General features: G+C 40.7%; 1 protein-coding gene across 4 annotated transcripts; it reads right to left on the bottom strand.

The window, feature by feature from the left end:
- Nucleotides 1-677: 677 nt before the first annotated feature.
- LOC110154515 (polycomb group RING finger protein 5-A) lies at nt 678-39,919 on the bottom strand. 4 transcript variants are annotated; one of them, XM_020918508.2, is made up of 9 exons: nt 39,714-39,919; nt 29,557-30,065; nt 22,921-23,017; nt 16,215-16,270; nt 9,820-9,879; nt 7,379-7,584; nt 6,808-6,906; nt 5,569-5,658; nt 678-996 (listed from the first exon to the last, which is right to left on the bottom strand). In XM_020918508.2, exons 2-9 carry the CDS (start codon nt 29,669-29,671, stop codon nt 949-951), a joined length of 771 nt encoding a protein of 256 aa, XP_020774167.1. In that variant the 5' UTR covers nt 29,672-30,065; nt 39,714-39,919; the 3' UTR covers nt 678-948. The 4 variants fall into 4 exon arrangements, with proteins under 4 accessions (XP_020774167.1, XP_055019075.1, XP_055019077.1 ...); XM_055163100.1 differs by having other exon boundaries at nt 7,379-7,587; XM_055163102.1 differs by lacking the exon at nt 39,714-39,919 and adding an exon at nt 39,442-39,460 and having other exon boundaries at nt 7,379-7,587.
- Between the last annotated feature and the right edge of the window lie 32,170 nt (nt 39,920-72,089).

Here is a 72,089-nt window from a genome sequence, read left to right on the forward strand (position 1 = left end):
AGTAGTTACTAAGTGTGAATCATTATTAATTAAGTCTTTGTTCATGCTTTATTAAGGCTAAATAAGGTGTAGTTATTATAAAGTGTTACCGGGAAGTGAAAGAAGCCATTTTTGTTAAGAAAGAGAATCCTTCTCTAAACAGAAATGAAGGACTCAGACACCATCTGTCTCCTATTTACACGTCCATCCTCAAACCTAAAACTAAACAAACAAGAGAACAACAGGTGTGTCCAGGTCAGGTCCAGAGGTGAAGAAGCTCCATGACCATGAATTGTTCTGCTAATTAGACCCCACACCCTGTACAGGTCAATAGGCCTAACGAATAAAGAGAAACTGTAAACAAGTGTGTGTGTTAGTTTCAGAGTAGTTTCAGTGTAGTTAGCTCCTCCCTGCAGATATAAGGAAGTGTCACCAGCGTCTGACCAGAACTGAAGAAGCAGCTTGGATGAGCCGGGAAACGTCTTCAACCAAACTAACTTTTGTCCAGTCGACAAACTGAATTTTCTCCTCACCGTGGATTCTACCTGGACGACTGAGGGATTCTTCACACATTCTGAAGTAACTTCACTATTACTTGGGTACAATTGTTGTCTACTCTCTACATCTGGTGACTTTCCCTCCCCTGCAAAAAGCTCTACACAAACTCATCTCACAATAATAAAGAACCCCACACAGAGTTAAACAATATAAAATCACAATTTAATCTACAGTTAGTTGGACAGGCAAGTGACGATATGCTCAGACTTCATTGTCAGGTTTAGGCACAGGGACGGACATTTCAAAATATCATATATAATAGTATATATATTATTCTATGTAGTAGCATAAAACCTCTCTATCATAACAATGCCTGCACTTCCTGGTTCACTGTACAAAAATACGTTTAATCTCTTGGTTGCTCTGCACATGCTCGTGTGCAAAAGTGCTTCAAACAGGCGCACGAGGACTTCAGCCAAAGTCTATGCGAGGTCTGTACTCGAGGACCATGGGGTATGTCTGCGGAGAAAAGAAAAGAGAAGGTTAAAGAAGACACACTGGGCTTGAAACCCTGGATCTTTATGTTATCGTTTGGACATTTTAAATTGCAATACTGATCTAAAATTACTTAATAAAGGAAAAGGTTTGCTGATTTTTGGGTTGGAAAATCACAGAGCAGACTGACTCTTGACGGTCTGTCACTGTAAACGTCGTCACAACAAAACACAGAACATTTATTTGCTCCTCCTTTGTATAGCTGCACATAACACAAGCAAGCAGCGAATTTATTTTCATTTGTACAAAAATGACACAACACAATGCTGCAGAATCCCACGTTTATCACTGGTTATGAAAAGAAAATTGGAGAATGAAGTAAGTACGTCACAGTGGGAGTGCACTGTGGAGGTGAAATGGGCGCAGACTGGAGCAATGATGTGGTGAAAACACAAGAATGAAGATGAATGAATCACTTTAAATGTAACTCTGAGAGGTTTAATGAGAAAAAAGTGAAATATAACACAGTCCAAATATGCCTAAGGATGTTGTAGCATTTAGCAAAGACCTACAGAAGCACCAACAATCCCCAAAATCTTAAAAAGTGTCCTAAAATAACACATTTGTGAACTCCATGAGGAGATGCAAAGTCGTTCACAGTAATGAGGCATGTTCTTGCTCTATTTTTCAGTGTAATAAACACAACCAAAGTGAAACAATGCAGTGCTGTGGCAGTGGAGCGACAGTGACTGTTGTTGTGTCCTAAGGCAAGACACTCAAAAGTTACTTTTAAAATGTACTTCTCTACAGATTACAGATTACATAACCCAAAATGTAGTTTGTAACGTAATCCATTAAATTACTTAAAGTGAGTAATGTAATCTGAATACTTTGATTACTTGATTTGTTGTAGAGAAACAAAGACGTGGAAATCGTAACATAAGAAGTTTTGTCTGATAAAAGAAAATAAAAAGCCCAGACTTTACTGAACCAAATTAAAAATATTATTGATAGAAGAAGAGGAGACACGTCCACGCAGCAGGATTTAGTCCTGTTAAATCCTGTTTTAGTCCTGGTTTAGACCTGGTTTAGTCCTGGTTTACACCTGGTTTAGACCTGGTTTAGTGTCCGGCAATGAGTGGAATTACGAAAAAAAAAAAAAAAAAGAAAAAAAGAAAAAAAAAAAAGGGACATAGAACAAAATGTAAAAACAGGAAAATACCGCCATGTAATTCACTTATGTCAACAAAGTAACTGTAATCCAATTACCACTCATTGAAACAGTAACTGTAACTGAATACAGTTACTCATAATTTGTACTCTGATTACATAACTCCAGTACATGTAATCTGTTACTCCCCAACACTGAAGCCACTTCACCTATATTGCCTAATATATTGGTGGTAGTCAGTATATTCAATTTGATCATTCCTTCAGAAACAGATTTCGACCTCTATTTCCAATATTTAATTTAAAGATTATTTCAAATGATACCAAAAAACCTATTTTAATTCTGATATTTTATTCTCTCTGGTTTATTTGCCCTGGACAAAGGAGTTTATCGCCTCACCGCTTTCTGTTTCTCGTCATGGAGTTCAACAATGACTTTCTAAGACGTGAAAGTGAATGAGTCACTACAAAAGCAGAAGACATGTTTGCCCACAAAACTGCAACGATTTTTCAGGTAAGTCCTTCTAGCAGCAGAACGTCCGGGGCAAATAAACCAGAGAGAATCAAATATCCAAACTGAAACAGGCACAATGAATGTTTTTTGATTGGTGTTGTTTGAAATAAACTTTAAATTAATTACATTTAATTCAATAAAAAATAATGAAATAACAAACTTTTTTCCCATTTTATTGTTGTTAGTTCTTAGTTGAAATTCAAAAGAACAAATGGTACACAGACCGTGTTTGTACAGTTTTATAACTACAGTTAAACTACATTTGTTTGTATTATTTTACCATGACTTCACCACACAAATGATCAAGCCAGTGATGTTCATTATGTCTTCTTATATACTTTAACTTCTTAGGTTCTTTTTAAAGATAATGCAGTAAAGTGTATTTACCTTGTTGACATGTTTCGACTGCAGCTGTAAGCCATCTTCAGAACTGTCACTGGTGTTGGTGGTGATGTGTCGTATATCAGCTGTTGTTACTTCCTGTAGGCGTGGTCAGCTGTTGTTACTTCCTGTAGGCGTGGTCAGCTGTTGTTACTTCCTGTAGGCGTGGTCAGCTGTTGTTACTTCCTGTGGGCGTGGTCAGCTGTTGTTACTTCCTGTGGGCGTGGTCAGCTGTTGTTACTTCCTGTAGGCGTGGTCAGCTGTTGTTACTTCCTGTAGGCGTGGTCAGCTGTTGTTACTTCCTGTAGGCGTGGTCAGCTGTTGTTACTTCCTGTAGGCGTGGTCAGCTGTTGTTACTTCCTGTAGGGCGTGGTCAGCTGTTGTTACTTCCTGTAGGCGTGGTCAGCTGTTGTTACTTCCTGTAGGCGTGGTCAGCTGTTGTTACTTCCTGTAGGCGTGGTCAGCCTGATGGACCTGCAGGTCGCTCAGACTGACCACGCCTCCCGTCGCCCGGTGTCTCTGGAGGAGGGTGTCCCAGGTGTGTGAAAGGAGGAACGCGCCATCATCACGGTTAATTCTGTCCGTGCCTCGTTTCCTGATTTCACTGTCCTCCTTGATCCAGAGTTTGAACTTGTTGTTTTCTGATCCAATGACCCGAGCTCCGTCCCAATCCAGAATGTGGTTGTTCCTTTTACAGTGTTTGATAGGGCAGATTTTTGATTTTCCTGTTCTGCTTTGTCTTTTTGTGTTCTGGTGAGTCTCCCTGATCTTTTCTTTTCACATTCCTTTTGGTGTTCCTTTTTTCGGATGTGAAATGCCCGGCCGTTTCCCCTGTGTTTGATTTATTGCATGATTTGCATTGAATTTCGTATATGGCGTTGCATTTTTGTTCTTGTGGGGATTTTGTCCTTGGGGAGTTGTTGGTGGAGTTTTGTGTCTGGTTTTACTCCAGTGCTTATGTTGTGTTTTTTCATGGCTCTGGATGGGTTCAGTTATACCTCTGATGTTTGGTAGTGTGACTATGATCTTGTTCTGAAGATGCTTGCAGCGAGCAGCAGAAACATGTCAACAAGGTAAATACACTTTACTGCATTGTCTTTAAAAAGAACCCAACAAGTTAAACACAAATGATCAGATTCAAACTGCAGTTTAAAAGTGAGAGTGATTCATGTTGCCGCCCTGGAGGAAGGACATGTATCTGTCAGTCTCCTGCAGGACGAGCCGTATAAACCCCGAGAGTTTTACATGAACAAACATCAGGCGAGTGTCACATGACTCTGAGGGAGAGGAGCTGTGACGAGCGTCTGCTCCGTCTGCTCTGGCTCCACGTTTCATGGACTGACACCGGAGGATCTGCTAACAACACTCACACTCACACTATTAAGAGCAAGTACTGCGCCGTGTTGTGTTCCCTATCAGATTTTATTATGTTACTTAGATAAGAAAAAAAACGCTGGCTCAGGGAACAATGTTAAAGGTTCTTCTCTATCTTGTCTCCAGTGAGTTATTACTTGGACTCACATGTTTGGTTTGAAACTGGATGGCCTCAGTTTACTCAAATGAAACTGCACGTCTTTCTGTCTGTCTTGATGCCACCAGGACAAGTTACAGGTCAGAACTGTGGAGAGGCGAATCCACTCCACTATAAAGAGCACCACTGTTGGGCAAGTTACTTTAAGACTGTAATGCGTTATGTATTACTCATTACTGTCATTTCAAAGTAATTTGTTATATTACAATATTATTGTATTTAAAATGTAAAACATTACACAACTATTGTAGAACTTTTAAGTGACTCTCACCAAAATAACCGAGTCAAGATGCTGAACTTTTGCGCCGTATTTGGACTAAACCAGGACTAAACCAGGTCTAAACCAGGACTAAAGCAGAACTGAACCAGGACTAAACCAGGACTAAAGCAGAACTGAACCAGGACTAAACCAGGTCTAAACCAGAACTTGGAAGCACTTTGCAGACAGGGTTTCCGCAAAACGCGATCGGGCGTCAGCTGCGGTTCGCCGAGTGGAGCGTGGAGTTGTGCATCGGTCCTTTCGCTGGTGGTCACCTGACGGTCTACGTGGGCGCGTCTCTGGCGTTTCACCGCTGCTGATATCGAGGTGATTTTAGCGAATTTGTATGAAGAAAAACCCACCACTTCAATCCAGGTTAAAAAAGCATTGTAACGCGTGATTACTGACATTTGTACCGAGTAAAATATTAATAATTTTTTTCCCTGTAACACCACATTACTGTGTTACAGCAAAAAGCAATGCATTACAGTAATTTGTTCCTTTTATAACACGTTACTCCCAACACTGAAGCACACAGTAAAGATAAAGACAAAACACATAAGAGGGTGTGTCCAACTGGTCGTGTGCATGTTTAAAGAGTAAAATAAACTGATCTATGTGCTGTAGTTTGTCTGATTATGTGATAATTACAGCCAAACCAAAAAAATTGACATCAAACCAAGAAGTGGACAACCAGGAAGTGCGGCACCGAGCTGGGCGCTACGAGGAAGTGTGACTCACGTTTTCTCCGTGCAGCCTCCAGCGCGTCATGTAGATGAACTCCAGAGTGTGGTCTCGGCCCATGATCTCTCCGTTACACAGCACGTCCAACTGCACACACACACAAACGTATATGAATGAACGAACACACACACACAGAGTACAGAGTATCAGTGGTCAGAGAACAGAATGCGGGGTCAGAATGTGGTATGAGAACTGAACGTGGGGTCGGAACGGGGTGAGAGACAGAACGTGGGGTCAGAGAGTGCAGTAGAGAGGCAGATGCAGAGCAGGAAGTGAAAGGGAAGGGGAAGTACGCGCTGTGAGGAGGTGTCATGTGTGAAAATGTGAGCTGTTATGTCACTGGCGAAAATCCAGGGTGTTTAAACCTAAAATGTCTAAACCCCAGCACCTGCAGCAGTCATGTGTCAGTGCTAGTGTGGCCGCTGCAGCTCAGGGAGGGAATTCTGGAGGTTCTGAGCTTTCACATGAGCCATGACCTGTACATATACTGAGAATGAGACAAACTTGTATAAACTTGTGTCCTCTACCTGCAGGGTAAAGCTCTGGGGACGCAGGTTCACTTGTGACTGTATATGAACTATATGAAGCAAATATTCAAACCAGTTTGTTAAGGATATGGAAGTGAGAACCAAGAGTTATCACTGTTTGGATTTATTGCCCAAAAATTGCTGCATATTTCATTCCCTCCGTTACCAACATGAGTTTTTTATTTTTTTGTCGACAACTTGAAAGAATATCACAGGTTTAACTTGACCCTGTTGGAGTGTAACTCTTTCCTACATTCTGATGCTTTACTTATTTCAATAGTTCCTCTAGTTTCTGAATAAGAGACATTTGAATGTCAAAAATCTGCCCGTTTCCCTCCGTTACCACTTGATAACGGTAAATGCCTATTACCATGTACAATGGTAATAGGCACTTAATTTATAAATTTTTTTCTTATTCGGGACAATACGTGTAATTCAATCCCTACTGAGCTACTAGGAAGGGGGTGGAGAAGTATTGGTAGCTCCCGAGCTACAGGTTGGAGACTCCTCCTTTACCTTATATACAATAAAACAAAACAATGCTCGACATTTTATTACGTATATTTCTCTCTATGCTACGTACGGAATTTCCAAAGTGTATGAACATAAACCCTGACTATGTTTGACTAAATGATTCAGATTAATATTGGACCAGAAGGATTCCATGCTCTGAATATCCTCACTCCTCCTGTCCCTGTGTCTCTGTTACCTCGTAGGAGCTGGGCAGCTTCAGTTTGAGGCTGAGGAACTTCTTGATAGTTCCCACGGTGACTCGGCTGGAGCAACGGATGAACCGTTTCATCAGGTCCTGAGGAGGAGAAGATGGAGAGAGGAGGGGGAGGAGGAACAGTGTGAGAGTCATGAGGGACGTGTCCACCAGGCAGATGTTCAGGAGCAGGTGAGGTGTTCACCAAGGTCTGCATGTACCCACACCAAAACCCCAACAGCTCTTAAGATCAAGGTCTACACACAAATTAGAATAGTTGAGTAGCAAAGGTACAAAATTCTGCAGATTTGGCTCTGGTCTGCTGCTCACAGAGGCACGATAAACACAATGAAAACCCTCGCTTATTGTTTCTTCCCAAATACAATTCATTTTTTATGTAAAGAAATAAATAGGAGACATTTGGCTGACACAGCGTTCTCTCAGCATCTTCTTAAAGTGGAAGTTATGATAATGTTTGAAGAAAACATTCCTGAATGAGACACACTGACTCAAACTCCTTCCTCAGGCCTTTGTACAAACAGAATGCTCCCGTCTCTCCGAGTGTGAGACGTACCGTGACAGACGTGTCCTGGCTCTGTCCCGTGTTGTGGAGACAGTCCAGACAGATGGCGATCTGAGGGTCACTCCTGTGGAAGTCCTGGGCCTGCTCCTCTGCTCCTCCTCCGTCCCCTCCTCCTCCTCCTCCTCCTCCATCCCCTCCTCCTCCTCCTCCTCCAGGCTCCTCTCCTCCCTCTGGTGCTTTCTGATGCTTCACACTGTCTGCTGGAACACACAGTCTTTACAGTCAGTTTGTTTACTCACTGCTCACGTTACATTTCATAAAAGCGTAAAGTTTAAATGCAATGAGTTTGTAATTAGCACAAGTGCATATGCCAGAGAACGAAATATACTTGTGTCTCCATGTCGTCTTATTCCGTCTAAAACCAACTGAATTTACTTTAAGTTGAGTAAAATACAGAAGGTCCCCAAAAATTTAACAATTTCACAGACTTTGGCATTTTTTGTTGAAATAACCTCAGATTTTCACAGAATGTACAGAAACAGATCAAGAGTTTATATTGAATGTTTTATTTTTGTTGTGTTTTCAGGTTGAGCCGAGAAGTCGTTTTGTGTTTTGGACTCTGCTCGCACACAGTCACCCACGACTCTGCACCGTGTATGAAGTAAGAAAGCTTTCAGAAATATTTGTGTGCATAGGATAGAAAAATCTGCATATTTGGGGAATCTGTGCATAGTTGTTTGTAGTTGAGCATAAAATAAATATTTGTAAACTCTCGAATGGGTCCAGTCATGCATAAAATGTATTCTGTATTCCAAGGTTGCTCCCGCTCGAGTTAGAAACAGATCTGATCTTGGCTAAGCTCCAAATTCATCACTGTAACTGTAAGCCTCGATGAGCTTCATTTGACTGGTGCTATGGTTGATGTCACACTCCTTTAGTCCAAATTAGATTGCCAGTTGGTGAAGTTTTTCCAGATTTTGCAATGGAGTAAGAAAGATTTCAGAAATATTTGTGTGCATAGGGAAGAAATCTGATAAAAATAAATATTTGTAAACTCTCAAGTGAGTCCAGTCATATATAAAATGTGTTTGTATTTAAATGTGTGTAGTCCTGGTTTAGTCCTGGTTTAGTCCTGGTTTAGTCCTGGTTCAGTCCGTATGTGGAGCAAATGTCCAGCATCTCAATTGATGTTTCTTCTGTTCAATAAATAACGTAAAAAAATGTAAATAACAATGATGTATTTTTGACAGTCTCGTTGCATCTGTGAATTTGTATTTGAAATAAAGAAAGCGCAATCATAAATTTTCATTTTGTGATTGTAATTCTTGATGTTGTCACTTTTCAGTTCGTATTGTGTTGGAGAAAATACACACAGCAGAAGAAGAAACATCGATGGAGATGCCGGACTTTTGCACCACATACAGACTGAACCAGGACTGAACCAGGACTAAACCAGGTCTAAACCAGAACTGAACCAGGACTAAACCAGGACTGAACCAGGACTACACTAGGACTGAATCAGGACTGAACCAGGACTAAACCAGGACTGAACCAGGACTACACTAGGACTGAATCAGGACTGAACCAGGTCTAAACCAGGACTGAACCAGGACTGAACCAGGTCTAAACCAGGACTGAACCAAGACTAAACCAAGACTAAACCAGGACTAAACGAGGTCTAAACCAGGTCTAAACCAGGACTAAACCAGGTCTAAACCAGGACTGAATCAGGACTGAACCAGGTCTAAACCAGGACTGAACCAAGACTAAACCAGGACTAAACCAGGACTGAACGAGGTCTAAACCAGGACTAAACCAGGACTGAACCAGGTCTAGACCAGGTCTAAACCAGGTCTAAACCAGGACTGAACCAGGACTAGACCAGGACTCAACCAGGACTAAACCAGGACTGAACCAGGACTAAACCAGGTCTAAACCAGGACTGAACCAGGACTACAGAATACATTTTATACATACACATGACTGGACTCACTTGAGAGTTTACCAATTTTTATTTTATGCTCAACTACAGACAAATATTTACAGATTTCTTCCCTCACACGGATATTTCTGAAATCTTTCTTACTCCAGTGCAAAAACTGGAAAAACTTCACCAACTGGCAAACTAATTTGGACTAAAGGAGTGTGACATCAACCATAGCACCAGTCAAATGAAGCTCATCGAGGCTTGCAGGTATAGGGCTGAATTTGGATCTTAATAACGCTACGTCAATTAATCAAATCTGTTTCTAACTCGAGCAGGAGCAACCTCGGGGAGAGAAAGCACCTGATCGGTTGGTTGTTAATGTTCATATCTAGTTTCACGGACAAAGTATCAAAATGGATAGAGCAGTTACAGAGAGAGAGTGACAGTTTTTCAATAGAATGCAAACTGGAGCCAGAGCTGATGGAGCCAGAAGCGTCCATTTGCATCTACAGTCTGTGTGTGCACCTTTAAGAACTTTTTCAATGTCCCGTAAAAGAGCTGTTACCTTGTCCGTTCTCCAAAGGCTGGTTCTTCTTCCAGAACTCGAGCTCCTGCTGCTCCTCCTCTGCACACACACAAAGAGAGAAAGAAAGAAAGAAAGAAAGAAAGAAAGAGAGAAAGAGAGGAGAGTGAGATGGACAGAAGAGAGACATGGACACGCAAGAGAAAGACACACAGCAAAGAGACATTTGAGAGAAAGACGCGAGACAAATGACAGTGTGAGAGAGAAACGAGAATGATAGTGAGTGAGAGAGACAGAGGAGAAGAGAGAGACAGAAGAGAGAAAGACAGGAGAGACAAGAGATAAAGGTGTGAGACAAAAGAGAGTGAACAAGATCACACAGAAAGAAAAGAAAAGTCAGAAGAGAAATAGAGAGAAAGAGAGAGAACAGGAACCCAAGATAGATAGAGATAAAGAGAGACAGACATAGAGGCAGACAGAGAGAAAGAGATAGAGAGAGACAGCAAGATAACGAGAGACAGAAGTGAGACAGATGAGCGTGAGAAAGACCGATAGAAAGATAGACAGACCAGAGAGAGAGAGAGAGAGACAGGGGCAGAAGAGAGTGAAAAAAATGATACAAAAAGAAAAGAAAAGCGAGAAGAGAAAGAGAATTATAGTGATTGAGAGAACCAGAAGAGAGAGAGACAGCAGAGAGACAGAGTTAAAGACGATAAAAAGATAAAAAGAAAGAAAACTCAGAAGATAAATAGAGGCAGAGAGAGAAGAGAACGAGAGAGAAACAAGAAGGATTGCAAATGAGACAGCCAGAAGAAGAGAGAGAGAAGGGAGAAAGACAGGAGAGAGATAGAGACAGAGGCGTGAGACAGAAGAGAGTGAAAGAGATGACACAGAAAAAAAAGTCAGAAGAGAAATAGAGAGAGAAAGAGAATTATAGTGATTGAGAGAACCAGAAGAGAGAGAGACGGTAGAGAGATAGAGTTAAAGATGATAAAAAGAAAGAAAAGTCAGAAGAGAAATAGAGAAAGAGAGAGAGAGATGAGAATTATAGTGATTGAGAGAACCAGAAGAGAGAGAGACAGCAGAGAGTTAAAGATGATAAAAAAGATAAAAAGAAAGAAAAGACAGAAGAAAAATAGAGAGAGAGAGAGAGAGAGACAAGAAGGATAGTGAATGAGACAGCCAGGAGAGAAAGAGACAGAGACAGAAAGACAGGAGAGAGATAGAGAGAAAGGTGTGAGATAGAAGAGAGTGAGAAAGATGACACAGAAAGAAAGGAAAAGTCAGAAGAGAAACATAGAGAGAGAAAGAGAAAGAGAGAGAAACAAGAAGGATAGCAAGTGAGACAGCCAGAAGAGAGAGACAGAGACAGAGGTGTGAGACAGAAGAGAGTGAAAAAGATCACACAGAAAGAAAAGAAAAGTCAGAAGAGAAATAGAGCGAGAGACGAGAACAGGAATCCAGGAGATAAAGAGAGATAAACATAGAGGGAGACAGAAAGAAACAGACAGAGAGAAAGAGATAGAGAGAGATAGCAAGATAACGAAGGAGAGAAGTGAGACAGATGAGCGTGAGAAAGACCGATAGAAAGATAGACAGACCACAGAGAGAGAGAGAGAGACAGACAAATAGAAAGAGAGGTGTGAGACAGAAGAGAGTGAAAAAGATGACACAGAAAGAAAAGAAAAGTGAGAAGAGAAACAGAGAGAGAGAGAGACAGTGGAGAGTTAAAGATGATAAAAAAGATAAAAAGAAAGAAAAGTCAGAAGAGAAATAGAGATAGATAGAGAGAGAGAGAGAGAGAGAGAGAGAGAGAGAGAGAGAAACAAGGATAGTGAATGAGACAGCCAGGAGAGAGAGACACAAAGACAGGAGAAAGACAGAGATAAAGGTGTGAGACAGAAGAGAGTGAAAAAGATGACACAGAAAAAAAAGTCAGAAGAGAAAGAGAGAGAGAGAGAGAGAGAGAGAGAGAGAAACAAGAAGGATAGTGAGTGAGAGAGCCAGAAGAGAGAAAGACAGAAGATAGAAAGATACAAAGACAAAGAAAGATACGGAGATAAAGGTGAGAGAGTGAAAAAGATGACACAGAAGGAAAAGAAAAGTCGGAAGAGAAATAGAGAGAGAGAGAGAAAACAGGAATCCAGGAGATAAAGAGAGAAAGAGATAGAGGCAGACAAAGAGAAAGAGATAGAGAGAGATAGCAAGATAACGAGAGACAGAAGTGAGACAGATGAGCGTGAGAAAGACCGATAGAAAGATAGACAGAAAACAGAGAGAGAGAGAGAGAGAGAGAGACAGAGGCAGAACAGAGTGAAAAAGATGATACAGAAAGAAAAGAAAAGCGAGAAGAGAAAGAGAGAGAGAGAGATGAGAATTATAGTGATTGAGAGAACCAGAAGAGAGAGAGACAGTGGAGAGTTAAAGATGATAAAAAAGATAAAAAGAAAAAAAAGTCAGAAGGGAAATAGAGAGATAGATAGAGAGAGAGAGAGACAAGAAGGACAGTGAATGAGACAGCCAGAAGAGAGAGAGACAGAAGAGAGACAGAGGCATGAGACAGGAGAGTGAAAAAGATGACAGAGAAAGAAAAGACAAGTCAGAAGAGAAATAGAGAGAGAGAGAACAGGAACCCAAGATAAATAGAGATAAAGAGAGACAGACATAAAGGCAGACAGAGAAAGAGATAGAGAGAGATAGCAAGATAACGAGAGACAGAAGTGAGACAGATGAGTGTGAGAAAGACCGATAGAAAGATAGACAGACCACAGAGAGAGAGACAGAGAGAGAGAGAGAGAGAGAGAGAGGGTGTGAGTGTCCGTGCCGCACACACACACACACACACACACACAGACAGTAGCTGGGCTGATGTGAGCGAGAGTGAGTCTGGAGGAGAATATTCCACGTGCTGCGGCGTCTGTGATGGAAACCCCAGCTTCAGATGTGCGCACTATAAACCGCTGCTTTTCTCATTTTCTCCACTCATTTCGGGCGAGATGGAAAAACCCGCAGATTCGCAGATTCACAGATAAACTGGACATTTGGATCATCGCCGGTTTCAGACGACGACACCACACTGTACACGCCGATGAAAACTGTTCACATGCAGATACTGGGAGTCGTGGGTCTAGTCACTAATAGAAATGATCAGGTTTAACGTCTGTGAATTTGCCTTTTGGATATTTCATGGTGAAGTACGATGTCAACAATAACAAAATATGTCTCTGCCCAATCTGAGAGTACGACATGATCACAGTTGTTTTGTTTCATTCACATGTTTGAGTAATCCTTTATTATTAGTCTGTCTACATCTGCAAAACTCAAAAAAGGCCGAGTATAGGCGAGTTTCAGCTGACATCATTGTTATTAAAGCCCGCGTTGCATGCTGGGAAATATTTTGGTCGGAGGCAAGAAACACGATAGTGGTCAAACACAGTGCGTAACCTCACGTATTTATCCCCGATAATGGTAAATTCCTGCTGCATTATCGGATGCACAAATAGAAGCACGGAAGAAGGAAAATGTCTTTTTCGTATTCTGAGTGAAAAGAACCACTAACCGTGAATTAAACGACTTTCACACATTCGCAGAGAAAACGTAGAAGATCCTAACAAACCGTGGACTCCAACAAGTTCAACAACACATCCAGACTCTTGGAGGTTTTCATCTTTTCTGCTGTGAATGGTCCAGGAGTTTCCACCAAGTCATTGTGGATATCGCCCAAGTGAATATTTGTCCAGGTAGTTGGGGATTCTGACCAGAAATTTGGTTTGGTCCACCTTTTGTCAGGGTTGAAAAGGGTGATTTGGCTCCATCGATGCTTATGACCAATTTCTGGTCAAATGGTCTTGGGTCCTCTGCCGTTAGAGTGGATAAATAACCAGGATCAATACCCTTTACGTGTTTTCTCGCTCCGTCCGTCATGTTGAATTAGTGTTTCTTGCCGCCGACCAAAATAATTCCCAGCATGCAACGCGTGCTTTTGTCAACAATGAAACTCTACTATTGCTCCTCCCCCGACCCGTCCTGAGAAAGCACAGGCTCCGCCCTCCAAATGTGACGTAAGCTCTGAGTGAGCCGCCCTTCCTCCTCCCATCTCAGGGAGGGAGGGGGAGACAGACGTGCACCCTGATAGTGGCAGGAATAAACTTTTATTCATCATGGAGATACAGCGCGTTCAGCCGCATGTGTTGGACCCGGAATTGGACGAGGACTTTGAGGAGCACGAAGCTCAAGCACCGCGTCCACATCAGCTGAACATTATTGATTGGTAAAGTATTAAACACTAGTAGATCAACCTATTATATCGTGTAGAACAATACACTGGGTGGGGCGGGTGGAGGTCGGGTGCGAAGTGCTTTCTGTTACGTCAAACGCGTCATAGGTGTATCTGCCGCATCATCGTTGTAGCAGCTTTAGTTCATTTTCACGTGGGAGGGACGCTGCAATTTGTAAAAAAAAAAAAGCTGAATCAATCTAAAAACCACTTTGGCGACATATACAAGGCCCACACATCACTCTTAGAAGGTAGAAAGCTCTGAAAAGATGATTTTGCATGAGATGGGCCCTTTAAAATTCTCACACTGACAGCCCCGAGAGGTTCTAGTCTTGTGTGTGAGTATCTGCTGCTCCTGTTCTTTCTGTACCACTGTCACTTCACTCTACTGCACATGTCTCCTGCAGAAAGAGCCACAAATGCTCCCAAAAAGAAAATCATATTTTGCAGATAACAAGCTGCAAGTCGTGAAATCTGCAGTCGGTAATCAAGCAGCAGGAAAACAGTTTGGAGTGAGAAAGAAACTTGTGACACCAGGAGGATGCACCATGAAACTTTCCTGAAGTCACCGGATGGATGGACAAAGTCTGGACTTCAGTGAAACATACATATTTGTCTCAGTCTCAGTTTATGGGCATGTCCTGCTTCATGTGAAAGCTCAGAATCTCCAGAATTCCCTCCCTGAGCTGCAGAGGCTGCACTAGCACTGACACAACTGGTGCAGGTGCTGGGGTTTAGGTAGAGATCATTTAGATCAGAGAGTCATGTGAGGCTCATTCTGCTCTGTGACTGGATGATTCTCTTGTGAACTGTAGACTTTACTGTCAAGACCCTGGCAACACAGGTTCAGTTGTTAATTGTGACTGTAATACCTTTTTTTAATTGTGGAGCACAGGGCACATAGAGTTCTTTTAACAGCTCATGTGAAAAACATCTACATCTTATTGACACCACTGCAAACTTCTGAGAAGGTGTTGAGTGACATCACTATTTTGCCTGTCATGGATGAAATAGTGTCCCATAAAAACACGTCTGGAATAACCCGCCTGCTCCTCCACCTGTTGATCTGTTCACAGGCAGCTGTTCGAGGCTCTGTCACCAACTCCACACCCACAGACTAACAGACTCACAGACGCACACACTCACAGACTCACAGACACAGACTCACACTCACAGACGCACACACCCACAGACGCACACACCCACAGACTCACACACTCACAGACTCAGACTCACAGACTCAGACTCACAGACTCAGATTCACAGACACAGACTGAGCAGCATGAGGTCTGGAGAGGACTTTACATTTTTAGAATAAACATAATGAACTGCATTTATATATATATTATGTATAGGCCTAATGTGTTATTAAGTGTATTATTCATTCACTCCACACTCTGTGGTAGTGCACAGCTGCCTTGGGGCAGAATAACAGAAGCGAGGCTGCCAATCTACATCATCATAGGGAAGGAGGTTTCCACTGGAGCTGCTGCTGTCTGACTCTGGCACCTGGTATTGCTGTACTGAAAGCCACATACATGAATAAATATAATAAAAATGTAAAATGTGACTGAGCAGATTCAGTTATCGTTGATGTGTGAGTGCAGATCTTTACTCATTCACATCTGTGGCTGAGAACTGAGCCTTAAACAAACTCCTGTACATCTGGAGAACTCCCAGCACCCCCTTCATCACCTTCGCCGGACAGGAGAGCACCTTTGGGGACAGGCTGTTGTCCCTGCCCTGCTCCAGATACACTCTGGAAGTTGTTTATACCACATGCCATACTCTTCACTCTTCACTCTAATTTGACATACTGATATAAAATGATGTCATGTATTACATTATGTTTTGTGGTATGTATTGTTTGCTGCCTGAAAATGTTCCTTCAGGATAATAAAGCATCTCCCTATCAATATAAGAAAGAAAAGATGAATTGGCATGATGACCAACCCTAAGTACAAACCACACTTTCTATTCAATCATGTTCCACTAATTGTTGCGCTAACTGGACACTGTTACATACATAAGTAGTTTGTGTTCGTTAATATTGATTATGGCTGTAATGAGCGCTCTAATTGGGTTTACCTCCTGTGAACATGCACTTAATTAAACCTGAGCCGCACGCTGTGGAGACTGAAGGGGCCATCTGCGCACTTACTCTCTCGGAGGCCGGGCACCAGCTTGAAAATGATCTCCTCCAGTGTATTGTCCAACCTGAGAACGCACAGAGACAGGACCGAGTTAGAGACAGACTGCATCTGATTATACAGCGCTTTAATGTCTGATCATCAGAAAGTGCGCGAGTGGCATGCTAGTTGCTGTTGGCTTTACTGTGATGGCAAATGGTCGCTTTTTATACAACGCTTTTCCAACTTAAAGGCACCCAAAGAGCTTTACAATAAGGAACCACTCACACACACACACACTCATACACCGGTGTACACAGACACTGGGGGGGAGGGAGGTTAAGTGTCTTGCCCAAGGACACAACGACAGCATTCATCTGTGGGGGCTGGAACCGCACCGCAAACCTGTGAGTCAGTGGATCCGAGCGCTTGACTGATAACGCTTATGTCAAGAGCGGGATTCGAACCGCCAACCTTAAGATCAGTGGACTCTACCAAGCACAGACTGTGTATATAAACAGACAAATAGGAATTATTCACGGAGACACTATTAATCAAGTTGGCGGTTCGAATCCTGCTTTCAATATAAACGACACTGGTAGAGCGCTCAGACTCTCAGGTTGGCGGCGCGATTTCAGTTCCTACAGACGAATGTTGTCGTTGTCCTTGGGCAAGACACTTAACCCACCTCGCCCCCAGTGTCTGTGTACACTGGTGCGTGAATGGGTGTGTGAATGGGTGAGCGGTTCCTTGTCGTAAAGTGCTTTGAGCCTTGAAGGTGGAAAAGCGCTGTATAAAAATGTGACCAAATGTGACCATTCCAGCTACATCACCCCCCCCTCTGTAACCGCTGCTGTGAGTCATATTGGTCTTCAAATGTTCCAATTAACCTGCTCTACATGATCCTATTCAACTACTTTGTCCATAAATAAATTCATATTCTTAATATGGAACTCTGCATTAAAATCACTCCTATAACTGCAAGTCTTGATGAGCTTCATTTGACTGGAGCCGAACACTGTGGGTGACATCACACTCCCATTGTCCATTTCTTCATACAGTCTATGCTACCAACTGAGTTACTGTCACCCTGCATCTAATTATAAAGCTCTTTATTCCAATGAGGTTCATTTGGTCTTGCGATAATTGAAGTTATTAAGTTATTTTTTCACACCAAGAGTTTGTTTGGACGGCTCTTTTAGCGCTCTTCCTCAGAGTGGTCATGTGATGTTGCTGTGATGTGTCAGGTCAGCTGATTTATATAGGTTTTGGCAAATGTAACAGAACAAAAGGAACATAAGACAGAAGGAAACGGCGAAGGCGTGCAGATGAGCAATTAAACACAAAGCAGAACAGGAACAACTCAAATCTGCTATTTCTTTTTCCGGCTATAAAAGAGAGAAGCACATTTTGGACTGGGACGGAACAAACATCACTGGGACAGAGGAAAACAAACATCGTCGCTGGATTAAAGAGGCCACCGAAATACGGAACCGTGCTCACAGGACTATAAACCAGGACGAGGGGGCTTTTTTACTCTCACACATCTGGGATACTGTCCTGAGGAAGTGGGACTGCAGGTGGCGCTGTCGTCCTGCCTCCACTGGAAGGAAGACAACGGCAAAACCTGTTTAAATCAGCTGACCAGACACGTCACAAAAACATCACGTGACTCTGAGAAAGACCACTACTGAGCCGTCCACACTGTCAAGAATGAAAACAAACTCTTGGTCTGAAAAAAGAATCTCATAACATAAAACTTTATTGTCTGATAATCAGGAAGTGTGTGAGTAGCATGCTAGTTGCTGTGAGGGCATAACTGTTCTAGTCTCTGGAAGTGGATAGGCTCAGACATTACAGAGATATTAATCATAAACCAGTGTGTCCAACAGCCTTGCTTCTGATTGGCTCTTTGTTATGACACTCACGGTGGGAATTCCAAATATGGAACTTGGCTCCAAATTTGCCCCTTTAACACAGATCAGAACTGAAAAAATATTGACTGGTCTATGAATATATATGTTGTAAATTCAGAGGTGTGCAGTACTCATTTAAAGGGCCCATCTCATGCAAAATAACTCTTTTCACATTGTATCTTCTACACATAAACAAGCACAATTTGGGTTTTGGAACATCCATTACACAACGTGACGTAGGCGACGAGTGAGCCGCCCTTCCTCCGCCATCTCAGGGAGGGAGGGGGAGACAGAAGGCAGAATTGGACAAACTTGAATCCATCACTGGACCTTGGTATTGTGGGAACAGCATCCTTTTCCAAAGTGTCGCTTCTGCTTCGTTGTAAGTCCAGTTTTAAAATACCTGTAGTTCTTCACTGAAGCAGTCTTCAGTGAAGTGTCGCTCACAAACAAAAATATTCTTGGGGACCTTTTTGTCTGTGTTCCCAGAAATAAACTCCAGCCACTTAGCAGGCCTTGCTTCTTCTGTCGGCATGCCAAATAATTTCGACTTGCCATCGCAGCCAAATAGGCACTTTCTCCATGAGGACATGGTTACAAAAAGCATGTTTGAAGCGAAAAATAAAGATAAATAACTAGGGATGGGCATTCGATGAAATTTTCTTAATCGATCGTCGGAAGAATTAACGATTGATTATCGATTAATCATTAAAGTTTTTATATTAAAATTATGATAATTATTATTACTATCTGCACTACTAATCTGCATAAATAAATTCAACTTTACAACATATAAACCATAACCACTCTAGAGCCACATCAGCCCGTTTTAGATTATAATGTGTTTAATTCAGTTTTGTTCAACTCTCACAGAAACAAAACTTAAAACTGCATTGCTAATTTGCATAAACTAAGTGAAGATAAATCTACAGCTCTTGTGTCGCTGATGTGGTTAAATTTCTGTTGGATTAAAAGACATGACTCAGGTGAATACAGGTTAGTGTGAACATATTTGTGTTTGTCAAAACCAGGACACCGTACGGGGGGTGGGAGGTGGGTTCATTGAGCGACTCTCACCTGGCAAAACATTTTCCCACTGGACACAGAAACATATGTGCTGCTTTATACACTGTGCACATGGACTCACACTTGTCCCGAACGCAATGGAAAGCGTGGAATTTCTTGTACAAGTCATTGTTAAATACACATTTGTATTTCGGCACGTTGCAGACTGACCGACTGTTTGTGTCTCGCTCCTTCTGAGTGCAGAGACACATGTACACACCTGTTTGGTCACGCTACACACAGCAACATACTTTCGGTTTGTCGATTAAAATTAACGTAATCGATGAAATTCTTAATGATCAATTATCGATTAATCATGCCCATCCCTATAAATAACACAGAACATTAGACCTGTACGGTGCAGACGCACGACGGTGTGTGAGTGGGTGGAGGCAGTGGAGTGGGGGAGGGGGGCGGGTTTTCTGCTACATAAAACGCATCATAGGTGTATCTGCCACGTCATCGTTGTAGCAGCTTTAGTTGGTTGTCACATGGGAGGGTGGCAGAAACACGCTGCAATTTGTTTAAAAAAAACGCCAAATCAATCTAAAAAACACTTCAGTCACATATACAATACCCACACATCACTCTTAGAAGGTAGAAGCTCTGAAAAGTTGATTTTGCACGAGATGGGCCCTTTAATTGAATAATTTTTGTAAAGAAATTGTACTTTACTTTTCTAGCAGCGTACTTTTACTTCTACTTGAGTAATATTTTTATTTATATTTATATTTAAGTAACACTGCTCTTATTTGAGTAAAGATTTTCATTACTCTTATGTCAGGAAGTGTGTGAGTAGCACTCTAGTTGCTGTTTTACTGTGACGGCAAAACTGTTCTCGTCTCTGGAAGTGGATAGGCTCGGTTTTGACAGATATATTAACCATAAACCAGAGCCTTGTAATGTTATTCTTGGTGTTGAAATTGGTATTTGAAATGTGAGCTGGGAAACGGGGCATAATACTGAAAGACGCTGCTACATCCACCCCTGCAGTGTGGGTATATTTTAGGTGGCTGTTCAACAGGTTTTAACTTTCAGACTTGGCGAGCCAGTTAACATGAAGGGCTGAGATTAGAGATTTCATGCTGTCTCTGGAGCCATTAGAATAAGTCACGGTGTATCATAGAAGGGTTCAGAGCGAGTACGTCCAAAAATCCAGGCCAGCTAAGAATACTCGCCTCACCAGGACTTTAACAAAGATGTGCATTCAGGAATCAGGTTTTATCTCTCGCACGGTTCACATGGACGAGGTTGCCAGGCTGCTCACTGTCCCCTTTAGTCCTCCTTTTTCTCCTCCTTCACTCTCCCCTTTAGTCCCCCAAACCCCACCCCGTTTTCTCCTCCCTCACTTTAGCCCCGCAGACCCTTCAGAACCCCGCCCCTTTTTTTCCCTCCCATACTCTCCCCTTCAGTCCTCCAGATTCCGCCCTCCTCTTACCCCTTCACTGTCCCCTTTAGTCCCCCAGCCCCTGCTCCTTTTTCTCCTCCCTCACTCTCCCCTTTAGTCCCCCAGACCCCATTGCTTTTTCTCCCCCCTCACTGTGCCCTTTAGTCCCCCAGATTCCGCCCCTTTTTTACCTCCCTCACTCTCTTCTTCAGTCCTCCAGATTCCGCCCTCCTCTTACCCCTTCACTGTCCCCTTTAGTCCCCCAGCCCCTGCTCCTTTTTCTCCTCCCTCACTCTCCCCTTTAGTCCCCCAGACCCCGCAGCTTTTTCTCACCGCTCACTGTCCCCTTTAGTCCTCCATATCCCCCCTCCTACGCCTTTACTCTCCCCTTTAGTCCTCCAGATTCCCCCCCTTCCCTGTCCTGTTTAGTCCTCCAGACGCTGCTCCTTTCTCTTCTCTCACTCTCCCCTTTAGTCCTCCAGACCCCTCCCCTTTTTCTCCTCTCTCACTGTCTCCTTTAGTTCTCCATACCCTGCCAATTTTTCTCTTCCCTCACACTCCCCTTTAGTCCTTGAGACCCCCTCACTTTTTCTTCTCCCTCACTGTCCTCCAGACCCTTCTCCTTTTTCGCCCCCTCACTCTCCTCTTTGGTCCTCCTTTTTCTCCTCCCTCACTGTCTAATTTAGTCCTCCAGACTCCACCCTCCTTATCCCCCTTCACTCTCCCCTTTAGTCTCTCAGATCCCGACCCTTTTTCTCCCCCCTCACCGTGTCCTTTAGTCCTTCAGACACCGCCCTTTTTTCTACTCCCTCTTGCTCCCCTTTAGTTCCCTAGACCCCACTCCATTTTCTCCTCTCTCACTCTCTCCTGTAGTTCTCCATACCCTGCCCATTTTTCTCCTCCCTCACTGTCCCCTTTAGTCCTCCATACCCTGCCCCTTTTTCCCCTTCCCTCACTCTCCCGTTTAATCCTTGAGACCCCCTCGCTTTTTCTTCTCCCTCACTATCCCATTTAGTCCCCCAGACACTGCTACTTGTTCTCCTTCATCACTCTCCCCTTTGGTCCTCCTTTTCCTTTTCCTCCTCCTTCACTGTCCACTTTAGTCCTCCAGACCCCACTCTCATTTTCCCCTTTCACTCTCCCTTTTAGTCCCCCAGATCCCGACCCTTTTTCTCCTCCCTCACTCTCCCCTTCAATCCCCCAACCCCGCCCCTTCACTCTCCCCTTTAGTCCCTCAGATCCCAACCCTTTTTCTCCCCCCTCACCGTCTCCTTTAGTCCTTCAGACGCCGCCCTTTTTTCTACTCCCTCTCTCTCCCCTTTAGTTCCCTAGACCCCACTCCATTTTCTTCCTCTCTCACTCTCTCCTTTAGTCCTCCAGACCCTGCCCATTTTTCTCTTCCCTCACTCTCCCCTTTAGTCCTTGAGATGCTTCTCCTTCACTGCCCCATTTAGTCCTCCAGACCCTGCTACTTTTTCTCCCCCTCACTCTCCCCTTTGGTCCTCCTTTTCCTCCTCCCTCACTGTCTAATTTAGTCCTCCAGACTCCGCCCTCCTTATCCCCCTTCACTCTCCCCTTTAGTCTCTCAGATCGCGACCCTTTTTCTCCCCCCTCACTCTCCCCTTTAGTCCTCCAGACCCCACCCTCATTTTCCCCTTTCACTCTCCCTTTTAGTCCCCCAGATCCCGACCCTTTTTCTCCTCCCTCACTCTCCCCTTCAATCCCCCAACCCCGCCCCTTCTAGCCCTTCACTCTCCCCTTTAGTCCTCCAGATTCTCCTCTCCTCTTCCTCCTTCACTGTCCCCTTTAGTCCTCCAGACCCCGCCCCTCCTCCTCTTCCTCACTCTCCCCTTTCGTCCTCCAGTACTGATCTAAAAATGTAATATCTGCAAATACATTAAAACACAAAAACAATGCGTTGCCAAAATGTGATTAAAAGGACACGATTTTGTGAAAAGGGTTTGGAACAAACAGAACAGAGCAGTTGAATCCTTCTTTCCTCCAGGAGTGTTTCAACATTGTGAAGGTTTCATCTGTGATCATCTGGACTCTGTTTTTACGATCAAGATGTTTCAACTCCCGTCCAGAAACCATTTTCAATTCATGGAACTGGCTTAACGCACTGGGAATGTCTCCTACTCACACCGCGTCCATCACTGATCTCTGCTCTAATGTTTCCTCATCACAAACACACCTGGACTTGTGTTTTGTTTCATTCACAAAACACAACTCTGGGCAGGTAACAACATTAGAACATGACTAAAAGCTCACCAGAGGCCATTTTGTGAAATACAGGGCATGTAAAGGATGATAAACACTCTTTTCTCTCTGATGTAAAGAGATCATAGTCCCACAGCTCCACACACTCACCTCAGCATCTCCAGGGGGTTGGTCTCATGAACCTGGATGCCACACTTGGGGCAGTCGTTGCTCTCCTCGAAGTGCTGCACGATACAGCTCTTGCAGACTGAAGCACACAACAACAATCAGGATTTTAGTTATTCTTCAGCTTCAGTATCACCAAACACAGAACCACAGAATCACATTAGTGCTACCAACTTTTTTTTTTTAAGCAGTATACATGAGTCCAGGCAAGCAGAAGTAAACAGCAAGGCCAAAACTTCAAGTTCATGCATCTGATATAAAAATGTATTGAACAGATACATATGTACTCTAGTTTATGAAACTGTTGACCTTTTTTCTGTTCCATTTTTGGTTCTAAAGTTCCATATGTTTTAAACAGACCATGTATGAAACATGGAACAAAAAATATTTCACAAATTCCAAAGACCTGCAAATCATGTAAATAAATGGATGTATTTCATCATATCTTGTGTTATTCCATCTTTGAACTGTTGATGAAGGTACAGGATTTTTCCAAAAAAATGTATTTAAAATGATAAAAATTTGCTTGGAAGGACTGACATATTTTATAGAAATAGTTTCCTTTCATTTTGAAGTAATATTAAAGTATTCGGAAGAAAAAAGCGACAAATGATGTAAAATCCTGCAGCTTCTACTTGTTTGCACAATTTTCCCTCCGTTACTTTTCCCTCTGTTACCATGACCTTTCTTAACCTGTTACCACCCGCCTCATTTTGGTGTGTGCACAATGGTAAGACATACCCAAGTGCCATAGCTTATTAAAAGAAAACCTTAGAACCCACATGCTTGTGTGAGGCACCATTTTAAAGCTTAGACCTTCTAGTTTCTGTAGATATGTACATGAAGACTGTGAGTGCTGCCTAACCTACAGTACAGTCAATTAAAATTGAAAAAAAAATTGTATTTTTTTGCTTTGAAAAAAAAAAAAAAAAAAAAAAGAAAAAAAAGGCCTTAGCTTGGTCATACTTCATGCGAGGCATTTGTGACTCACTACACTCATTGTTCAAGTTGTTGGCAACAACTGTGTAGAATTTCAGATCTCTAGGACAAAGGGTTTTGATGCTGTGAGTCTTTGTGTATACAAAATGACAATTCGGCACAAGATTGCCAAATTTGTGCCAAAATAATAATAATAATAATCATTGTTATTATTATAATACTAATTCTTCTGAGCTTTAGGCATGTTTTCTCAAGAAAAAAAACTAAAAGTAGCCAAAATTGTCCTCCAAGTGGAAGATCTGCCTTCTATGGCACCGCCCGCACTGCTCCGTCTCCCTCACTCTTACGCTTATAAACACAGGGTCCGTTTCCAATACAATCTGCATGTCCCACCCACCGTTTGAAAGCTCTGGTGATAGGCTAAAACAATATGTCAATCACTTTCTGGAAGATCCAATGACTGAAGAGATTTCCCGTAAACAAACTGATGACGCGTGCGTAAAGCCAGGAAGTACGTGAGTGCGTTAGCTTCTTCAGCGGCTTGTCCCACCTAAACCCCGCCACCGACAACAGCGGGGAGGGTCTCATTTTGAAGCTAAGAGTGTGAGGAAAACAAGCGTACCCAACAGTGCTAGCAAACCTGCTAGAAACGCAGTGGAAGAAGGGAGAGAAGAGAAACTTTTTTCATATCATTATATCCATCGATTCATACAGACGAGGGTTTTTTGGATTATTTCCCCACATGGAATTATTTTATGGAAAAAACAACTTGATATTCTTTTTCTGTGGATTATTACGGATTTATTGAGTACAACTTTTCATGGATTGAACGCGTTTTGGACCGACAGAACCGGCTCAAAGGTAAGAAACGCGTATTTTATTCTTTGATTATGATGTGAATTTTTAAGTTATAGCGTTTTGGGCTCGTTGTACGGCATAAAATGAATGATATGGTTGTTTTATTGAGAAATTAATCTTTCAAACGATGTATGGCATGCCAGTAGTGAAAACAATAATGAAGGTGAAAATACAGAGTGAAATTCTTTTTTTGGAAAATCGCCCGCCGGCGGGCGGATGGTAAGTTTAATAAAAAATCTCATGACTCAAAAAGTAAGAGGTTTTTCCACCTAATCTTGTACCATATGGTAGAAAACTATATGAAGCAAATATTCAAACCAGTTTGTTAAGGATATGGAAGTGAGAACCAAGAGTTATCACTGTTTGGATTTATTGCCCCAAAAGTGCTGCATATTTCATTCCCTCCGTTACCGACATGAGTTTTTAAATTTTTTGTCTTGAACTTGAAAGAATATCACAGGTTTAACTTGACCCTGTTGGAGTGTAACTCTTTCCTACATTCTGATACTTTACTTATTTCAATAGTCCCTCTAGTTTCTGAATAAGAGACATTTGAATGTCAAAAATCTGCCCCTGTTTCCCTCCGTTACCACTTGACCAGACCCACATGTACACCATAGTCTGTATATGCAGGGTGACACAAAAACTTTGACATAACTTCGCAGACCAATAATTTTGGCAATTCTTATTGAAACAAGCGCAATCAGAGATAGTAACGTGGTCCCCCATGTGGCATCGGTGCAGGCAGTTCATCACCACAGAAGCAGATTATGAGGAGCCCAGCCCATACACCAGTTATGTGTGTGCCAACTTGTGTGACGATTTGGTGAATATTTTAGGCCGCAGATGGTTCAGAAATTGCCAAAACTGCCTGTCCTTTATAATGCCGTGACCTTTCAATTGACCTGCGTGACCTCAAATGACCTCGAATCATCAACAAACTTTTTTTTTTTGCGGCATTGAGTAAGGGAGCTTGACCCACGTACCAAATTTGGAGACAATCAGTCCATAAATGGCAGAATTATCGCAGGTGGACGGACACACAAACACACAGGGTGAATCCAAAACCTGATCAACCCTTTGAGGACCAGCTAATAACCTCAAATGTTCACAGAATGTAGACAAACAGATCAAGTTTTTATATTTAATGTTTTATTTTTGTTCTATTTTCAGGTTCACTCTCAAAGAGAAGTTATTTTGCATCTCGGAATCAGCAATTTTCAATATCCAAATTAACTACTAATAAAACAGGTTAGCAGTAAATCATTTGAATAGCCTGTCTACCCCCCCGTAAACAGACACACACACACACGCACACACACATGCATATGCACACACACAGACACACACACATAACATCTACACTGTCACCAGCCTGTCACCTTTGTCACTATTTGTATGTAATGTTCGTAATCGTAATGTCTGTCTTGTATCCTGTAAGTTGTTTGGTTCCTTTTTGTTGTAATGTATGTGGCTTTCAAATAAAATTATTTTAAAAAATGCTTAGTTTGGCCCAGGAAAAAAAAAAAAAAAAGATTTGGAAAAACTTCACCAACTGGCAAACAAATTTGAACTTGTAGTATTCGTTCTTTTGAATTCAATGAAGCACAAACAACAATAAAATGGTTTGTTATTAAATTTTTCCATTTTAGTGTCAAACAAAAAAACAGATTTCGATCTCTATGTGCATGATTTAATTTAAAGTTTCTTTCAAATAACACCAATCAAAAACCTTCTCAGTGCCTATTTCAGTTTTGATATTTTATTCTCTCTGGTTTATCTGTTGTTTAGCGAGCCGCGTGGGAATTCAGTGTCATCGGAACAAAGGAGTTTATTGCCTCGCTGCTTCCTGTTTCTCGTCATGTAGTTCAACATTTACTGTAGGTGCAATATTAAGTTGGCCATATTTCCATTTGTGAAAACCTGGATACCTTACAGGAGGTGGGAGGTGGGGCCTCGACATTGAGCTACACTCGCCCCTTGCTATATCGCGGTTCACCTTTCGCGGTCTCGCTATTTCGCGGATTTTCTTTTTCTGTTTTTTTTTTTTTTTTTTTACACACGGGTGGGTCAGGTCTGAGTAACCAGGTCTAAACCAGGACTAATCTTGGACTTAAGAGAGAGAACGCCGAGCAGTTTGTCTGCAAAACGCGATTGGGCAATTGCCGCGTTTACCTCCGTGAGGTGCGGAGCTGAGTCGGTTCTTTCTCCTGCGGTCACCTCCAAGCCCGTCCTGGTACAGTCCTGGAATCAGTCTTAGGTTAGTCCTAGGTTAGTCCTGGTTTAGTCTTAGTTCAGTCCGTGGCGTAGGCAGCGCAAAAGTTTGATACAATCTCGGGTTAACGGCCAGGTGTGGTCCTGTACTGGTGGGTGCGGTGCTGTACTGTGAGTCTCCAAAAATGGACCCGTGCGGGACTCTGCGCTGTAGGCTCTATTACGGAATAAAATAATATTTGGTTCGTTACATAAAGAAGGAGGAAAATAACAAAAGGACGACAGTAGCAATAAGTTTTAAGAAGGATGTAAAAAGGATTGTAACTGTCCTGTCCTGTCTGAAAAAAGTCTATAAAGTTTGTGCTGAGGGGTTTTACAGCCTTAACACAGATATAATAATCATAAAATATTGACTACTTCATCGATTTCCCTTATCGCGGGTTATTTTTAGAATGTAACCCCCGCGATAAACAAGGGACCACTGTACTCTCACCTCGCAACCTGTGCAATGGCCTCCCACTTGTCCTGACTGGGCCGGAAAACTGAGAATTTCTTGTACAAGTCATTGTTAAATGCGCATTTGCGTTTCGGTATGTTGCAGACTGACCGACTGTTTGTGTCTCGCTCCTTCTGAGTCACAGACACTACGAGAGACGCTCAGTTTAATGCCCCCAATGAACGCTAATGAAAACCCGGACATTTGCATCACTTAAAAAAAAAAACCCGGACACCCCGGACAGGACGCAAGATACGGACATGTCCGGATCAAAATGGACGCTTGGTCACCCAATGCAATATCAATAATGTTGAATTCTCTCGTCTATTTTCATACATAAGGTGCACAGGATTATAAGGCGCATTAAGCAAAACAAACGGACGACACTTGAAGCTGATCCTTAGTCCAGGCGTCCACGATCCATCGGCAGATCGTGGTGTAACTCGCCCGCCGTTGCCTCCCTGTCTTGGTGAATGTGGATTATGAATGTGGGTGGATCATTTAAGTTTGAGGAATGATGTGTTTAATGTGTAAATAAATCAAAAATGGCGACAAGGCGACGGAAGCAGTGTGCATTGAGTCGATGCAGAACTATACTTCACCCTTTACTCCACAAGGCTCCTGACTACAGTAGCTGGAGGATCCATCAAGCTTTGTATCTTACCAAAGTCGTACTAAAACATTCTGACCGATTTTTGAGCGCGTGTACCACATAAAATCAGTTCGAGGTCAATAAACACAACCAGAATTAATGCATAAGGTGCACCGGATTATAAGGCGCACTGTCCATTTTTGAGAAAATTCAAGGATTTTAAGTGCACCTTATACTTGAAAAATGTGAAACTTTCTAAGACTGTATGTAAACACTATAACAGAAGAGGACATATTTCGTTCTGGTCAAGTGGTAACGGAGGGAAACGGGCAGATTTTTTGACATTCAAATGTCTCTTATTCAGAAACTAGAGGGACTATTGAAATAAGTAAAGTATCAGAATGTAGGAAAGAGTTACACTCCAACAGGGTCAAGTTAAACCTGTGATATTCTTTCAAGTTGTTGACAAAAAATTTAAAAACTCATGTTGGTAACGGAGGGAATGAAATATGCAGCACTTTTTGGGCAATAAAAATCCAAACAGTGAAACTCTTGGTTCTCACTTCCATATCCTTAACAAACTGGTTTGAATATTTGCTTCATATAGTTTTCTACCATATGGTACAAGATTAGGTTGAAAAAAAGATTTTTTATTAAGAAAGGTCATGGTAACGGAGGGAAAAGTAACGGAGGGAAAATTGTACAAACAAGTAGAAGGTGCATGATTTTACATCATTTGTCACTTTTTTCTTCCAAAAACTTTAATATTACTTCAAAATGAAAGGAAACTATTTCTATAAAATATGTCAGTCCTTCCAAGCAAATTTTTATCATTTTAAATACTTTTTTTTTTTTGAAAAATCCTGTACCTTCATCAACAGTTCAAAGATGGAATAACACAAGATATGATGAAATACATCCATTTATTTACATGATTTGCAGGTCTTTGAAATTTGGGAAATAATTTTTGTTCCATGTTTCATACATGGTCTGTTTAAAACATATGGAACTTTAGATGGTACAGAAAAAAGGTCAACAGTTTCATAAACTAGAGTACATATGTATCTGTTCAATACATTTTTATATCAGATGCATTAACTTGAATTTTTGGCCTTGTTGTTTACTTCTGCTTGGCCGGGCCCGTTTGTCAGTTATTCAGGTAGGTCCTTCTAGCAGCATAATTTCATATAAACCAGACAGATAAACCAGACAGAATAAAATATAAAAATTGAAAAAGGCACGATGACTGTTTTTTGATTGGTGTTATTTGAAATGAACTTTAAATTAAATATTGGAAACAGAGGTTGAAATCTGTTTTTTTTTTTGTCTGACACTAAAATGGAAAAATGAAATAACAAACTTTTTCCTTCATATTATTTTTCGTTCTTAATTGAAATTCGAAAAGAACAAACGGTACACAGACCTGTGATCAGTCCGAGCGTTCGTGGTTCCGTTTTAAGAGTTTGATTTTCAACAAAAAGGTGAGAGTGACAAAGTGAAAAAGTGCTGTGTTCGTACTCACATGTGTGCAGGCACTCAGTGACGGTGGTGGGTTTGATCAGGTATCCGCGGCACAGGTAACAGGTGATGAAGTGGTTAAAGTCCCGAACCAGGTGTCTCTTTGTGGTGGCGGACATGTTTGTAGTTCTTTTGTAGTTCTATTGACAGACAGATAGGTCCATTTATGAAAGTTAAGACTGGAAGATTAGACGTACGAGCAGGTCCATAGGGTTATGTTGAAGTTTTAAGGTCTCAGTGGTGAGTGCAAAAACATGTGGAGAAGAGGGAGAGGAAGCTACTGTGTGAAGTCCTTCTCCATTTTGATGATTCCCAAGTGAATTCAGTGCAGTATCTGGAACGTTCCCAAATTGAATCCAGGTAGGAATATGGTCAGACGGATACAGGTACAGGTCATCCTTCACAAATGGGCAAAAACTTCCAAAACTTCAAATCGAGTTTCTCATTATAAATCCTCAGAGGTGTTAGCTGCCCTGTGTTGGTCATGACCGCTGGACCTCCCGACACAAATTACTGCAAAAAGAAAAAAAGCGTTACTTATTTGTTGAAAGCTGTGACTCAAACTCATCACGGTGAATAATTAGAACAATCAGAATGCATAAAGTAAATAAGTAACTCTGGTCTTTAAAATCAGGGGACATTTTGCGAATGAAACTCCTGCACATCGCATCAGGTTTGTGAAGTTGTTGTGTACAGTTTTGTCTCGTGTTTTTGGTGATGTAGGATTGTAGTTGGAGCATTGGACAGAATCTTACACCTAAATATAAGAAGGGTTTGGATTAGAGTCCTGCACGGGTCCATTTTTGGAGACCTGCATCCTCCCAGTACAGCACCGCACCCGCCCGTTACCCTGTCTTTATATCAAAGTTAAACCTGCACCCGCCTGGATCCGTTAACATTTCACCCATCACCCGCCCGCGCCCGTGATGAATCACACACAAATTAAAAGCATCCAAACTGAAGCGTCCATCAGAATACGATTTGAAAAGTTACGACTTCAAGAATTACAATCATGAAATGAAATGGTTTCGCTTTCACAGGCTTTATTTACTGAGCAAAAGAAACACTGATCGAGATGCCGCACTTTTGCACCACAAATGCCATGGACTAACCCAAGACTAACCCAGGACTAATCCAGGACTAACCCAGGACTAATCCAGGACTAATCCAGGACTAACCCAGGACTAATCCAGGACTAGGACTAATCCAGAACTAATCCAGGACTAATCCAGAACTAATTCAGGACTAATCCAGAACTAATCCAGGACTAGCCCAGGACTAATCCAGGACTAAACCAGGACTAACTCAGGACTAACCCAAGACTAACCCAGGACTAACCCAGGACTAATCCAGAACTAATCCAGGACTAATCCAGAACTAATTCAGGACTAATCCAGAACTAATCCAGGACTAGCCCAGGACTAATCCAGGACTAAACCAGGACTAACTCAGGACTAACCCAAGACTAACCCAGGACTAACCCAGGACTAATCCAAGACTAATCCAGAACTAATCCAGGACTAATCCAGAACTAATCCAGGACTAATCCAGAACTAATCCAGGACTAGCCCAGGACTAATCCAGGACTAAACCAGGACTAACCCAGGACTAATCCAGGACTAATCCAGGACTAACCCAGGACTAACTCAGGACTAACTCAGGACTAATCCAGGACTAATCCAGGACTAATCCAGGACTAGCCCAGGACTAATCCAGGACTAACCCAGGACTAATCCAGGACTAGCCCAGGACTAATCCAGAACTAATCCAGGACTAGCCCAGGACTAAACCAGGACTAACCCAGGACCAGTGTTGGGCAGTAACAGATTACATGTACCAGAGTTACGTAATCAGAGTATAAATTATGAGTAACTGTATTCAGTTACAGTTACTGTTTCAGTGAATGGTAATTAGATTATAGTTACTTGGTTGGAATAAATGGATTACACAGAGGTATTTTCCTGTTTTTACATTTTGGGCTATATCCCTTCTTTTTTTTTCTTTTTTTTTTTCGGTAATTCCACTCATTGTCCGACACTGAACCAGGTCTAAAACCAGGTTTTTATTTTCTTTTAGCAGACAAAATATTTTCTGTGAAGATATCCTAGTCTTTGCTTCTCTACAGCAAATCAAGTAATCCAAAGTATTCAGATTACATTACTCACCTTAAGTAACTTAATGGATTCCGTTACAAACTACATTTTGGGGTATGTAATCTGTAATCTGTAGGGGATTACATTTTAAAAGTCACCTTCCCAACACTGCCCAGTACTAACCCAGGACTAACCCAGGACTAATCCAGGACTAACCCAGGACTAACCCAGAACTGAACCAGGACTCACTGTTGGGACGAGCTCGGAGGTGCACCCGTGTAGACCGTAGGGTGATGTGGGTGGAAGAACCGCGCTGCACGGAGCGCAGCCTTCGTCCAATCGTGCTTTACGGACACCCTGCTCCACAGGCTCAGGGTCCAAGATTAGTCCTGGTGTAGTGCTGGTTTAGGCCTAATTTAGTCCTGACCCGCCCGTGTTTAATCACTACCCGCCTGCATACCCGCCCATAAAATTCCAGAATATTAAAACCCACCATTTCAGTAACTATTTACCCGAGCCCAGTGCAGGACTCTGGTTTGAAAACACTGCAAATTTCTCTAATCTGACCAAGATTTTAAAATGTATATCGGGTTATTCATCTTGTTTTCAGATTTATTATCTACTTACTAGTTCTGAATTGGTTGTATAATCTTAAAAATTGTCACATATATTTTTTCCATGACCCACCTACTCTGAAAATCTTAAATTTAGGCAATAAGTGTTTAGAAGAAGCTACAATCCATTTACCGTAGATTTCCCCTGCAACACTTCACTTGTTTTTAGATTCAGTGATTGATTCAGATTTGCTCAATACTCAAGTCTGTTTATCTCAAACTTAGCATCCATAAACTTATTTCCAGCCCATGAACACTTACCACAGACTGCTTCATTCTAATCTAGTCTAGTCTAGTTTATTTTACGATGACTAGTCAAGTAAAAATAATCTCGCTGCATGGACAGATCATTTCACTACTTTTAAGTCATTTTCTATCTTATATCTTAATTTTGGCACTGTTTTTTTAAAGTGTAGGGCCCAGGAGAGATCACTAAATTACTCAAACATACATGGATGACATCTAAAACCTCTTCAGGCATGTTTTTGATGAGAGAACAATATTATATAATATGGTAAAACGCTCCAAAAAAGTTGATTTGCATATTAATCTTGATATTAATCTTTTTCGTGCTTGTAGACTTTCTTTAGTTTCTTTCTTAGTTTATACTTTTACTTCAGGATTTCTTACTCTTACTTGAGTACAACTTTCTGGATATTTGAGTGAGTGTACATGTTCCTGTCAGGACTTTAAAGGACCCATATTACACGTTTCTGATCTCTGTTATAATGATTCCTCATCACAAACAGACCTGGAGTCGTGTTTTGTTTAACACACAAATCCTGCACATTTAGGCTGAGTTCTTCTCTCAAACAGAAAACACTCTGTTCCACCTTGTGATGTCATGTGATAATACAGGAAGTGCTCTATTTGCCACGTTTATATGAAAGCTTTGATTCCAAATATAAATAATTAAATTCTGAATAAAAATTAGTTGTGCTTTTAAAAGACCATGTAAACACTTCATTCCTAATGAGAACGATTATTCAGAATTAATTCCGAAGTAAGTGCATGGTTTATTCAGATTTTATCACCGAGAGTATTTTTTTGGTATATTTTGCTAAATTATTTTGTAACAGCGCTACAGTTTTGTTGCTTGTTTAGAAGAAGGAAACTTGTTTATGCAACACATTTCACATTTTCACTGTTTTAATGATTAAAATGTTTGTGTTTCATATGAACTTTACACAAGAAGTGGTTTAACAAAGACTTTTAGTATCACAGTCATGATTTAGCCTTTTTTTTATTGAACTGCATTGAATCGATTTGAAATGTATCACTGAAAGTGCACTGTATCGAGGTATGTATCATATCAACCACTTCTTAACGATACCCAGCCCTATTCTTCGATCATGTTTCACGTTTATTCTTCTTAAAAATAATGTCAGTATTTCAGTTCATGCTCGCTGTGTCGCCGTTCTGACACGATCCCTTCGATCCGGCTCCACCAGTCCTCTCTTCGGACTTTCATCCACGTCTCTTTGGATTTGAGAGCGGGATGTGGTAGAGCAGCCTCACACTCACTTTGTCTTCTTCCTCCCTTCTCCGACACTCTTCCCTTCTCCTCCTCAGCTCACAGACGTAAAGCGTGATGAGACAATTCTCCAGTTCAGACAATTCTCACTGCGGAAAAAGTTTGGATCATGTTTGTGTCCGTGGCATAACGACAAACCGAGATAACAGAAAATCCGGTAGCAGCTGAAGTGTGTGTTTTCTTCCGGTTCACGTAAATACGTTTGTGTTCCTGTCCAATCAGAACTCTTCCCCAGATGCTAAGTGGAATTAAATAAGATGATTCAGTGTGTTTTCCAGTAAACCTCAATTCAGAATTATTATTTCCACGCAAACTCAAAGGAGAATACGCCTTCACTAGAATCATTTGGATGATTTCAGCTCTGGAATTGCAAATCTCTACCGAACAAAAGGTAAAACGTGGCTGTTAACCACCACTTCATGACATCACCAGACGGAACAGTGCATTTTGAGCTTTGGAGACGCAGACAGACTAATAATAAATGTGTGAATGAAACAAAACATGACTCCAGCTATGTTTTTGATGTGGTAACAACATTATAACACGGCATGAAGCTCACAAAAGTCACAGAAATAGAAAAAACTTTCCATCTCGCCCCCTTTCTCGTCCCTCGCGATGAGTTTGGGTGAGTTTTAGTCTCTGCATTTTTAGACACAAAGATGAGTAATGTGCTCTGAACTTTCATTTTGACTCCGCACACCCATTTTCCTGTCATTTATTTGAATGTGTTGCCACGGCAGCAAGGCAAACAGTAAATGAAGCAAGAGAGTGGTCTAAGGATCGAGATTGTGTGGTTTTTGAAAAAAACATGGCGGATATTGCCAATAGTGTTTCATATGTTCCATTTAGGGCTGAACGATTTTGGAAAGGATCTGATTTTGGATTTTTTTCAGACTATGATTGTGATTGTGATTATATTTGCGGCTTTGTCCAGAAGAACTGACAAAAGACTGAAAAATGAGCTGACAAACTAACACAAGAATGACATTTTAGAACAGCAGTAGCTCAGTTGGAGCAGCGTTAACCCTCCTCGCCCCCAGTGTGTGCGTACACTGTTGTGTGTGTGTGTGTGTGTATGAGTGAGTGGTTCCTTGTTGTAACAGCGTAAAAGCTTTGAGAGTTTTGAAGGAGGAAAAGCTCTGTATAAAAATGTGACCGTTTCGCACAGATCTAAACTCCAGGGTTAGCAGTGTTTCTATGCAGAAGGAGAAAGGATATTTTGTTGTTTGTGGAGGAAATTATGGTATTTAAAAATAGTGCTGTAGTCAAGACCACACTAATCGAGACCAAGACCAGTCCAAAACCTCAGGGTCCAGAGACCAGGACAAGACCACAGCCTCTGAGGGTCAAGACCGAGACAAGACCAAGACCTCTGGGGGTCGAGACCGAGACAAGACCAAGACTATGGCCCATCAAGACCAAATCAAGACCATCTTTGTCATTTTCGACATTACAGTTACGTTGGCACATATATATCAACGTTTTTTATAAATCTATCTCCATTTTATCTGATTAATCTTCATTTAGGCCTAAAATAAGCCAAGCACTGAAACACTCATCCACAGTTTGAGAACCGCTTCTTTAAAAGAACTTCAACTGGCACTTTACACAAAACTGTGAAGAAAGTAAAGAAAGTGGGCAGGATTTTTAAGCCTGATTTTCCAAGTTCCTAACTGAAGTTACATTCTTTTTATACTGGTTTTACAGTGGGATTTAGCTTCTGCACATTCACCAAACACACTCCGTGACAAATGCAGATGCATTTGTGCACTTTTATTAAGCAAACTGCAGCCACATGGCGTGGTAAGAAGCTTATTGCCGACAGCAGCGGCCGTAATGAAATATGATCACGCTCGTCGAGTGTCAGACCTCGAGTCTGAGACAAGACCAAGTCCAATAGTGGTCGAGTCCGACCAAGACTGTAAAAAAACGGTCTCGAGGCCAGTCTCAACACCAAGACCGGTCTCCAGTACTACAACACTACTTAAAGAGGAGGTATAGTGCAAACTTTTTTTTTTTTAAAGCCTGCTACCATGTTGTTTCCTCACCAAAAACATGATGAGGTTTCAGATGTCATCCAGGCATGTTTGAGTAATCTAGTGACCTCTTTTGGTTCTTGTAAACTCCTTATACTAACCATATAAGATTCTGGTATCAAAAAAAAAAAAACGACAGCTTATTTTGATACGATCATAAACGATAAACTGCTCTGCATTCTTCATCATCATTAGTTTATATGACTATAATACAAATACAAAAAAAAAAAAAAAAAAGAAAGAAATTGGGTTAAAATAATATTTAGTATGCATAGTATATAAGTTACATGAACTCAAAGCATCAAAAAAAAGGTAACATGGTGATCTAAATGTTTGTGTTGGCAGTTGTGACCCCATAGAAATAAAATATCCCCTCTTTAAAAAAAACAGCAGCCTCTGTGATTTGCTAACTGCATCCATTTAAATTCAATTTTTGATTCGATTGTGATTAACTTTGCAGCACTAGTTTTGTCCTGCGCTCCGTAGGCCGGTGGAGAGAGTCATGGGATTACATAACCGTCTGTAGGGCTGGGTCCCGTTCAATATTGTTTGTATTACATGCTTAACACAATAGCTTCTCAATGTCAGAACCTGGAAAACAGGCTACTTCTCTCAGTACATGGGTTTCAGCTTCCTGTTTAAAGGCGACACATTTTGATCTGTGATTCACTACGGCAACAAGCCACATCCACAAGTAAAGAGTTCTGCGGCAATTCTACGGCATTCATATTTCATGGTAGTTTGTTATTAGTCTTGATTCAATAATTGTGCTGAGTTTTGTTGACGGGATACAAACATTTCAAACTCTATTACGAGAAATAGACTTGATGCTTAAGGCCGAATGTGATTTTCAGTATTAAATAATAATGAATTTGATATACCCACGTGGTCTTATATCTGTGTAATCCTCAGTGGTCCAGGTCGGTTCCACAGTGCTCCATGTGCGTGTACTAATCTACATGCCCTTATACTTGTTCTGTTACAGCTCAACATCATTTTAAAGGTTTCCGGACCGGAAATGTGACACTTTTAGTACCGATACTTGCTCAAATGAGTCTTTAGTTTCGACGCTAGTTTTAGTATTGAATAATATCTCATTTTCATTTCAATTTTAACACCCTAGTACTGAATGTCATTTTAAGAAATTATAATCTTAAAATACTTACAATTAAATTTACTTTAAAGGGACAGTCCGGAATTTTTGACATAGGACCTCATTTCCTATTGAGCCAGAGTGTTGGAGACGTGTGGAGACACTTTTTGAAATATTCCATCCAGTCCTTGTATTTGCAGAGGTCACTGGTGCTAGGCTAGTGCATGTCTATGGCCATAGTTCTCCTGCCACTAAAAACAGTCTTACCCACTCCACAAAACACCCCAAACAAATCTATTATTACACCAGACTGTCCATGTGAATGTCTGTGTTGATAAAATTATTGTAGAAGTAAAACCAACCTTGCATTTGAAGGATTTCTGTCTGAGCAGCAGCAGTGAGTTGTTCTTCCTGATAGAAAGCTCGGCACTGATATGTGAGAAAATAGTCCCTCAACATGCGTCGATTCATGCGAAGCAAGGTTAGTTTTATTTCAAACATTATTCTATCAACACAAACATTTACGTGAACAGTCTGGTGTAATAATAGATTTTCTTTGGGTGTTTTGTGGAGTGGGTAAGACTATTTTTAATGTTAGGCTAACTATTGCCATTGACATGCACTAGCCTAGCACCAGTGATTTCTGCAAATACAAGGACTGGATGGAATATTTCAAAAAGTGTCTCCACACGTCTCCAACACTCTGGCTCACTAGGAAATGAGGTTCTATGTCCAAAATTCTGAACTGTCCCTTTAAAGGCGCTGTAGCCTACCTGATTTTTACCATGTGAAACAGTTACCTTATGCATTATGAGCATCCTGATTATTCACAACACTGAGTTTTCAAGTTTTTTCCAAATACCAACTAGCATGCAAACACATACGTCCTCATCATTGGAAAAAAAATAATAATAATTAGTTCTTCCTCTAATGACTCTGATGCCAGTCTGAAGAGACCCAAATCTGATTTTTTCACCCCTACGCTCCTGTATCTGATCTTTTAATGACAGTCTGAACGACACAGATCTGATTTTTTTCAAATGTGACCCAGGACACTTGGATATGTGCTCCTAAAACTGATACATATCCGATTTTTTGATACGCGACTTCAGTCTGAACGGTCAGGTCACATTCATCCACCTACACGTCAGGCTCAGAGTCTCATCAATGGAGGGAAAGCGAGGTTAGTGAGTTTATTCATATTTTGGGGGATCTCTGTATTCAGGCCAAATTGGAGACATCTTACCGGAACTGGACGTTTTTTGAAATGATTGCCAAATAAATGTCCGAGTGCTCCAATATCAATGAAAAATAAAGAGCCTGCGAGCAAAATACACGGAGACTAAAAACTCAAATAAATGAAGTGGCCATGGACGTGTAACCTGTCCATTTTACCAAGAACTAAATCGTATTTTGGGAGACAAGTCCAGCGTTTAGGCGACTTCCGTAAACACTGAATACACTCGCTGTGTGTGACGTCGTCGTGTCCTGCAGTGCGCATGTGGGACACTTTTGGAGCGTTACAAATCAGATTTAATTTGAAACGTGAACGACCTCACAAACAAATCAGATTTCACAAAACAATCATTAAGCCCTGCAGTCTGAGCGTGGTCATAGTAATGTCACTCAGATACATGTGGGACACTTTAATTTACATTTGTGAAGCTTCAATTTATGTTCAATGAAAATCCTGTTTCTGTTGTGCTGCTTTTTTCAAAATTGTGCAGATCATTACTCAGGAGTCTTGTAAAAGCCTGTCCTTTTCCTCTGTCAGAAAGTGTGACACAGCCCAGACTTCAGTGCCGTCCTGCGGAGTGCACATGTGCAGTGTTATGAAGGAAACGTGTACGCTCCTGATGCTGGACGTACTGACTCATGATTAGACGTTAGTAATCTGTTAGTACTAGTAAGTTAAGGTAATAGTGTAAGGTTCTGGTACTGGTACTGGTACTGGTGAGGTAATAGTGGACGGTGCGGTGCTGGTGAATCAGAGTTTAGCCCTGACACAGAACACGTGCACCTGTACTCCAGAGCACATCCTCCGCACGCTGCTTTACTACACCACCAATGTACAGCGTGCCTCATGGCGGGATGACGTCACACCACACGGCCGGAGCGCGCGTGTCAGGTGTGTAAACAGACAGGGAACAAACACGGAGCGCGCATGCACACGTACATAAACACACACACATACACACGCGCAGAGCCGCCGCGTGCGTACGGAGCGGCGCGGGGAACATCTCTAGTGCGCAGCTCAAAAATCCCCCAGTGTCCGTGAGGGTGAGGTGCACGCGCCCTGACACACACATACACACACACACACAAACACACACACACACATACACACAGCAGATCTGCTTATCTCATCGTTACGGCACGTCACGCTCTACGTCACCATTGTCAAAACAACATTACGCACATGACATAATCCCGTAACACACCGCCTTATTACATGCGTACGCGCGGGTGTCTTCCTCTCCACGTACGCGCACATACTCTCACGCGCACTACGTACCCACCGAAAAGTTGCGAAGAGAGCTCGGTGTCACGTCCCCCGCTCGTACACGTAAAGCGCGCGAGCTCCCGCCACAAACACGGGCTCATCATCATCACGAGGACCCCGCTGAGCCCGCGTGCGCGTGTGCACTTTGCGTTGAAGCGAGAGGGCGCGAGGAAAGGGGGCGGTGCAGCGACGGCGTCAAAGTTTGGCTCGAACCGGAGAGAGACGACGCGCGGCTCTCCGGTTCCAGCTCCCGTACGGACGCGCACTTCACGGCGAGCCTTCCCGTACCTCCGGCTGCGCTCCGTCCTCCATGACGCAGAGCCGCAGGTCCTCGTGAAGCTCCGTCCGGCGTAGGGCTGAGGGAAGGCGGAACTGGTCGGCTCGCTCTGCCCAGTCCTCCCAGCGGCGGCACAGCTCTCTGCGGTGGGCGGGAGCAGCAGAAGTAGCAGCAGCAATAGCAGCAGCAGCCAGGGCTCTGAACTGAAAGCGCTTGTGTAACTCCGTGTGACTATTGGCCCGCTGCACGCACGCGGAGCCAGCACGCGCAGACACGGAAAGAGCGGAGGCAGTTTGTTCAGCTGCTCGTTCTACATGCGCACTTGGATTTTCTGCACTTTTACTGACAATGCGCCGATGTGACTCCAGAGTGCTGATGGGACTTTTGGCTCCATCCGCGGGATCCGAGTCTTTTGGATCCGTTCGCTTCAAAGACTCATTTTTTTTATTTGATTTGATTCGTTTTTTATTTCGAGTTTGTGCCAAGAGAGAAACAAAAATCACTCACATACTACCAGTGTTGGGAAGGTTACTTTTAAAATGTATTCCCCTACAGATTACAGATTACACACACCAAAATGTAATTTGTAACATAATCCATTAAATTACTTAAAGTGAGTAACGTAATCTGAATACTTTGGATTACTTGATTTGCTGTAGAGAAGCAAAGACGAGGAAATCGTTACATAAGATGTTTTGTCTGATAAAAGAAAATAAAAAGCCCAGACTTTACTGAACCAAATAAAAATATTATTGATAGAAGAAGAGGAGACACGTCCACACAGCAGGATTTAGTCCTGTTTTGGTCCTGTTTTAGACCTGGTTTAGTCCTGGTCTTAGTCCTGGTTTTAGTCCTGGTTTAGTTCTGGTTTAGACCTGGTCTTAGTCCTGGTTTTAGTCCTGGTTTAGACCTGGTTTAGTCCTGGTTTAGTGTCTGGCAATGAGTGGAATTACCGAAAAAAAAAAAAAAAAAAAAAGGGGGATATAGCCCGAAATGTGAAAACAGGAAAATCCCGCCGTGTAATCCATTTACTTCAACAAAGTAACTGTAATCCAATTACCACTCACTGGAAACAGTAACTGTAACTGAATACAGTTACTCATCATTTGTACTCTGATTACATAACTCCAGTACATGTAATCTGTTACTCCCCAACACTGCCCATACAACATACACATTATAAATTATAAACAACAGATAAACACATTTCTCTAAAAGAAGAAAAAAAAAACTTATATTAACCCACCCCTGTTCGTGACATAGTTTCAAAAATTCCAAAATGATGGTTACTTCTGTACACTGATCACGAAACTTTACGAATATTTAGATACAGCAAAAATACTTACATATAATAATTACATAATTTTAACCCAATTTCATTCTTCCATCCATCCATTTTCTTCCACTTATCCGGGGCCGGGTCGCGGGGGCTGCAGCCTAAGCAGGGACTCCCAGACTTCCTTCACCCCAGACACGTCCTCCAGCTCCTCTGGGGGACCCCGAGGTGTTCCCAGGCCAGACGAGAGACATAGTCCCTCCAGTGTGTCCTGGGTCTTCCCCGGGGAAGTCCGGGGAATTTCATTCTTCTTTTTTTTAATTGTACTGTATTATGCAGGATTCCCATGGTCATGCAAATCCTGGAAAAGTCTTGGAAATTGAAAATGTAATTTAATTCAAGCCTAGAAAATCCACAGAATTTTGTAACTTCAATGAAAGTTTTGGAAAAGTCATGGAATTTTAGTATCTCTTTCACAAAAAGAGATGAAAATAAATGCACTGACAGGATTTTGAACGTTCAAAAATTATAATCCCAAACCATAAGGTGAGTGGAAAGGGTTAACATTTCAGATTTAGCTCTAAAAGTCTGATCAGTTCTACACATGTAGGTGCTGTAAAGTCATGGGAAATTCACTTAAGGTCATGAAAAAGTCATGGAAAAGTTTAATGTTAAAGAAGATCCAGAAGTTTATCGTTTATGATTGTAACAAAATAAATAACAATGAGAATGTTTTTTGTTTTTTTTTTCATTTATGGTCATACAAACTAACAATAATGACAAAGAAGACACACAAGTTTACCGTTCATGATTCAAAATAAAAAGTCATGTTAAAGAAAAGCATGTGTTTAGTTCAGAGTCGTGGTTTTACTTGTGAAGACAGTGGATCTCGTCAGAAACAATCATCATAAACATACTACATACACATTATAAACAACCAGTGTTGGGGAGTAACAGATTACATGTACCGGAGTTACGTAAGCAGAGTACAAATGATGAGTAACTGTATTCAGTTACAGTTACTGTTCCAGTGAGTGGTAATTGGATTACAGTTACTTTGTTGAAATAAATGGATTACATGGCGATATTTTCCTGTTTTCTTGTTTTCCACATTTTGGGCTGTATACCCCCTTTTTTTAAGGACTAAAAAAAGGACTAAAACAGGATTTAACAGGACTAAAACAGGACTAAAACCAGGTCTAAACCAGGACTAAACCAGGACTAAATCAGGACTAAAACAGGACTAAATCCTGCTGTGTGGACGTGTCTCCTCTTCTTCTATCAATAATATTTTTAATTTGGTTCAGTAAAGTCTGGGCTTTTTATTTTCTTTACCAGACAAAACTTCTTATGTTACAATATCCTCGTCTTTGTTTCTCTACAGCAAATCAAGTAATCCAAAGTATTCAGATTACGTTACTCACTTTAAGTAATTTAATGGATTACATTACAAACTACATTTTGGGGTATGTAATCTGTAATCTGTAGGGGATTACATTTTAAAAGTAACCTTCCCAACACTGTAAACAACAGATAAACACATTTCTCAAAAAGGAGTGGGAAGAAGAAAAAACTTATTAACCCTGTTCATGTTCATGAGATAGTTTCAAAAATTCCAAAATGATGTATTTGAATTTGAATGTATTTGTTTGGAGGATAAGCCCCTTGAGATGTTTCACCATCTTCGTTTTCAAGGGGGTCCTCACAGTCACAACAACAGAAGACAGATACAGGAGGACAGACAGGAGGATAAATATATTCAAGTAAACAATGGAAAAACAAAACAACAAAATCATCACAATCACACACACACTCACTCACACGACTGTTAGACACATAATAAATCAAAACTGAACAAAAACTAAGGCAGAGTTCAAATATTGTCACGAAATACAACAAGATGAACAACAAAATTCAACAAAATGATCCAAAACAATTGAACAGGTTGTGTAAATATTGAACCAGAGCATTTTGAAATGAAGGGACAGAAGTTAATGCTCGAATCGATGAGGGAATTCAATTCAGTTCAATTCCGTTATTGTTATTGTCACATAAAATAACACTGAAATAACTTGAGAGCATCATACAGACTGCCATCCATCCATCCATTTTCTTCCACTTATCCGGGGCCGGGTCGTGCAGGCAGCAGTCTAAGCAGGGACTCCCAGACTTCCTTCACCCCAGACACGTCCTCCAGCTCCTCCGGGGGGACCCCAAGGCGTTCCCAGGCCAGACGAGAGACATAGGCTACGTTCAGACTGCAGGGCTTAACGCTCAATTCCGATTTTTTTGTGAAATCCGATGTTTTTGCGAGGTCGTTCACATTTCCAATTAAATGTGACTTGTATGTGATCCCCAGTGTGAACAGTAAACGGCCCGAAAGTGTCCCGCATGTGCACTGGAGACACGATGACGTCAACCGCAGCGAGCGTCTCTGTGTTTACAGAAGTTGTCCAAACATGGACGCAGCACTGAGCACCTGGAGATTTTAAAGTTCCTCTCGTACCGGAGCCAGAACATGAACAACTTACTTGTTTTAAGGAGGAGATTGAGAAGGAGAAGGACGAGGTTTTTGGCCGTGGTGTTTTGTGGGACAGCGGCAGCGACGTCTGTTGAAAGGAACGTGTGGATGTGGAGACGGAGCCAAGAGTGGTGAGTGGTGATGTGCTTCACTTTAGTGACACAGAGTTCATTAACAATTTTCGCCTACTTCAGCGCAGAATAGTGACGTTTGTGTCTTGTTGATAACGTGTAGGTGGATGAATGCACTTTGGTCGTTCACACTGAAGTCGCATGTCAAAAGATCAGATATGTATCAGTTTCAGGAGCACATATCCAAGTGGCCTGGGTCACATTTGAAAAAATCGGATCTGTGTCATTCAGACTGTCATTAAAAGATCAGATACAGGTCACATAGAAGCCACATAGAGGATTTGGGTCACTTCAGGCTGCAGTCTGAACGCAGTCATAGTCCCTCCAGTGTGTCCTGGGTCTTCCCTGGGGCCTCCTCCCAGTGGGACATGCCCAGAACACCTCCCAAGGGAGACGCCCAGGAGGCATCCGGAACAGATGCTCAAGCCACCTCAACTGGCTCCTCTCAATGTGGAGGAGCAGCGGCTCTATTCCGAGCTCCTCCTGTGTGACTGAGCTCCTCACCCTGTCTCTAAGGGAGCGCCCAGCCACCCTGCGGAGGAAACTCATTTGTGCAGCTTGTATCTGCGACCTCGTCCTTTCGGTCATTACTCAGAGCTCATGAACATAGGTGAGGGGAGGAACGAAGACTGACCGGTAAATCGAGAGCTTCGCCTTTCGACTCAGCTCCTCTTCACCACACACACATACAGACTGCAGAGTATTTTAAAAGTGCATAATAGAAGATTGTTTTCCTATTTGTTTTTTGACTCTTGGGGTGACAGAAAATATCTGATCTGTGTGACATCAACTGTAAGAGGATCTGAATGGAATTAAATACAGTTTGAGATATTCAGGAGAACTGAGATTAATGAATTTAAAGAGAAATAATAATCAGTGAAGTTGACGTCGGGAGAACAGAGTGAGCAGGACAGACGGTGGAACATCACACAGAGGAGAGTTCTGTTCTAGGTAACACTGAGTGGAATGGAGGATATTTTTGTATTGTGCTGTATTATGGTCGTACTAACTAAAAATGATGATAAAGAAGTCACAGAAGTTTATTGTTTATGTTTGTATCAAAATAAGCAAAATGAGAATGAAGAATGGAAGGATTTTTTTTTTTTTGATTTACGGTTGTACAAACTAATAATAATGTTAATAAAAACACAAAAGTTTATTGTTTATGATCGTACAAAATAAATCACAATGATAATGAAAGAATGTAAGGATTTTTTTTTGTTTTCATTTATGGTCGTACAAACTAATAATAATGAGAAAGAAAGGCACAAAGTTTATCAATGATGATAGTATCATAATAAAAGGTCATGTTAAAGAAAAACATATGTTTAGTGGTTTACTCGTGAAGAATATGGATCTAGTCAGGAAACAGATTAATAACAAAGAGACATGAACAAAACTGGGACTGGGAGTGTTAACCTTTTTAAAAAATGAAATTTTTAATAAAACGTCGTAGTACAGTAATAATAATTTTACAAAAAGAAACTGTCATGATGCCAGATAACGTTTTGGTGCCCTACTTTGCTTCTGTACCGAAGTTCTTGTGATGTTTCAGAAATAAAGAGCCCATATCACAGACATTTCTGATCACAAACACACCTGGAGTTGTGTTTTGTTTCATTCACACAAACCCTGCAGATTTAAGATGAGTTTTTCTCTCAAACTGAAAACACTGTTTACTGTTTTTATTCAGATCCCCATTAGCTGATGTCCGTGACACCAGCACATAAAACACAGAACAACAACAAATAAGACACTTACAAACAAGTTACACAAAGATTAAAATCATTAAAAAAGGAATTTCTTAATAGAATTCATCACTGATTGTGAAGGGCTATAAAATAGTTCTTCACTTCTTTTTTAAACCTTGATTTGTTATTAGCTGCAGTGATCTGAAGAGGAAGATCTGTACATCACTGTACATTGACCAGATTTTGTTCTTGTTACACCTTGTGATGTCATGTGGTGATACAGGAAGGGCTCCACTGTGTTTTTTAAATCTATACACCTTCATGTTACGCCTGTGGGCACATTTCCAATCAATCGAAACGCAATCAAAATATGGAAACGTGCCAACAGGATGATAAACCAGGACGATGGGACTTTTTTACTCTCACACACCTGGGATACTGTCCTGAGGAAGTCAGACTGCAGATGGACCTGTCGTCTTAGCTCCACCAGTAGGAAAACAGTGCCAAAACCTGTTTAAATCAGCTGATGGGGCACAACACAGCAACATCACATGGCCACTCTGAGGAAGAGCGCAGGGAGCAGTCCAAACTGAAAAAAGAACCTAATAACATCAATTATTGGAAGACCAAATGAACCTCAGGCTTGAATTATTTGGATGATTTCAGCCCTGGAATTGCCAGTTTCTACTGAACTAAAAGTAAAAGGAGCTGTTCACTTGAAAACTACCACTACAGATGATAGAGATGACATCACAAGGTGGAACTCAGAGTTTTGAGCTTTGGGGATGGAGACAGACGTAAAACATGAAAGGATTACTCAAACATGAATGAAACAAAACACAACTCCAGGTTTGTTTTTGAGGAGGAAACAACATTACAGCATGACTTAAAGCTCACAAGAATCCATTCTGTGTAATATAGGAATATATTATAAATGATATATTCTAAATAATAAATAATATATTATAAATGCATAGAAATATTCTAAATGCATAGAAATGTGAAAAAAGGAACCAACTCATCTCAAGTGTGTACAAAAGCAGTAACAAAGCAGCCCTTATCTGAACAGAAGGCAGAAGATGAGGGGTTTGGTATCACACAGGTCGTGGCAAGAATGTATTTGTGAGTAGTTCTCGCTCTGTAAGTCTTTTTATAGACAAGTATTCACAGAGAAGGGAGAGTACTTAAGTAAGAGCAGTGTTACTTCAGTAATATTACTAAGTAGAAGTACAAAGTAGTGGTCCATAAAATTACTCAAGTGAGAGTATTTGGGAAAAGTAGCAAACTGTACTCAATTAAGAGTAACTTTTGAGACAATGTCTGATTTATAATATTGTAATGACCTGAAGTACTAACAGGTAAGAAGCTCACGTCTTGAACTCTTTAATGAGCTTTACTGATAAGCTGCTTCTTTAATACGAGTCATTGTCACAGACACAGCTCACTCTGAACTCTTTAACACACCAGACCTAAGAAGTGAGCCCACTAGGAACCAAAAACACAAGTCTAAGGCTACGTTCAGACAGCAGGGTTTAATGCTCAATTCCGATTTTTTTAAAGAAATCCGATGTTTTTGCGAGGTCGTTCACATTTCCAATTAAATGCGACTTGTCTGTGACTTCAGTGTGAACGGTAAACGGCCCGAAAGTGTCCCGCATGCACACTGGAGACACGACGACGTCAACCCCATGCATCAACCGCAGCGAGCGTGCTCTGTGTTTATGGAAGTTGTCCAAATATGGTCGCGAGCATTGAGCACCTGGCGATTTTACAGTTCTGGTTTCCGCCTGCTTCAGCGCAGAATAGTGACGTTTGTCGCTTGTTAATGACGTGTAGGTCGGATGGATGCGCTTTGTCCGTTCAGACTGAAGTCGCATGTCAAAAGATCAGATATGTATCGGATTCAGGAGCACATATCCAAGTGTCCTGGGTCACATTTGAAAAATTCGGATCTGTGTCGTTCAGACTGTCATTAAAAGATCGGATACAGGTCACATAGAAGCCAAAAAATCAGATTTGGGTCACTTCAGGCTGCAGTCTGAATGCAGCCTAATTGTCGGTTTACAGTGCACCGAACCAGACCAACTCCTGACACAACAGAGACAAACAGATAACAAGCAAACTGTTACAGAGCTATTACCAGACAGAAGAAGAAGTTGTAATGTGAAGGAGAAAATATTAAATAATGCACTGAATCTGGTGCAGACAAAGAAATGAGACAAACTAAATCATATCTGAAGGAGCAGTGCAAGAAACACAAACATTGGGGGCTCAGTGGTTAGAGCAGCAGTCTCCCAACATGAAGGTCAGACGACTGGTTCTGTTGTTGTGTCCTTAGTAGAGTGGTCCAAAATTCTCTAGATTCTCTAGATTCTCTAGATTAGAGCCCTGCATATGGTTCCATATCTGGCCAAAATATTTGGGTTAAAATTTTATGCAAATTAATTCATATTTAGTATTAGTATTTATTTGAGTGTCATTTTATTCTGCAAACACAAACTGAAACTTACATAAAATTATTTAGAAAGTCCATAAAAGTTGCTGAAAAAGTCCATCAATAAAGATGTGCCTGCTCTTTGACACCTGCAGTAGATCCTGTTTGTGATCTTCAGTCTTTCTTGGGCTACAGGCAAAATCTTGAATAAACTTTATCTCCTTTCAGCAACATCCCTGACACTTACCCTGGAATGCACAGTTTTAGCAGCTTCTGAAAGTCTGCATCATCAGCCCAGTCTGCTGCTGGGGAACTGATCAAAATGTTTTCAGCAGACCAGGGCGGGAGTAGCTCAGCTGGTAGAGAGTTTGTTCACTGATCCAAAGGTTGGAGGTTCAAATCCTGTTCTCGATAAACATCATTGGTTGAGCAATCAGATTCATTGACCCACAGGTTGGCGGTGTGATTCCAGCTCCCTGTCTGTGTACACTGGTGTGTGAGTGTGTGTGAATGGGTGAGAGGTTCCTTGTTGTAAAGAGCTTTGACCTTTGAAGGTCTATAAATGTGACCACTTACCATCAAGAAGACAGTGACACAATCACTGATCTGCTGTGTGATGACGTCATCGAGTCGCAGCCTGGTTCCATTGTGCAGGTGTCAGTGTGGCCACAGAAGCCTAGACAATCATACCTGAGCACAGCACAGTTCTAAAATCCTTAAAAAAAAGAAACTCATTAGTTACTTGCCCTGATAACTGGTTACTTTTACAGTGGAGTAACTCAGTTACTGACTCACTACTCTCTTACTATAGGTGAGTTTCATTGTTGACAAAAGCGCACGTTGCTGCTGGGAATTATTTTGGTCGGCGGCAAGAAACACTAATTCAACATGACGGACGGAGGGAAAAAGCACGTAAAGGGTATTGATCCTGGTTATTTATCCACTCTAACGGCAGAGGACCCAAGACCATTTGACCAGAAATTGGTCATAAGCATCGATGGAGCCAAATCACCCTTTTCAACCCCGACAAAAAACAAATTTCTGGTCAGAATCACCAACTACCTGGTCAAATATTCACTTTGGCGATATCCACAATGACTTGGTGGAAACTCCTGGGCCATTCACAGCAGAAAAGATGAAAACCTCCAAGAGTCTCGATGTGTTGTTGAACTTGTTGGAGTCCACGGTTTGTTAGGATCTTCTACGTTTGCTCTGCGAATGTTTGAAAGTCGTTTAATTCACCATTAGTGGTTCTCAGAATACAAAAAAGACATTTTCCTTCTTCCGTGCTTCTATTTGTGCATCCGATAATGCAGCAGGAATTTACCATTATCGAGGATAAATACACGAGGTTACGCACTGTGTTTGACCGCTACCCTGTTTCTTGCCTCCGACCAAAATATTTCCCAGCATGCAACGCGGGCTTTTAATAACAATGACGTCAGCTGAAACTCGCCTATAACTAATTACTTTTTCAAAGTAATGTGCCCAACACTGCTGGAAATGCAAAATTAGTCAGTTTCCAATCAAATTCATGCAGCTTGAGCGACCTCTAAAACATCTCCTTTTTCTTCCAAATTTCTTTTGGTGCCAAAACCTAATGCAGGTTCTAATGGAGGTGATCTCAAACTTTTACCCTGCTTTGATAAACTAGACTAATCCTTATGCAAGTACGTGTGTGAGTGTGTGTGTGTGTGTGTGTGTGTGTGTTTTGCGTGTGTGTGTGTGTGTGTAGAGCTGTAAAACACATTACATACTCACATAAAAGAGATGACAGGAGTAGAGGCAATAGTTTGACATCATAATAGTGTCGAGTTCACAGAGTTGAGACAGAGACAGAGCTGGAGGACAGTCACTGTTCTTAACAGATTTGTTGACCTGGTTTATGGTTCATATCTCTGTAATTACTGGGCCTATCCACATGAAACGAAAACTGGCTCAGAGTTCAACGTCTTAAATAACTATCCTATCAAATAAATACAGTCACAAGTAGTTAGCTCACATTAACAGTTTCAGTTTCAATCACCTTTTTGTTGAAACTCCTAAACAGCACCATGAACGCTCGGACTGATCACAGGCTCAGCTTCAGAAAGTTCTGCAATTATTCAGATCCAAAAGTGTGAGTGTTTTTGGCTGAAAGGACTTTAAGGCATGAGATTAATGTGACAAGTTTGTGGAGTTGATCCCACACAAATAATGAGAAAGTTCAACAGTTCAAGGTCTGGCTTCTTTAAAAAATGTCTCCATTAAAAAGATCCAAGTTTTGACCATGTTCAAAAGACTGAAACTTGATTCATTCACACAATAGTCGTTATTTGACAAATACAAATATATGGTAACACCTTTATAGAGTTGTGTGAATGTTTACACGCTCATACTATGTTCTTTGTATGAAATCGTGTGACTTATAAACAGTCTATGGACACATTCTGTTGGTGCGAATCCTCTTCCTGTCACTTTTTAGAACTGGACGTGCTATCTATTTGTTATTGTGTTGTTTTTGTCAGACACTTCACCACAAAACTCTCCACCCAATGTCAACAAACAGCCCAGCCAAATTTTAGAAGCAGTGAAAGGTTTGTGTGTCTGTCTCTGGCATGAAATTATGGAAGCTGCATTGTGTAACTTTTCTGCTGAAAGGTCAATCAAATGCTTTTTTCCCCCATGGAGGTGTTATTGCTTTGTCTGAAATGTTTCACAGTATGGCATTAAACCTTTCAATCATCATGGAGACCAAACTAGATGAAGTTTCAGGTCAGATCTGTGGAGAGGCGATGCTGCTCAGTCAGAATTCCTGTTTTTCTAGGTATTTTTGAGCTATAAAATCACCTGTAACTTGAATAAACTTAAGGTAGAGCTGTTTAATGTCACACTGGGGAACATTCCAATGACATCTCCATAGAAACAAGCAGGTGACGGACCCCCAACCAGAAAGTTACACAGTGCACCTTTAAAGCAAACATGGCAAAAGAAGTTTTAGAATGTTTATTAATGGATTTATTGTTGTTGCTTGGAAAAAAAAATTGTCTAAGTGTATTTGCTGACTGACTAATTAATTTATTTGAAATGATACTTACCTCTGTAGTCAGCTTTCTTAGGTGTTTCCGTCATAAAAGTCGATCCCCATGGAGCCCGAGCATCTTAAGAAGGTGTTTGAAGTTGCTTTTGTACATTTAACATGGCAAACTTAAAGGGAAAGTTCGGAATTTTGGACATAGAACCTCATTTCCTAGTGAGCCAGAGTGTTGGAGACGTGTGGAGACACTTTTTAAAATATTCCATCAAGTCCTTGTATTTGCAGAGGTCGCTGGTGCTAGGCTAGTGCATGTCTATGGCCATAGTTCTCCTGCCACTAAAACCAGTCTTACCCACTCCACAAAAAAAATGAAGCAAATCTATTATTACACCAGACTGTCCATGTGAATGTCTGTGACCATAGAATAATGTTTGAAATAAAACTAATCTTGCATCGCATAAATCATCGCATGTTGAGGGACTATTTTCTCATATATCAGTCCGCCGCTGCCAAGCTTTCTGTCAGGAAGAACAACTGCTCAGACATAAATCCTTCAAATGCAAGGTTGATTTTATTTGAGAAAATAGTCCCTCAACATCCGATGATTTATGCGATGCAAGATTAGTTTTATTTCAAACATTATTCTATCAACACAGACATTCACATGGACAGTCTGGTGTAATAATAGATTTGTTTCAGGTGTTTTGTGCAGTGGGTAAGACTGTTTTTAGTGGCAGGCTAACTATGGCCATTGACATGCACTAGCCTAGCACCAGCGACTTCTGCAAATACAAGGACTGGATGGAATATTTCAAATAGTGTCTCCACACGTCTCCAACACTCTGGCTCACTAGGAAATGAGGTTCCTATGTCCAAAATTCTGAAACTGTCCCTTCAATAAAGTGCTCTATTTCTGCATTTGAATTTCATTGAATAAATGTTATAACCGTTTTCTTAAGTTTAACGGTTTAAAATATTCTTAAACTCACTTGTACTTACCTGTTCTGGAGTATGGGACAGTCCAATTAAAGGAGGTGCTCTATAAAAGGAGACAACCCCCACTGCAGGTATTGGTCTATTCGCGCTTACGACACAAACCAGGAAGATGTTTGATAAGATGCGATTACAACTTCCAGTCGTCTCTGTTCTAGGAAAAATGAGAAAATGTTCCAGTTTTCTTCATCTCCATGTCATTGTAGTGTTCCGTTAAGTTCGGATAATCAACAGTTACAATCATACCTCAGTTTTCATCATTACCTAATGCAACTCTGAGTGCATTGGGTACATGTGATTAGAAGAGATGAGGCACCAAATTCCAGATGATTCCAAACAGCACATACGTCTGCAGTCTTCATTTTACCACCGAGCACATTTATGGTTGGTGAGCCCAATGTCAGGAACTACTCAGGAAGTTGTCATCGCATGTTTCCAAATGTCTTCCTGGTTTGTGACGAAAGCATGAATAGAAAATATGTTATTAGGTTATTTTTTTCAGACCAAGAGTTTGTTTTTCAATCTTGACAGTTTTGAATACTCACGAGCAGTCTTCTATTCTGATTCATCAGCCGGTTTCACTTCGTAGAAACCATCTGACCTCGCAGTGTAAAAATTTGTTCGCTCGATGGTAGACGGGTGCTTTTTACCATTTAACCAATCGCTGCTATTTGGTCGTTACTAGGGATGGGCATTTGATCAAATTTTCTTAATCAATTGTTGGCAGAATTAATTATCGATTAATCATTAACGTTTTTATATTAAAATGATCATCATTATTATTACTATCTGCACTACTAATCTGCAAAAATAAATTCAACTTTACGACATATAAACCTTAACCACTCTAGAGACACATCAGCCCGTTTGACATTAGAATGTGTTTACTCTCTTACGCAACTCTCACAGAAACAAAACTTAAAACCGCATGGCTCATTTGGATAAACTAAGCGAAGAAAAAAAATACAGCTCTTTTGCGCTGATGCGATTCAACTTCTGTCAGATTAAAGACATGACTCAGTGGAATACAGGTTAGTGTGACCATATTTGCATTTGTCAAAACCAGGACACCGTACGGGGGGAGGGAGGTGGGGACTCGTCATCGACATTGAGCGACTCTCACCCGGCAAAGCTTTTTCCCACTGGACACCGAAACATATGTACCTGCTTTGTACACTGTGCACATGGACTCACACTTGTCCCGACTGGAAGGGAAAGTGGGAAATTCCTTGTACAAGTCATCGTTAAATACGCATTTGCGTTTTGGTACGTTGCAGGTTGATCGACTGTTTGTGTCTCGCTCCTTCTGAGTGCAGAGAGACACATGTCCAGACCCCCGTTTGGTCACGCTACACACAGCAACCTACATTCGGTTTGTCAATTAAAATTAACGTAATCAATGAAATTCTTAATAATGAATTATTGATTAATCGACTAATCATGCCCATCCCTAGTCGTGACGTATGTAATGCTCCACTAACGGGACTAACTGGTATATGAAGCTTTTCCCAAATCCCGTAGGAAGAAGGACAATAACGTCTTTCCCCTTGATAAAATTCACCAAACATTCTCTTAGTTCCGACTTTAAATCCTCGATCTCGGGAATCGTTGCCAATATAGAATGTATGGCTCTTCTCTGATTGGCTGGTGCCTGAACTCGCACTTCTGGAGTTTTTGCAAATCGTCTAGTGTATTCTGACCTAGTCGCTGGAGAGACATGAAATTGAGTGGAGGCACTAGGTGGCGCCAGTCTGGCTAGTGGTCTCTGACATTCATCAGCATCATGTGACCACTCTAAAGAAGACCACTAGTGAACAGTTGAAACGGTCAGGTATGAAAACAAACTCTTAGTCTGAAAAAAGAACCTAATAACATAAAATATTGGAAGACTAAATGAACCTTGTTGGACTATTAAGTGTGAAAAGAGCCTAGTATTCTCCAAACTACACTAAACTAAACTAAAATCTAATCAGTTAACCTTACTTGAAAAAACCTAGGAAACCAAAAATGTTTACTAAAGTTACAAGTCATTCCTCAGTGCAGTGTTCAGTAAATTCCTCTTTCATCTAACGAGGCACAGCAAGTGAAGTGAACTTTAGTTTTCACTTACAGAACTCCTGTACTCCTCCTTCTTATTTTAACGCACACAAATACTACACGCTGGTCCAGATACATAGTTTGACCTCCAGTATAGCAGCATAAACAACAGGTCATGTGCTTTTGTGACGCCCTGAGAGGATCTGGGAATGAGTGGCGGCTGGAGGAAAAACAGGGAGGAAGCAAAAGTTGGACCGGAACACACTGGGAAATGGAGCTGGATTCTTGGCAATAACACGTCTCTGTTGAAGTGACTCGTCTCATTCAAGTTGACCTGAGTCGAATTGACAAGTTATGAGCTTTTTTCACCCTGAAAGTCGCTGTTACTTTACCAGAATCATTAAGATCCACAAACTCGTAGCTGTGAGTAAAGTAAACGAGCTGAATCCAAGTGAACTCCAGTGTTAGATTTTACAGTGTATTGACTTGGACCGTGCGGTTTTCCGATGAACTGTGTGTGATTTTTCTATTTTATTTGGGAATGTTTCCGATGTGGCAGTGACGCACTCGAGGGGCCAGCGGAAGGGGCACTTCTCCGCAGGATCTGACCTCTGCTTTCAGGAAGTAGAGTGTCTCCACGGCAACGGGACACTGTCTAGCCTCACTCAGGACGCGGCGGGAGGCAGAGGAAGACGAGGAGACTAATTATGAAGACTGGAATATAGTCGAGAGAAAGATGCTGGAGAGAAAGATGAAGGGTAAGATCTTTTTCTTATTACAAAGTGTTTTTGAGTTTGTGTCTGGACTTGGCTGATTCCACTGCTCCTGAATTAAAAGATTTCCTACTGACCTGGGAGAAGTAAGTATAAGTAAAGTAAAGGCATCACATAAAAAAATCTATTCAAAGAGAACTTTTTGGAGCTTTGTACCAGAGGTGGGACTTGTGAGTCGTGACTTGGACGTGAGTCAGATTTGAGTCACTATTTTTAGGATTTGAGACTTGACTTGATAAAATAGACTAAGACTTGAGAATTGACTTGGACTTGAGGCTTCTGACTTAACCAGACTTGATGCTTGTGCTAAAAATCTATGTTTTTAGAGAATACTTTTCTCTTTACAGTTGAAACACGCAGTGATTCATTTTACAGGAAGAAACTGGAACATGTCCCTCCCACTTCTGTTTGGTACTTCGGATGAAACTGGAGTACTGAGATACTCCAGTGTACTACTACAGTAACATACAATACAGTAATCTACAGTACAATACAGTAATATGCAGTACAACACAGTAATATGCAGTACAATATAGTAATATGCAGTACAATACAGTAATATGCAGTACAACACAGTAATATACAGTACAACACAGTAATATACAGTACAACACAGTAATATGCAATACAATACAGTAATATACAGTACAATAAAGTAATATACAGTACAGCACAATAATATGCAGTACAACACAGTAATATGCAGTACAATATAGTAATATGCAGTACAATATAGTAATATGCAGTACAATACAGTAATATACAGTACAACACAGTAATATACAGTACAACACAGTAATATGCAGTACAATACAGTAATATACAGTACAACACAGTAATATGCAATACAATACAGTAATATACAGTACAATAAAGTAATATACAGTACAGCACAGTAATATGCAGTACTACACAGTAATATGCAGTACAATATAGTAATATGCAGTACAATACAGTAATATGCAGTACAACACAGTAATATACAGTACAACACAGTAATATGCAGTACAATACAGTAATATACAGTACAATACAGTAATATACAGTACAGCACAGTAATATGGAGTACTACACAGTAATATGCAGTACAATATAGTAATATGCAGTACAACACAGTAATATATAGTACAGCACAGTAATACACAGTACAATACAGTACACAGTACATATACAGTAATATACAGTACAATAAAGTAATACACAGTACAATACAGTAATATACAGAAGGAACTACATAAAACATGATCCTTTCATTTCAGTGCAGACACACGACAAAAAAAAAACTCTAAATCTGGATCCTTTCTGTTCTCTCCGTGATGATTCACACTAAAATCTTCAAGACATTTAAAAAGGAAAAAAAACAAAAAAAAACATTTCAACAACTCTTATATAAATACTCACATATAATTATACCACGACTTTATAAGTACAATGTAGTTTAAAAATTGAAGCTCAAAGCAGACCACTTGGACTTGACTTGGACTTATGGGCCAGTGACTTGAGACTCGACTTGGGACTTGACTCAGACTTGAGGTCAAAGACTTGAGATTTACTTGAGACTCGCAAAAAAACGACTTGGTCCCAGCTTTGCTTTTTATCATGTTCTAACATTGCTTCCTCATCAAAAAAAATGCCTGAAGAGGTTTTAGACCATCCATGCATGTTTGAATAATTTAGTGATCTCTCTCAGGGCCTATTCAAACCATCTTTACGTTTTAGCTGTAAGATTCAACTCTCTGTAAATATACAAAAACATATAAAACTGTACTTGACAAGCTTGATGTGATGTGCAGTAGTTTCATTAGCGGGATGAACGCCGATTGTAATGTGGTAGCGCTCTGAAGGGGGAGTGACTCAGACAAAAAACAAAACTTATAAAACATTGTAATACATTGTTTTGTTTGTTTTATTTAGCATTTTCAAAACTATAAACGGTTACACAGTGATCTAAATATGTTAAGCGTTAAGGCCGAAGTATAGTTCTGCGTCGACTCAACGCACACTGCCGCCGTTGTCTTGTCGCCGTCGTTTTTGATTTATGGATCAGCGTCGAAGTCTAGGCACCGCAAAGTAATTCATCACCACAACACTAGGAGGCGAGGATTTAAAACTGGCGATCGTGTTTACCAAATGAAGCGGGAAAGCGGAATACAGGAAATGTCTGTAGAGCAGATTTAGAGAGGATCAGTCACAGCCTTTATCGTTGCTGTCTGCGTTGTTTCGATGCGTAGTTACAAAATTTTTGAGGTGCACGCCGGTCGACAAAGACGCTCTGCGAAGGGGGTTCACGGCGATGTAAACTCTCTGTGTCGTGACGCAGATGATTTGACACACGACCATAAATTGGGCTATAGAAGTTAAGACCCCATAAAAGTGTAAAACCTCCTCTTTAAGTAAAATTACTGAAGTACCTGTTTCAAAATGTACTTTAAAATAAAAATAAAAATGATTTCTGATGATTTTGCCTCAAATGTTGCGATTTTTAGATCAGTATCTACAAGGGATGTAACGATATCCAAATCTCTCGGTACGATATTATCACGATATGCATCTCACGAACGATATTTATTGTGATATTTTGGAGAGGTATAGAGAGATATAATTGTAGTTAGGACACTTTTTTTCTTTTAAAATACTTTGACAAGATTTTGGTGTGAATTATTTCCATCACAATCCCAAGAATTCAAGTAAAAATAAACATATCTCTTCATTTTGTCTGCGCTGAAATGAATCATGGGATATGTAGTTCCCGATGTTTATATGCTGTTGCTACTATAAAACTATGAACATGGGCATGATTAGTTGATTAATCAATAAATGATCATTAAGAATTTCATCAATTACTTTCATTTTTAATCAACAAATGTAGGTTGCTGTGCGTAGCGTAGGGTGACCAAACGTCCATGTCCGGGGACAAACAGGGGTCCGTACATGTAGCTCTCTGCACTCAGAAGGAACAAGACACAAACAGTCAGTCAACCTGCAACGTGCCGAAGCACAAATGCGTGTTTAACGATGACTTGTACAAGAAATTCCACACTTTCCGTTGCGGTTGGGATAAGTGTGAGGTCATGTGCACAGTGTACAAAGCAGGAACATATGTTTCAGTGTCCAGTGGGAAAAAGTTCACCAGGACACCGAAAAAATTTAAAAAGTTTTGCCAGGTGAGAGTCGCTGTACGCTGTCCTGGTTTGACAAACACAAATATGGTCACACTAACCTGTATTCTACTGAGTCGTGCCACATCAGCGACACAAGAGCTGCTTTTCTTCTTCGCTTAGTTTATGCAAATGAGCCATGTGGTTTTAAGTTTTGTTTCTGTGAGACTTGCACAAATCTGCATTAAACACATTCTAATGTCAAACAGGCTGATGTGGCTCTAGAGTGATTAAGGTTTTGAAGGCCGTAACAAATAATAAAGTGTCGTGAGTATACCACATGCAATTATTAAATACTGACATTATATATTTGTTTAAATATTGTTAATGAAGTCACACAATTAATGTTTAACTACTGACATCTGATATATGTGTTTAAAGATACTGCTGTGTAGGTTGAGTCTTTTTAAGGACATTCTTTACAGAGCTGCTGACGTGGGGTCATCCTGGCACCAAACCTAAATAGATCAGGTCATTCCCATAAATGGAGAGGCTTCAGGGAGGATCCAAGGCGTGAACCTGATCAACATATCATTATGCATATTTCTGTGAATGTATATAGACTGGGTTAAGGGACAGATGCAGGTGTTCAGACTGTCTGAAGTAAGTCCTGTGTAGAATAGGCAATAAGGGACAGTGGTTTGACCCAGAGCTCTGTATTACAATTGTATTGAATAGGGAATACATTTTTGTGATTTCAGTCGATCGATTCCAGTCATTATTTTCTACAATTGGAACACGGCAACAGTTTATATGTGGTAAAGTGGAATTTATTTATACAGATTAGCAGTGCAGATAGTAATATTAATGATGATCATTTTAATATAAAAATATTAATGATTAATCGATAAAAGATTGTTAATTCTCCCAACGATCGATTAAGAAAATTTAATCGAATGCCCATCCCTATTCAATATATTGTGACAGCTCTCGATATTATTGTGAGACTTTTGACGATACGATATCACGATATTTCGGTTATTGTTACATCCCTAGTTTCTACCCTTCTGCATTTGAAAAACCGGAACAGATTTACAGCTCTGATTCGATGCGCTGCCAGTAATGGCGAGGAAAACTTTTTTTTTTTTTTTTTTTTTTTGACAGAAACGCCGCTCATTTCCCCGTCACAGCTGTGATAAGAGGATCATTCAGATACACCCAGAGCACAGTTTCAAGAGAAGTTTATAGAAGCCAGAGCAAACAGCAGTACGTGTACGAGGTCTGGACAGTCTTCACTGGTACTTCACTTTGCATGTTTACCTTTTTATCGAGGGAGTAGTTGATAGAAGCCCAGAGCCTTTGTAAAAGTGATAGATATTTGGAGTTGTTGTCCACTTGTGCAGTTCTTTTGAGGCTGAGGCTCTGACCCCAGTTTCACTTTATATATACAACTTCTTTTTTTTTACTGTAGTTTTGGAATAGTTTGTCCTCTTATCATCAGTTTACCAAATAAGGCCCTGTAACTGACTTTTTTTTTTAATTTTTTTTACATATATTTGCTCTTGAGGTTGTCCACTGCATACTGTCTGCATCTAATAACAAAGCACTTTATTGTCTGATTATCAAGACGTGCATGTTTGTTAGTGTTTGGGTCTGGTCAAGTGGTAACGGAGGGAAACAGGGGCAGATTTTTGACATTCAAATGTCTCTTATTCAGAAACTAGAGGGACTATTGAAATAAGTAAAGTATCAGAATGTAGGAAAGAGTTACACTCCAACAGGGTCAAGTTAAACCTGTGATATTCTTTCAAGTTGTTGACAAAAAATTTAAAAACTCATGTCGGTAACGGAGGGAATGAAATATGCAGCACTTTTTGGGCAATAAATCCAAACAGTGATAACTCTTGGTTCTCACTTCCATATCCTTAACAAACTGGTTTGAATATTTGCTTCATATAGTTTTCTACCATATGGTACAAGATTAGGTTGAAAAACCTCTTACTTTTTGAGTAATGAGATTTTTGATTAAGAAAGGTCATGGTAACGGAGGGAAAAGTAACAGAGGGAAAATTGTGCAAACAAGTAGAAGGTGCAGGATTTTACATCATTTGTCGCTTTTTTCTTCCAAATACTTTAATATTACTTCAAAATGAAAGGAAACTATTTCTATAAAATATGTCAGTCCTTCCAAGCAAATTTTTATCATTTTAAATAACTTTTCTTTTTTTTAAATCACGTCCCTTCATCAACACTTCAAAGATGGAATAACACAAGATATGATGAAATACATCCATTTATTGACATGATTTGCAGGTCTTTGAAATTTGGGAAATAATTTTTGTTCCATGTTTCATACATGGTCTGTTTAAAACATATGGAACTTTAGAACCAAAAATGGTACAGAAAAAAGGTCAACAGTTTCATAAACTAGAGTACATATGTATCTGTTCAATACATTTTTATATCAGATGCATGAACTTGAATTTTTGGCCTTGCTGTTTACTTCTGCTTGACCGGGCCCGTTTGCATTAACATGATGACAAAACTCAGCTCTGGTTTCTGCGAGTTGTGAAAATTATTTAACTCATCGTGGTGAATAACAGGTTCTATTCACACTTACATCTCAAAACCGGCAGACGTTTGGAAACATGCAGATGATGACTTCCTTTGGGCTCTACTGGTGATAGTAACTCTGTGAAAACTGAGAAAGTGGCCCAGTTTTCTTCATCTAGATGTCATTGTATTCTTTTTTTAATTGCCTATTAATTTGTATATTATAATTTATCCAGTTTAATAAAAAAAATAAACAAAAAAGATGTCATTGTAGCGTTCCATTGTGTTCATCAGGTCAACAGTTACGACCAGCTGCCTGTTAGTGACACTGAAAACACACTTAGAGTCCCGTCCCCCATGGAAAACTTTGGCAGGTTGTGAAGACACTGTTGCTGAATCCATGGTTTTATCACATGCCCAGTGTTGAGAACTACATCACAAGTCATCATCTGCATGTTTCCAGAGTCTTTTCATCAAAAACATACCAGGAGTTGTGTTTTGTTTCATTCACACATTTATCAAAAACCCTGCAAATATAAGCTTTTCTCCCAAATGGAAAATACTCTGTTCCACCTCGTGATGTCACATGGTAATACAGGAAGTGCTCCTGTGTGTGTTTTAACTCCATACTCCCTCACTAGATCATTTGGATAATTTCAAACACAGAATTGCCACTTTGTATTGAAATAAAGGTAAAAGGAGCTGTTAACATGTAGTGTGACGCAGAGGTCAGAGGACGTTTCCTTGTGACACACACTGACACTGAGTAAGAATTCTGAGACAGAATCCAAGACGGCTGTGGCCAGTGTCACTTTGAAGTATGAAGTGTTTTCATTTTGTTTGGACGCTTTGATGATTTAAATGACAGTTTCAGTCTCTTGTATTACTGCAGTACCTCACTGCGTCTGTATCACTGCTTTTGTGTCTGGTACACAGCAAAAACTGGAGGTAAAATATTTCAGAGTTGTTTTTAACTACATGAAAGGTAAATGGGGTTTCCAGTTGGGGTTATTTGCCAGAATTGATATGGTTGAAGTTAGTTCAGCTTCCCCTAGTGTTCATTTCACTCCTCCCAAAGCATCAGTTCAAAATCCCACAAGAGAAGACCAGTTTGAATCAGTTTTGTACAGAATTTCATCTTAAATTATCTAAAATAAAGTGTAAAAATAAAACACCTCTGTGTGCTGTTTAGTTAAATCAGGATAACCCAACAAAGTGTTATCTGTTTACTCTCAAAACGTTAATCTAACTCTTGATTTTGGGGTTAAACAGGAACTTTGGTCCAGTGTTACTTAATTAATATTTCCAAAAATGTTAAATTAACTCTAGAACAGATTGGACTCATATAAACCCTGAGAAAATGTTCAAATTGATTCTGTGAGAGTCAATTTTTACACTCCACTTTTTGCTGTGTAGTGAGTCTTGTGGTGAAGCCAATATTGAACAAAAACTTGTTTTAAACAGGCGTTGGTCAACGTCCTGAGGGTCACTAACAGAAGAAAAACAACAATAAGAACAGCTTTCTGAACGGTGTCCACGTTTTTCTCCAAGTCAGATACACAAAACATAATAAAACGTTTGAAGTGTGGAAATGACGTCATATCCCAGATCCAAGTAGCCTGATTCATCAACCGGTTTCACTTTGTTTCATTTCGTAGAAACTGTCTGACCTCGCAGTGTGAGAATTCAGTCGCTCGACGGTAGGCATTCTCTTTGTTCCGGCTTTAAATCCTCGAGTTCAGGAATTGTTGACAACACTGAATATATGGCTCTTTGCTGATTGGCTGGTGCCCGAACTTGCACTTCTGGGGTTTTCTAGTGTATTCTGATTCCTGACCTAGTCGCTGGAGAAAAATGAAACTGAGCGGGTAACACTTTATAATAACTACACATTATTTAGCCTTAATAAAGCATGAACAAAGACTTAATTAATAATGATTCACGCTTAGTAAATACTTAATAAAGGATAATTTGTCTTCACTTTAGAAAAGCTCCCAAAAAGACTTAACTAACAGATAACAGCTGCCTGAATGATCATTGCATTGTATTATTAGTAAATCATTCTCTCATAGTTTACTAATGATTAATAAATGCTCAAATGGTTAGTTCATGAGTAATTAAGTATGAAATAATTATGAGTAACTATTTGCAGCACAGGCAAATTAAGTGCAAGTGCTAATTCAGGTAGTAATTAAGTAGTTACTAAGCTTGAATCATTATTAATTAAGTCTTTGTTCATTATTAATTAAGCCTTTGTTCATGTTTTATTAAGGCTAAATAAGGTGTAGTTATTATAAAGTGTTACCAACGCACAATTAAACTACCACTTCATGACGTCACAAGGTGGATTAGAACATTTTGAGCTTTGGAGATGAAGACTGACGTATTCCTCAAACGTGTGAATGAAACAAAACCCAACTCCAGGTCTGTGTTTGAGGAGGGAACAACATTATGACTCCAGAACCACCAGAACCACCTCTACAGTCTCCACAAACCCCCCCAGGACCGATGCTCCTCTCTGCGGCAGGTCTGAGCGTGGCCCACATGTGGCTGGAGAGGACGGTGCAGTCACAGCGAGCGGGTGACAGGCGCGTTCACAGACAGCTGCACAAAGGAGAAAATAGACACAATATAAAAAAGGTGCGAGGGTCGCGTGGGGCCCGAAATAGTTTTTGACATGGCAACAGCTTCATCCGAGCGTATTTTTACCAGCACGTCTCACCCGAGCACGTCACCCCTCTTCCCTCCCTCTATTGTGTAACATAGAGACAAGTGCTAAATGTGTGAGGCTACAGTTTGACTTTAGAGTTGCGCGTTTGTTTATTCCTCGCATATATTTGTGTTTTTTATGATTCCGCCCACTTCTGTTCGGGCTAAAGATGAGAGAGGAGCTGTGTTCAATGTTTTATAATTCTACTCTACTCCAAATGTCCAAAGTTGTTGAACAGAATTACTGCCTTTAATATAAGAACATTTACTTTTTGCAGTTTCTTTTATTACACATAAAACAAGACAAAGGTGGCTTCAAAGGCAGAGTAGGCTGTGATTTTACTGGTATATACACGTTCTTCTCATTCTCAGTGTTTGGAAAGGCCGTGGCCCGTGTGAAAGCTCAGAACCTCCAGATTTCACTCACCGAAACTCAGTGTCTCTTCCGTTCTTACTCAGCAGAATCAGTGCAGGGGCGGCCCCCGTACGTGAAGAACTGAGGCCACAGTGTAGACTCTGATGGCTCTCCCAGACGACTCTCCTCCACCCAGATCGATCGTTTGTATGGATGAAAAACTGCACACCCACATTGACATCTGCTGCAAAGGTTGGTCAGATCTCTGAAGCCTTTGTCAGTTTGGTTCTGTCTTCATCATTCTGACTGTGTGCTCCAGTACAGAACTCACTCTGGAGCAGGGGCGGGCAGTTACTTTTTCCACAAGGCCACATGAGGAACAGAAAATATTGTGGAGGCCTAAATGCTTAACTCAGTTCTGCATAATATGAATTGTATTTCTTTATAAAAAGCAGTGCCGTATGAGAGACGTGATCCATTCATTTACAGTTCTACATGATTGTTGTATGAAAGACTTGATCAATTCATTTCAGTGCTGTGGAGTAACAGATTACATGTATCGGAGTTACGTAATCAGAGTACAAATTATGAGTAACTGTATTCAGTTACAGTTACTGTTTCATTGAGTGGTAATTGGATTACAGTTACTTTGTTGAAATAAATGGATTACACTGCGGTATTTTCCTGTTTCCACATTTCAGGTTATATCCCTTTATTTATGAATTTTTTGTCCAGTAATTCCACTCATTGCCGGACACTAAACCAGGACTAAACCAGGACTAAACCAGGACTAAACCAGGACTAAACCAGGACTAAACCAGGACTAAACCAGGACTAAACCAGGACTAAACCAAGGACTAAACCAGGACTAAACCAGGACTAAACCAGGACTAAACCAGGTCTAAACCAGGAGACTAAACCAGGAAACCAGGACTAAACCAGGACTAAACCAAACCAGGCTAAACCAGGACTAAACCAGGTAAACTAAACCAGGGACCAACTAAACCTAAACTAAACCAACCAGGTCTAAACCAGGACTAAACCAAACTAAACCAGGGACTAAACCAGGACTAAACCAAGACTAAACCAGGAAAACCAGGACTAAAACCAGGAAACTAAACCAGGACTAAACCAGGTAAACCAGACTAAACCAGGACTAAACCTAAATAAACCAGGACTAAACCAGGTAAACCATAAACTAAACCAGGACTAAACCAGGTAAAACCTGTGGACGTGTCTCCTCTTCTTCTATCAATAATATTTTTAATTTGGTTCAGTAAAGTCTGGGCTTTTTATTTTCTTTTATCAGACAAAACATCTTATGTTACGATTTCCTCGTCTTTGCTTCTCTACAGCAAATCAAGTAATCCAAAGTATTCAGATTACATTACTCACTTTAAGTAATTTAATGGATTCCGTTACAAACTACATTTTGGGGTGTGTAATCTGTAATCTGTAGGGGAATACATTTTCACAACACTGATTAATTTACTACATGATTGTTGTAAATTAATGTACATTTTAATTGTTTTGAGGTTTACTGGCACACCTCTATTGCTTTTATGGTGTTATTAATTTAAATACTGAACATTGTTGTTTTTACGAGGTGCATTTGAACGCCCCGCACAGTTTTTTTTGTACGTGTGCCTTGAACTAGACTGGAGCGTGTTTTTACCGAGGCTAGGCACGGGATGAGAGTGGGACTGTTCATTTTTTTGTGTGACTTTATAATAAATATCCCCTGTGGAAGAGACAACCTGAATCGTTCTTGTGCCTAAAGATCTGCAACACGTATTTTCCAGGCTATTAGATGCACTCTTAAGCCTCCGACCCCATCAAAAAGACAGCGCACCCCACAATCCAGAGAGCCCTATACACAAATCCACTCAGGTGTCCCAGCACGACTTCAGTAAACTACAAAGCCGCACCACCCGCAGAACACACAAACACACACGGAGCAGACAGCGACCACACAGCGAAAAACACCCACACACACACACACTCATCACTCCACGCCGACGAGGAACGGAACGGAGGAACGAACCGAAAAAGCGAGTGCAATGTGCCACTTCTAGACACGACTGAACAACTGAGTCACTGTGAACACGCCGACAATCCGTTGGTCCCAGAACAAAGCCCAGAGTCACCGTGAACACCACAAACAAACATAACCACTCACACATCACACTGTTGGGTTTCCTTTAATGCGCCTTATAGTACGGTGCGGTTTATTTGTGAAAAAAGTCCAAATAGACCATTTAATGACAGTTGTTACGACCCAGCTCGTTTGGGTGAGGGAAGTAACAAAAATAAAAACCAAGATGTAAAATGGAATAATTTAAATAATGTTTAATTAACAGGAAGGTAAAAGGTAAAAAAGGTTATCAAAAGACTAAAAATATACAGAAAGCAACCTAACCTAAGAAACAGAACAACTAAATAAACAGAGTTTTGTGCCACAAAAGGTTTACACAAAAACGAGTGGTAAAAGTTAGGGACACACACTAAACCAAAACACAAGTTCCCCAAATTAAACCACATAAACCCACAAACAGAATCGAGTGACCAAACCAAAAAAGGCACAAAACAGAACTAGACTAAACTACACACACGAAACAAAATGGCAAACTGGCCACCAAGACCAGCAGCCCTGAACAGGTGCTGGTCGTCTCCTTAAATAGGGGGAGGTGGCTGCAGGTGAGGTGGGCGTCGACCTGCCCCACCAATCACGGACCAGAGCTCCTGCAGCAGGAATCAAGAGAACTTGGCAAAAATCACACAAACAAATTAGAACCAAGGCCTGGGGCCGTAACACATGTGCCTTATAATCCAGAGCTCCTAATAGTGCAGAAAATACGGTATTTACATCCTTAATCGTCTGTAACAACCCCAAACTTGCCTGGTTGTCTTGCACAGCTAATTAATTGACAACGTTTTCCAACTAGGTTATTTTTTTTTAACCTTCTTACTACTGTACCACAAGCATAGACTGTACAGTGACAAGGTTTTTTCAGATATTGGTAACAATACTTAACAATAATCCCACTGACCCATCCAACTGTTGTGTTTCATTTAAAGTCCGGTGCGGTTTATTTGTGAAAAAAGTTCAAAAATAGACCATTTAATGACGGTAAATAGCATTGTTTAGACGAGCTGGTCAGACTGGTGAGAGTTTATGTTATGACTAAACAATGAAAAAGTGAGGCTGCATTACAAAAAATGTCATTTAAAAACACCTTTAAAATAAAAGTAATGCAGCTTTACTCCATGCATGAGGTCAAATGATAAAATATGTTTATTCTGTAATTCCAAATGATCTTAAATGGGCCAGTCAGAGTCGACCAAATGTGTGTGGCCCTGGAGCTGAACAGTGCAGGTCTGCTGTTGAGTGTTTATTGTCCAGGGGTGGTGTCAAAGTGGCAGTTGGTGTCTCCAGGCAAGAGTAGCCCCCATCCTTGAGTCGACAACAGCCTGGAGGAGAAAACAGAGCCATGGTGAAAAGAGGACCGTTATGTTGTGTTCAGATCCAGGATGGTCCTCAAACATGTTGAGGAATTCTGCATACATGAGGTGCTCAGAGTGTGAGACAATGCATTTGGGGTAGACAAGATACAAAAGGAACCATTGAGGACTGATGCATTATAATAATAAAATGAGAATTTGTTAGATTTTATATATATATATATATATATATATATATATATATATATATATATATATATATATATGGCTTTAACAATCACCTATATGAGCCCGACTTCCTGTGATGTCATCAAATCCACCATCATGTGTGCGTGAACTTTTCAAGTCCGTTCTCCGAGTCCGGTCAGAGCCTACAGATGATTCCAGGTCTGTGAGGAAACAGCAGATGCAGCTGATGGTGGGAGGTGTTCACAGGTGAGTGGAGATCAGGTAGTTCTCCAAGTTAAACTCATGTTGATCTTCTTCCCTTATTCAGCTGCTGCACTGGAGCATCTGTAGTTCTTTCGTGTTGTCCAATGGAGCCTTTAGTTAACTTTACTTCTTTAATTTGTCATCTACATTTCCATCCTCTGTGGCGCTGGTTGTTCAGAACAATGCTCCTCACAAGCTCCAACAACAAACACAGCACTCACCTGAAACACAACTTTCATTTCATGCAGTATTTGTCTCACAGTGTTTTGTTTGTGCTCGACCATGTAGTTATTGTTATTGAACACTTTTGTGGTTAAAGTACCTCCTCACCACAAAACCACATCTGTCCAGACACTCTTCTGCTGTGTTCTCCATGTTTGTGTGTCAGAGTGACTTCCATGTCTGGGCCTCTCTGAGCTGCTTGAGGCTCACAGTAACTCCCAGCAGAGCAGAATGTTTTATCTGTCCAAGGTGGAAATCTGTTCCACTAACACTGAGAGAAAGTCCTCTGTTCAGCTCTTTTAAAACTCAAATGAAAAACTGGTTTATAGACAAACTAAACATGTCTCATGTACAGCTGCAAAGTGATTTTAATTGATTTTCTATGGACACAAATCTGCATGTATTGAATGTGTGGCCAAACAGACTGCAAATAATGGGAACTGTGCAATGACTGGACTGTGCAATAATGGGAACTGTGAAACAAATGGAGTGTGCAATATTTTATTGTTTGGCCCCCTGTGAGCCCAGCCCTTTGAGACAACGGATGGAAATGAGCCTTAGGCGACAATCCAGTGTGTTTACATTCATGTTGTGTCATGTTTGTCCATTAACATGCTCTGTCCAAATCAAATAAATAAAAAGAAAGAAAGAAAAAAACAATCAAATAAGTCCTGCAGAGGTACAGAGGCTGTAGTTGGCATGTGCAGCCTGTCAGGGTGTAGTACACAATTCTGGGTGTTAGGTACAAATCATTTTGGTGGCTCCATGTTACATGTTCTCTATATAAAACATGTTCTCGATATGAAAACTACGTGTTACAGATTTTATGAAGGGCCTCTTCCTGCTCTGGGCCCTGGGTAAATAACACCATCACCCCCCCCCCCCTCCAGTCTGACGCACCTGTCTGTCAGACGCCACACTAACGGTTCAAGTTCAAGATCATGGTTAAGTATCAGATGACACCGGGTCAAAGGTCAAACCTAGGCGCCGTTGGGGCACGTGTCGCAGGGTTTAGGTGCCCCCTAGTGGACCACAGCAGACTCACCCTTCAGCACAGTGGGCAGGTTTCCCTGGTGCCCTGACTATGTCCAGGATATAAACCATAACTAATGAGAACAAATGTCTGCAGCAGGGTCAGTTTACAATGTCATCACTTTGTTCACTTTGAATAATATCAAAACTAAATATTGAGAAGTTATGGCCTGTCCGTGTAAATGATCCTGGGACTAAATATTAGCCCTGGCGGCTGTAATCCGTTTGTGGTGCTGTAAATAAAGGCAGGCTAATCAAAAGCCTGGTGCTGAGTCTGTGGGCTGTGCTGGCTGCTGGCACTCACCACAGATCCCCTCACTCCAGAGGAATGTCAATGATCCCTAAAGCCTCAATTACTGACCACCACGGCCCTCGCCCCCTTCACCCCCTTCACCCCCTTCACCCACACCCGCCCCGCATCCGCCTCTCTGCTACCCTCGGGCCCCCTCACCCCCCCCCACCGTCTCCCCTCCCGCCCCTGACGCTTCTGTGCTTCCTGACTGGCTGTTTGGTTTGGAATGCCAGTTTGTGCCAAAGCAGCCATTGTGTCTCTCACTCAAATGTCAACCGTGTGTACTTTTTACCATTTTAACACGAGAAAGTTGTCTTAATCAGGAGATACTAAACAAGTTTTCCTCATTTTCCTCGGAGCTTCCAGATTTCACTCACTCACCCTGATTAAATAAAGGCGATGTTCCAGGATTTTACTGTTTAAACACGAGAAAAACTCAACTACACTTTGCTGTGGTCCAAAGTAAATCCTCACTTACCTTATGTGTTCAGAACTTTTACTAGTAAACAGTGTTGGGAAGGTGACTTTTAAAATGTAATCCCCTACAGATTACAGATTACATACTCCAAAATGTAGTTTGTAACAGAATCCATTAAGTTACTTAAAGTGAGTAATGTAATCTGAATACTCTGGATTACTTGATATTGTCATGCTTTTTAAAACTGCATGAATTTTGCAACCACATCCTGAAAATTCTTGTTTGTTCTCTTCAAATTGTCTGTTGAGCCCAAGTCTCCATGAACAGGTCATTTTTTGCTGAAGAGAAGCAAAGACGAGATCTGAACATAAGTTGTTTTATCTGCTAAAAGACAATAAAAAGTCCAGTCTTTCCTTAAACATATTAAAAATATTATTGATAGAGAAATTATTTTTATATGAGATCACTGCTGCCTTCAATTATGTTCACCTACTATTAGTGTCATAATGTTTATAAAAAAAAAAAAAAAGTAAATCACTTTCAGCACAAACAGAAAGGCACCAGGACAGTACAAATCAGTAATATTGGATGTTTTTTACTCAAAATGATGCAGAATCAGATTCTTAACAATGACGATTTATTAATGACCTCGTCCACTGTGTGACTGACATCACCAACATTAACAAGACGTTTATGTGGCTCTTACTGCCGCGTTCTGTTTCCAACAATGAGTGGAGTTATCGAAATAAAAAAAAAAATAAATAAATAAAAAAATGGATATAGCCCAAATTGTGAAAACAGGAACATACCACCATGTAATCCATTTACTTCTAAATACAACAGTAACTGAATACAGTTACTCATAATTTGTACTCTGATTACGTAAGGCTGGTACATGTAATCTGTCAGTGTTGGGAAGGTTACTTTTAAAATGTATTCCCCTACAGATTACAGATTACATACCCCAAAATGTAGTTTGTAATGTAATCCATTAAATTACTTAAAGTGAGTAATGTAATCTGAATACTTTGGATTACTTAATTTGCTGTAGAGAAGCAAAGATGAGGAAATCTTTTTGTCTGATAAAAGAAAATAAAAAGCCCAGACTTTGCTTAACCAAATTAAAAATATTATTGATAGAAGAAGAGGAGACACGTCCATGCAGCATCATTTAGTCCTGTTAAATCATGGTTTAGTCCTGGTTTAGTCCTGGTTTAGACCTGGTTTAGACCTGGTTTTAGTCCTGGTTTAGACCTGGTTTAGTCCTGGTTTAGACCTGGTTTTAGTAATCCATTTATTTCAACAAAGTAACTGTAATCCAATTACCACTCACTGAAACAGTAACTGTAACTGAATACAGTTACTCATAATTTGTACTCTGATTACGAAAGGCCGGTACATGTAATCTGTTACTCCCCAACACTGCTAGTAAAAAGTGTGTTTCATAACTTTCACAGATGATGTTTAAGTTTGCATAATTAGCATGCCAACAGCACACTTCCTGCTGAGTTTAATTTGACTTGAAGAGCTGCTTCTACAACATATCTGTTCTGAGGCAAGACACATTTTACTATTTTGCATGGGAAAATCTGGTTTAGGTCATTTCTTGAGTATGCTGGGACTTTCTTTTGGTCGTCATCTCCCATTGGGCACAGCAGTTTTCTATTGCGTAAGTTAGTCAGAGCATTTGTTCCTTTTAAAGTCTTTTTCGACCGATTTAAAATGTCCAAATGATAACATAATCATGCACGGGTGTCAGGATTTGAACTGCAGCAGAGCACAATAGTCCTGTAAGTGAAAATATACAGTGTAAAATACCTGGGTTAGTGGTTTGAGACGTAGTGTAAACACAAGGTTTGGTCTGAGCTGTTCTTTTCTCTGTGGTGAACGTTCAGCCTAATGTGGCTCCTGACTCATTCAACCTCGGCTCACTCTGAATGAGTCAGAATTACAGCGCATTTAGTCATATTCACACAAGTACTGCCTCATATCAACATGTTCACAGCTATTCTAAGACATGCTGGAAAGATACTGACTATATAAGGCTCTGTGCTCCAGACGGGGGGATCTGATCGGCCCCGATTCTTTTATGTAAACAACACTGGGCCTCATCCATGAAAGCGTTCTTAAAAACTAATTTGTACTTAAGGTCTTTTTACAAACATTTTTGGCATTCACAAAACTATTTCTTAACTGAAAATGTTTTTTTGGGAAGAAATGTGTGTTTAAATTGTGTTCTTTTAATGATTCATATGCGGAAGCCGAGATCACAACAAATCCAAATGCGACAACACAACAAAAAGCCACAACACACCAAAAAAAGTCACAACGGAAATGACCGCGGGACTCTATTTTAATGCAAATGCTGCAACAAAAACAAATGCCACAACACAAACGCAAATGCCATAACACATTAAAAAGCAACAACACATTAAAAAGCACACAATAAAAGCCACAACACATTAAAAAGCCACAACACATTAAAAAGCCACAACACATTAAAAAGCCACAACACATTAAAAAGCCACAATGGAAGTGGCCGCGGGACTCTATTTTCCGAAGGACCGATCAAGCGGCAAGTGAAGAAGAAGAACTACAACGTGAAAAGTAAAGGAACGGAGAAGTTGGAAACGTTAGTAAAAGTAATGTATTGTTTTATCATGATTCGTTTCAGGGTTTTTTTATGTGTTGTGGCGTTTGTATTTGTTGCGGTGTTTGCATTAAAATAGAGTCCCGCGGCCATTTCTGTTGTGGCTTTTTTTGGTGTGTTGTGGCTTTTTGTTGTGTTGTCGCATTTGTATTTGTTGCGGCGTTTGCGTTTGTTGTCACCCCTCTCATCTTCCTTATTCATACCTCGAGAAACATCAATTTCATCTCGCCTGCACCTCAGTTGTATGTACAGGATTAGGACAATAAACACTGATTTCATTTGATTTGAAATC

This window comes from Boleophthalmus pectinirostris, unplaced genomic scaffold (genome assembly GCF_026225935.1).
Source record: "Boleophthalmus pectinirostris isolate CB_2022bp ecotype Guang Dong unplaced genomic scaffold, ASM2622593v1 HiC_scaffold_5, whole genome shotgun sequence".
NCBI lineage: Eukaryota > Metazoa > Chordata > Actinopteri > Gobiiformes > Gobiidae > Boleophthalmus > Boleophthalmus pectinirostris.

Excerpts from the sequence above, each read along its gene's own strand:
- LOC110154515 (XM_055163100.1), bottom strand. The coding sequence starts at position 29,671 with ATGTCCGCCACCACAAAGAGACACCTGGTTCGGGACTTTAACCACTTC. Across the intron at positions 23,018-29,556 it reads CACTGAGTGCCTGCACACAT|TCTGCAAGAGCTGTATCGTG; the intron begins GTGAGTACGAAC and ends TGTGTGCTTCAG. Across the intron at positions 5,659-6,807 it reads AGCTGCCCAGCTCCTACGAG|TTGGACGTGCTGTGTAACGG; the intron begins GTAACAGAGACA and ends GTGTGTGTGCAG.